This window comes from Lithobates pipiens, unplaced genomic scaffold (assembly GCF_037356315.1).
Source record: "Lithobates pipiens isolate NorthernLeopardFrog02 unplaced genomic scaffold, aLitPip1_a1.2 Scaffold_22, whole genome shotgun sequence".
Lineage (NCBI taxonomy): Eukaryota > Metazoa > Chordata > Amphibia > Anura > Ranidae > Lithobates > Lithobates pipiens.
The window spans coordinates 289,204,075-289,276,163 of NW_027507784.1; positions in this window are offsets into that span (position 1 = coordinate 289,204,075).

Sequence of the window (72,089 nt, forward strand, 5' to 3'; positions counted from 1 at the left end):
ACAAGCGTGTCCCATGGCCACGTGCTGATGACAATGCACCGCGTCCACGACCAGCACTGTTGTCTCTAGACACAGAGCCTGCTTGCCCTCTTTTATTGGCTTGTGCCTGTCTGCCTCTCCTTGCTGGCCTTCCAGACATGGTAATGGCCTGAAGGGAGTTGGGTAAAAAAGCAGTTGGGTAGTGTATATTGTGCTAGAGGCACACAACACCCACTAACTCCTGCAGATGCCTTTATTATAGAACACCAGAGATAAAGGGGTATATACAGATGTATACTATGCTGTGCTGGAGGCACACACAACTTCCAATAACTCCTGCAGATGGCAAGTGGGCTCAAAGAGAGAAGAGCTATGTAGGTGGATATAGCAGTATGTACTGGGTACAGAGCACGCAGACAGCACGCACAAGCTTCTAACACTACTGACTGCAAGCTCTATTATAAAAGATAGATCACTAGCTATATAGGTGAGGAGAATATAGCGGTGTATACTGCGGTCAGGGCACGCAGACAACAACCACTACACAACAGCAAGATCGAAAATCGTCCGAAAACGATCGGTGTGTACTGTGTTGAAGGTACACAGAACACCCACTAACTCCTGCAGATGCCTTTATTATAGAACACCAGAGATAAAGGGGTATATACAGATGTATACTGTGCTGTGCTGGAGGCACACACAACTTCCAATAACTCCTGCAGATGGCAAGTGGTCTCAAATAGAGAACAGCTATGTAGGTGGATATAGCGGTATGTACTGGGTACAGAGCACGCAGACAGCACGCACTATCTCCTAACACTACTGACTGCAAGCTCTATTATAAAAGATAGATCACTAGCTATATAGGTGAGGTGAATATAGCGGTGTATACTGCGGTCAGGGTACGCAGACAACAACCACTACAGAAGAGCAAGATCGAAAATCGGCCGATAACGATCGGTGTGTACTGTGTTGAAGGTACACAGAACACCCACTAACTGCTTCAGACGCCAACACACTACACAAGGCCACCGCGCTGGCGGCCTTATATAGTGTGGGGCGTGTACTACACAGCCTGAGCTATGATTGGCCACAGGCATCCTGCCTGTGGCCAATCATGGCTCTCCTCGCTGCTGGCGCTGTGATTGGCCAAGCATGCGGGGTCACAGTGCATGCTTGGCCAATCATGAGCCAGCAATGCACTGCGATGACGCAGTGCAGTGTGGGCCGTGAGCGCCACACGAATTTGGCGCGAACGGCCCATAATGTTCGGAATTCGACGAACGAGCGAACAGCCGATGTTCGAGTCGAACGTATGTTCGACTCGAACACGAAGCTCATCCCTACTCAGGACTATGGAAAGCTAAATGATGGGAGTAGGAGGCTAGATCTTTGGATAATTAAAAATATAGTAACTAAAACAGAATTCAATGGGGTTGATTTACTAAAGACCAATAGACTGTTCACTTTGAAAGGGAAGTTGCACTTTGCAAAGGAATATTCTCCAGAGCTTAGTGAAGGAAGTGAAGCTCTGCTGACTTCCACCATATAATTTTGTGCAAGCAAAATATAATTTGTTGTTTTAAGCGGTTCTGTTCTCAGCTAGCCATATGTAAACAAATTACAAGCTATTGACACATTTTTAATCCATACTGGTACATAACTGGGCAGTTAATGATGTTGATTTTGACAGTTTGGAGAAGGGCATGAGGCATACTTTGGGCAATCCATTGGGGTTTGTAACTGTAGAACAGTTAAGTGCCCCTGTTTTACATGGTTTGTATGTGGCTGTGGAGATCTTACAAACACTTCAACTACTGTAGCATTGTTACATAAAAGCTTATTGCAGAGTTTAGTTCTGTCAGTATACCGGAAGACCTTTTGACCCAAGTCCACCAATAAAAGGCTCCAAAATCATAACACCGGAGTAATGGAGCCTTGAAAGAAGGAATGTTCAGTTTTTTGTATATCTGCCCTTGAGGTTTCAACATGACAAAAATTGCCAAGGCATTCAAGGTAGTAGTTAGGGCTTCTGTCATAAGAACTTTACAAAACAATCAATACTTAGGGAATGTCAACATTGCAACTGGTTGGGGTTGGAAATGAGTGGTAGTGAAGTGGAGGAGTGACCTCTTGCTTGGCAGTGGTAGGAAGGTTCTGCTCAGTGCGCAGACCTGGTAACCTGGTCTCCCATGTCTCATAAATGTCTAAATATATGACTCCTGACATGGCCCTAGGGCTGACTTTTGTGAGGAACTTGAACAATATGGTAAATGGAAGGATGGTTGCTGGTGTCGCACCTGCTACCCTCAAAACCTTTGTTTGGCATGGGAACTGACTCAACAACCCGCAGGTACTGTAGATGTTTCCACACTAGTATTTTGACATTGTTTTTACAGCAGCTAACCCATTTAATGCATTTTCAGCATATTGATTGTGCAGATTTGTGACAGGTTAACTTTAAAATGTGTTATGGCCCGACTATTGAAACGCTATGTTGGATCACAAAGGCCACAGAATATTTTCATTATTTCAGGAATGTGCATAGAGAATAAATCGTACGTCAGTTCATACACAGCAACACACAGCCATAAATCCAGTAAAAAAATTTCAGTGATATAATGTTTGGATAGAATGTCTGTGAGGGGTGTTCTACTTTCTGTAGAAGCAATTGTTTTTTTATCTAGCTAAAGATATATCCTCAGGGAAGGGCTGGCCTTCTGCGAGCTGTTTTCTGGTAATAACCAAAGCAAATCTTTCTAATGTATCATAACTCCATCAAGCATAAACTTAACTCCTTTCCTGCAAAGTGACACGTGGCTCAACATGTCCTCAAATACCACAGGGGATTATTAAACTAATTTAAAGTGCCCGACAACAGTCTGAGAATCTTCCAGGAAAGGGTGCATTAGACTCATTTAGCTGACCATTAATATATCCTAATTGTGTTCAACATTAAATTTCTTCTCTGATACACTTTGTTTTGAAAAAGTCAAGTTGCATGTTGGTCACACGTCGGGTTTCCATCTTTGTTCTAGCAAAAGAACAGACAGAGGAAGGAGTAGAGGATGAGGTATGGGAGGCTGTAGGGCGGAGCTAACAGTGGCAATGTGTAGTGCACCGCACCAAACTGTGTTTGATGGGCTGGAGGACACCGACATCCGCACTGATTGTGATATAACTCTCTCCTTGGCTCTGCAGAAGAAGACCTCCTTTCATATCAGAGCCCCATCTTTTTTCTGACAACATACAGAACAGTACAGGGGAAGCCTGTCGGATGTCTTAAGCCTGCACAGGAAGTGATCACCTATACAATGTGCTTTCAACAAAAGTGATATTTTAAAAAGAGAATTGCTGATAATTGGGAGTCTCTCCCAGGAAACCCACAGAGAAGAGATCCAGGTGAAAATAAAGGAAAAAAAAGCACCCATTCCAATATCTTCTTCTCTGAAATAGTTGGGTTCTTGCAGCCTGCCCCTTGATGAGGTGCTTGTGCCACATCATGTCATCAGTGGGCTGGCTGCAAGAACCAGGAAAAAACAGCTGGACCTCTAATGATGCTCAGCAGCACATGTACTGTAGAGCATCCCGAGGTCTCCTAGGATGTGTGGTGTGAGTATCCCAGGAGATTGTGGGCAACTGTATACAATATGTCATTTGTGCCTAGGTGAGCATTCCCTGAAAAAGGTGTAAAAACAAACCCAAACATTTTTGATTTTTCAGGACGGGGGTGGGGATAGGAAAGCGATGGAAAACGGGTAAGGTTCCTGTTAAGTATGTAGTACCTTTACCCCAACCTGAACTGCTGGTAATTAAAATAAACCTTGCATGAGAAGTATGAGAAATATGTTTTTAATGTGTATGCAAACTATATGGGTTCATGTGCAAATCTCAATTTTTCCTGTAAATGTCAGGTTGGAACAACACCTCTAATGTTTCCTATTGGTCCTCTGCTACTGAATAAGGCCGGCCATACACGGTTCAGCAGGAACCAGCTGAGATTAGAACCATTAATGATCAGGACTGATGTACTAAGTTGATCGATATATTAACTTGGGTAAAACCAGCCAGCCCAATTTACTTGCCTTTATCACATGTAGATGCTTTAGCTGCTAGCTAAAATCACTGCTGTACTCTCGCGGCGAGGGGGGATTCCTGCATCAACACTGTCTGTGTTGATGGTGTAATTAAAGTGGTGTTCCACCCACAAAAAAAATGCTTAAAATTCTTTAAAAAAATAAAATAAAAAACATTTGGAATTTTTTTTTTTTAACTCATCTCTAAATGCCTGTTGCTAGGGGGTCCCTCGTAGTCTGCCTCCTTCAGTGCCTGGGTTCCTGAAGTCAGCAGCTGCAGTATTTGTAGCTGCTGACTTTTATTTTATTTTTTTTAGGGGAAACTCCTCTTTAAGCTAATTTCTTCCCTGCAACCCATGGTTGCAAGAAATAAATTTGTATGGCCGGCCTAATAGGGAGGCTTGGGAAGATAAACTGGAGTGGTTTCGTTACATTTTCACAGAAAATGGTAATACTGTATGTGGCATTCTGTCAGTTGATCACAACTCTGGATCTACAGGTCATTTTGACATGTCGACCTCACTGATGGTGGCTTTTGCTTTTGGTCAGCTTGTACTGGCTACATTTTTGGCAGGTTTACTTTAGACCTTGCAGTAAAATAGGTCACCTATTTGATCTGGCCCCCTGCCTCTTTACAAATCGTTGCATATACAGTAGGTAGTTGAAAAATGTACCTTCAAGGAAAAAAGTTAGATTATATATATGGTATTTACCTTGTGCCTAAGCAAGGGTGACATCAAAATACTTCTGGCAAGATCCTGGGCAGTGAGAACAAGGATGTTTGTAACTCTTGAGGGAAGATGCTCTTGCACTGGACTGGCGTTTTCTTGCACGATTTGGGGTACTCATCATTCCCCTGGCATCTTGCTGGAAGGATAGTGACATTGAGTCCTGCAACATGAAAAATGTGGGTTAGGAAAGCATATCAGCTATCTTTTTCCTTCCAGATAAATTTTTCATATACTTACATGTTTGCAAGAGGAGGAGGCCAGGATCTAATAAGTGTGACTTGTATTTACTGTAAGGTCTGTTTTAACTTTTTTTATACTGAAATTACTGTGTAAGGTGATAGCATGAAGAAGATTCTTTATTTTGGAAAAGGGAGACCAAAGACACATCTGGAGGGAGGAACTGCAATGTGTTTATGGAAACTGGCGACTTCATGAAATTTGAAAAATGACCTAAACATTTTGGACGTTAAAATATTCAAGGGGGATATAGTATGAGAATAATGTTATGTTTTTAGTTAATTCTCTTCTGTGGATCTTCTTTCTGCATCAGTAATGGAACAAATGACAAATAAAGCACGAAAAGGAAAATGCTCTTATAAAACTGTTATTAAACCTATGTAATATTTGGTGATTTTCACATTTTTTAAATATACTCTTTATTAAGTATTTGAAATTAAGGAACAAAACAAAGCCTATTGGGCAAACCCAATAATATTAGGCAATTTATATGCACTATATTACCAAAAGTATTGGGACATCTGCCTTTACACACACATGAACTTTAATAGCATCAGTCTTAGTCCGTAGGGTTCAATATTGAGTTGGCCCACCTTTTGCAGTTATAACAGCTTCAACTCTTCTGGGAAGGCTGTCCACAAGGTTTAGGAGTGTGCCTATGGGAATGTTTGACCATTCTTCCAGAAGCACATTTGTGAGAGCAGGCACTGATGTTGGATGAGAATGCCTGGCTCGCAGTCTCCGCTATAATTTATCCCAAAGGTGTTCTATCGGGTTGAGTTTAGGACTCTGTACAGGCCAGTCAAGTTCCTCCACCCCAAACTCGCTCATCCATGTCTTTATGTAGAATAGAAATGCCCTGTGTGTAATGGATAGCTTGAATTACAACTCCAATTCCATGATGCTTTGTATAATCGACATAAAAACAGAATGCAGTCACAGTGGTGTAGTGGTTAGCACTTTCACCTAGCAGCAATAGGGTTGCTGGTTCAAATCCCAACCACGACACTATCTGCCTAGAGTTTGCATGTTCTCCCTGTGCCTGCATACTCCGGTTTCCTTCCACACTCCAAAGACATGCTGATAGGTTAATTAGACCCTGTCCAAAAAAAATAAAAAATTGGCCATAGTATGTGTATGTCAATGCTGTATGTGTTGTAACTGTGTCGGGGCCCTACAGGTTAAAGGACCTCGTAAAAGCTGCAGATGGATACCAGTGGCAAGAAAGCACCCTGAGGCAATTCAGTTTGCATAGGTAGCACTATACAAGTCATTCATTCATAACAAATCTCATAAACCCATATTTTATACACAATAGAAAATAAAAAAACATATCAAGTGTTTAAACTGAGAAAATGTACCATTTTGAGAAAAAACAAAAAGGTAATGTTGAAATTTATGGCAGCAACATGTCTCAAAAAAGTTGTGACAGGGCCACATTTAGCACAGTGTAGCAGCCCCTCTTCTTTGAACAACACTCTGTTAACGATTTGGAACTGAGAAGACCAGTTGCTGGAGTTTAGAGAGAGTAATGTTATCCTATTCTGGCATGATATAGGATTTTAACTTCTCAATATTTCCAATTGGTGAAAGGTCTGGACTGCAGACTCTTCTACTATGTAGCCATGTTGTTGTCATAGATGCAGTATGCGGTTTAGCATTGTCTTGCTGAAATATTCAAGGCCTTCCCTGAAAAAGATTTCCTCTGTATGGAAGCATATGCTGCTTTAAAATCTGGATATATCTTTCAGCACTGATGGTACCTTTCCAGATTTGCAAGCTGCCCATTCCATACGTACTAATTTACCACCATACCATGAGAGATATAGGTTTTTGAATAGTGCGCTGATAGCAAGCCAGAATGTCCCTCTCCTCTTTACACATTCTTTTGGCTCCCATGGTTGCCAAAAGAATGTCATATTTTCATTCATCTGAACACAGAACAGTTTTCCACTTTGCAGCAAACCATTTTCAATGAGCTTTGGCCCAGGGAAGATGGCTGAGTTTCTGAATCATGTTCAGATATGGCTTCTTTGCATGATAGAACTTTACCTTACATTTTTGCATGGAACAGCAAGCTGTGTTCACAGGCCATGATTTTTCGAGCCCATGCAGTGATGCCAAACACAGAATCATGCCTGTTTTTCATGCAGTGCCATCTGAGGGCCCGAAGGTCGCAGGCATCCAATATTGTATTTTGACCTTGTCCCTTGCACACAGAGATTTCAAACATTTTGGTGATGCTTTGGGGCTGTTTCTCTGCTAAAGGTACAGACTGACTTTGCCGCATTGAGGGGCCAATGGACAGGGTCATGTATTGTAAAATCTTGGATGAGAACCTTCTTCCCGCAGCCAGAACACTGAAGATGGGTCGTAGATGGGTCTTCCAGCATGACAACGACCCAAAACATACCACCAAGGCAACAAAGGAGTGGATCAAGGAGAAGCACATTAAGGTCATGGAGTGGCCTAGTCAGTCTCCAGACCTTAATTCTATACAAAATTTATGGAGAGAGTTGAAACTTCGAGTTGCCAAGAAACAGCCAAGAAACCTTAAGGATTTAGAGAAGATCTGTAAAGGAGAGTGGACCAAAATCCCTTCTGAGATGTGTGCAAACTTGGTCACCAACTACAAGAAACATCTTACCTCTGTGCTTGCCAACAAGGATTTCTCCACCAAGTACAAAGGCATGTTTTGCTTGGAGATTAAATACTTATTTTACTCACTGAACTGCAATTTAATTTATAGCATTTGTTTTATGTGGGGTTTTTTTTCTGGATTTTTGGTTGATATTCTGTCTCTATCATTTAAAATACACCTATGATAAAGAATTATAGACTTGTAAATTATTTCCTTGTAAATGGGCAAATTTACAAAATCTGCAGGGGATTAAATAATTTTTTCCCCACTGTATATATATATATAATTACATCAGTGGGACTGTTTTACCTGCCAGCATAAAGCTGCAACTTTTGTTATTTCAGCAACTCCTGTCAAATAGTACAGCCAGATCCTTGATCTCCTTCACTGCTAATACTTTTCCAGTTTGCTCCAGTCAGTGGCAAGTCCCTCTGTCAGAATACAATATCCCCACTAGGGAGATTCCTTAATCTACCTTGTTGGTGTGGCTGAACAAAAAAAAAAAAAACAACAACCTATCTATGGGCCAACTTCAGATCACCAGATTCCTGCCTAATGCCGCATACACACTGTCGAACTTGCCAACGGGATGACTTTGAACTAGAAAAATTAGAACATGTTCTATATCTAAGGCTGCATTCACACCTGAGCGTAGCGTTTTCAAGCAGAAAATCGTGCGAATTTACTGCGATTTTGCTGCGTTTTTTGCCACGTTTACCGCGATTTCGCTGCGTTTTTTACCGCGATTTTGTGCAGGGCAAAAGGTCACCAATGTTAAAAGAAGAAAAACGCCCAAATCTGCTTGATTCGAGCGACAAAAAAGGGTCCGGAACTTGTTTGAGCTTCAGGCGTTCGGCTTCAGGCGACATGGAGTGGAGATGTGAACCCTCTCCATTGAGAATAATAGATTTTTTCCCAGCTAGCATTTTGTAGCTTCAGGCTTCAAGCTACAAAACGCTCAGGTGTGAATGGGGTCTAAGTCTGTAGGAAATTCCGACAGAAAAAGTCCGATGGGGCATACACACGGTTGGAATATCCGACCAAAAGCTCCCATATGACTTTTTCTGTCGGAAATTCCGACCGTGTGTACGCTGCATTAGAGTATTGGAATAGACTGACGCAGTACTAAGAGCCTGAATTTAAAAAAACTAAAGTCTTGAGCAGGTGGTTTCTGTTCGTTGTATGCATCTAAAATTGTTATTTTTAATTTTGACTACAGTGGACCTTTATTAAAAAAAAAAAAAAAAAAAAGAAGAAGAAACATCTTGTAATAAAAATGTTGTTTCATTTACTTGTTCTTTTACACCAGATGTTGTAATGGCTGTAAGATGTGAACTGCTTTCCCAGAGGAATTAAACAAACAGTTCTTGAGAGTGGCTTCAAATAAAGATCAAATGCCAAAATTGTGTTTGAGTTTTGTGTCCAAAGCATTGCACTTACCAGACCTCTTGATTTGTTGCCGGACAGAAATGTTGCTGGATGGAAAAAATACCTGAGGAGAAGACGAGGACTGTTTTATGGAAATCTCCCATGATTTGTTAACTTTAAAGATGGAGTTTTGGCAAGTAGAGGAAGGGGGTCCATTGGGCTACTATTGTTTTGATAAACAGGTGCCAGAAGCTGAAGCCACATGGCAATGCCTTGTCACCTGGCACCAAAACATGTCTTTCATGCTACTGACCCACAGAGTATTTTTTTTAAATTAAGAATACATAATTTAAAAAAAAAATTTTAAACCAGGGTTTGGTGTCACTTTAACTGCAGACCACATGTACCTGTCATAAAATTCAGAATGATACTAAAACCATCCCAAACTGTCAAACGTCCAAAATCCATCAGCACTGGACCTTGGGCCACATTTGTGTGTTGCATTCCTGCATTGTGCCAGAAAGTACTATACATTTTGGTGAGGCCTGATGCTCATGTACTTCTTCTGTGCAATTTTCTGGCATAGGGGAGCATCCAATACAGACCCTGCCCCCTCTGACATCCAAGGAAGACAGGGTCTTATTTAGTTAGGTTGAATACAGACACCAGTCCATCCAGTGTGAGTGTCTACAATTGTCCCTATCCCTGTACATTGCACACTCACATCAGTCCCTACCCTCAAGGAGCCCACAATCCAAGGTCCCCATTCATATACTAGGGTCAATTTTGGACAGAAGCCAATTAACCTACCTGCATGTCTTTGGATTTTGGGAGGAAACTGGAGTACCTGGAGGAAACCCACGCAGGCACAGAGAGAACATGCAAACTCCAGGCAGGTAGTGTCGTGGTTGGGATTAAAACCAGCGACCCTTCTTACTGCTAGGTGAGAGTGCTAACCACTACACCACTACACCACTGTGCTGTGTCGCCTGTTTACAACACCGAGTGGCTCTGCCCTCAGCTATATAACAGCTGTCACCGAGAAGAAGCATCACTCAGTGGGAGCCTCCCATGAAGGCAGAGTTGTTGCCGCTTTTTTTTTTGTTTTTCAGCTCGTTGGACGACGTGAGATGGATTTACGTGGGACATTTTTATTTTTTTATTTTTTAATAAAGAACTTGTCCCAAAGTGTCTCCTGTCTTTTTTACACTTTTTTTGTGAAATGGTAGGGGTACAATGAACCCGTTACCAATTCACATGGGGGGGAGGCTGGGATCTGGGGGTCCCCTTGTTAAAGGGGGCTTCCAGATTCCGATAAGCCCCCCACCCGCAGAGCCCCACAACCACCGGGCAAGGGTTGTGGGGATGAGACCCTTGTCTCCATCAGCATGGGGAGAAGGTGCTTTGGGGGGCTACTCCAAAGCACCCTGCCCATGTTGAGGGCATGTGGCCTGGTAGGATTCAGGAGGGGGGGCGTTCTATCGTCCCCTTTCTTTTCCTCTTTGGCACCGGGTTCCTCTTAATTTCCATACTAGACCAGAAGGGCCTAGTGTGGATTTTTGGGGGACCCCCACGCAATTTATTTTACATTTTTGCTTTGGGGTTCCCCTTAATATTCATACCAGACCCAAAGGGCCTGCTAATGGACTGGGGGGGGGGGGGCACATGCCATTTTTTTTCAATGAGTTTATCTATATTGCCAAGACCTGACAATTTATTACAGCCGCGATCAGTTTTAAATTACTTTTTTCCTTTAGAAATGTAATTTTGCTGTGGTACCGTTTCGAAACACGGGAAAACTGCGCACTTTAAAGGCATACTATAGACACCCCCCAGGCACGATATTTAAAGGAATATTTAATTTTTATTGTTTCACTTTAACATTAATAAAATCACTGCTCCTGAAGTTTTTAAAACTTTCTTTTGCATTGATACATGTCCCCTGGGGCAGGACCCAGGTCCCCAAACACTTTTTTTGACAATAACTTGCATATAAGCCTTTAAAATTAGCACTTTTGATTTTTCATGTTCGTGTCCCATAGACTTTAATGGTGTTTGCAGGTTCTGGTGCGAAACTGAACCAGGGGGTGTTCGGCTCATCATTAGTGTTTGAGTTCTCTCACCTGCTGTGGAGGTCATGTTTGGGAGGACTTTCCAGAGGCTACTTTTCTCTCCAGGGAGGGCTCCAGTTCTCCTGGGGGCTGCTACCCCTGGGAGAGAGCTACTGAGACAAGAATTGCTGTCTGGGCCTCAGTAGGAGCTGGGGTGAGGGCCTGGAGGGATTATTTGCTGAATGTCTTGAAGTCTTTGTCTGGAGAAGGATGTTTTATCTCCCTCACTGAGGATCTACCTGTGGATGCTGGGTAGCAGACAGCTCCTAGGACATTGTGAGTAAGACCTGATTTGGGACTGTAGTGTGTGCCTGCTTGTGTAAGGATTTTCTACTAAGATTTTTGTCCATTGTTGCCGACAGGGCCATCTTTAATATTGATTGAACCCTGGGTAAACTTTTTCTTGCCCCCCCCCATACAGTTTCGCTCTCCACCTGCTCTGAGACATACAATAAATAGCAGCTAGACTTAAAATCTGTTTACTGTATCAGATCAGGAAGCGATTGCGATTGGTTGCCAGAGGTTACAGTGTATCATTACCCTTACTGGCAGGTTGCTAGAGGTTACATCACATTACAGCTCACTGATTAGTTGCTAGATGTTATAGCACATGATTTCTGCTTGTTGAAAGGTTGTTAGAGATTAATACTGCTCACTGATTGGTTGCCAGAGGTTACAGCACATCATCTCCTCACTACAGGGGACATGATATACATGTGAATGCTGCTGCTATTTACATATGAATGTCAGTAATTTACATGTAAACACAGGGTCTGCAGGGGAGTCATCTGTACACAACAATAGGGCAGAGTTGGGCAGCATTAGTAGCAGCACTTCACACTGAGATATCAGGACAAAGCAAGGGACTAAAACTTCAAGAGACAAGGGAATTTAAACTGGGGTAGTTGGTAAGTACGAGGCAGCTGCTTTGGGCCCCACAACAATGACAGGGCCCAGGGCAGCTGCCCCTATTGCCCTGCCTTAAAGATGGCCCTGATTGCCGATATGATTTTGGAGTATCCTGTGACCCTAAACCTCTTTCCTGTTCTTCAGCAATAAAAAGTAAAAACAAAAATCCCCTAGACAGAGCCATTATTGGACAAAGACATTATTGTCGGTGTGCATGAGGCTGCGCTTATGACTGGCGACCTCTGTACTAGTAAGGGAGACCTGGGTGTCTTCTCAGAGGCCCCCCTGGGATGAGCGCTACATGAGATTAAAAATGACTTTTGATTTTTAGTTAGATTTTAGTGATTGGATTTACATATGCTTTAACAAATGTATTATGTTAAGACATCCATTACTGCAACACATTACTATAAATCTGCTTTTAGGGAAAATTTGATTTGTTACTGTAGGACATGCATGCATCCCCTGCCCTCCAGCGTTTTGTATATATTGGCTAAAATATTTTTAGAAAACTGAAGCTGAACAGAAATCTTCTAACTGCAATAAATATGACACTGAGTAAAGTTTTTTCCCCTTTTACAGTAGATAATTGTTGTAGCAAATGGCCTTCTGTTTTGTTTTCAATAAAGGTGGTCACCCCCTTTAACCCTGACCTGCATGACACAGACATCCACATTCATCCCACTTGTACAAAGAATGTTGAATGCCATTTGAGGCTGTTTTAAGTCTCCCCCCCCATTTCACTGAATGTGCGTAAATAGGCGCAAGAATCCATGACCAATTTATTGTTTGAGCCTGAAATGCAGCGGGATACAAAACATTACACAGACATTTAATAACCGAGAAATGATGATATGCAAATCATGCCAACCAATCAGAAAGCATTTTGTAAACGATTTTCAATGGGTTTTTTATTTTGCGTGCCCAAATATATATATATATGAATAAGGGTCACCTAAATTCAGGTAATCTTATCAACATGGTTACGTTTTTAAAAAAGCTGCTTCTCTTTTTAAAGCAAAGCTAGCCATAGCCAAAGGGCTGGTCGAAAAAAAAACACCAAACAAATGGATTACTCCATCCCCACAAGCAAGGTGGATAGAGAAATCCTCTATTCCGTTGAGACATTTTATTCTGACAGTGGGACTCCTTCGCTGTCAAAATAAACTGATCAGCGGCTGCAGCCACACATGGATTGAAATTTGGCAGGTTCAGCAGGAACCAAATGTCAATCCATTATGGCCAGCTTGAATAAATAATTCTTTGTACAAATATTCATATGAAAGTTAGTTCAAAAATCTATTAGTGTATAGCCAGCTTAAAAAAGATATGCCCTAAGCAAGTTCAGATTTGGTGAAAGTCAAAATGTGTAAACGAATTTTAGGTGCTGCAGCAGATTGGGGTAACAATGCAGTTTGAAAAAGGTAAGTAGATACTCCCGGTACATGCTGTCAAGCTAACCCATTGCTTTGCCTAGCTAGCTGAAGAATGTACCTTACAGTTAAACTCCAGACAGATATGAAAAACACTAATAATTGCATAATTGCATTTGTTTATTATGTATATATATATATATATATATATATATATATATATATATATACAGTGCCTTAAAAAAGTATTCATACCCCTTGACATTTTCCACATTTTGTCATGTTACAACCATCCCCACAGCATGATACTGCCACCACCATGTTTCATGGTGGGGGTGGTGTGTTCAGGGTAATGTGCAGTGTTTGTTTTCCACCACACATAGTGTTTTGCTTTTAGGCCAAAAAGTTAAATTTTGGTCTTTGACCAGAGCACCTTCTTCCACATGTTTGATGTTTCCTCCACATGGCTTCCCACAAACTGCAAACTGGACTTCTTATGGCTTTCTTTCAACAATGGCTTTCTTTTGGCCACTCTTCCATAAAGGCCAGATTTGTGGAGTGCACAACTAATAGTTGTCCTGTGGACAGATTCTCCCACCTTAGCTGGGGATCTCTGCAGCTCCCCGAGAGTTACCATGGGCCTCTTGGCTGTTTCTCTGATGAATGCTCTCCTTGCCCGGTCTGACAGTTTAGGTGGACGGCCATGCCTTGGTAGATTTGTAGTTGTGCCATACTCTTTGCATTTTCAGATTATGGAGTACTGCTTGAGATGTTCAAAGCTTGGGATAGTTTTTTATAACTTAACCCTGCTTTAAACTTCTCCACAACTTTATACCCACCTGTCTGGTGTGTTCATTGGCCTTCATGATGCTGCTTGTTCACTAAGGTTCTCTAAAAAACCTCTGAGGGCTTCACAGAACAGTTGTATTTATACTGAGATTAAATTACACACAGGTACACTCTATTTACCTATTATGTAACTTCTGAAGGCAATTGGTTCCACTAGATTTAATTAGGGGTATCACAGTAAAGGGGCTTAATACAAATGCATGCCACACTTTTCAGTTAGTTATTTGTAAAAAAAAGTTTGAAAACCATTAAAGAAATTCCTTCCACTTCACAACTTTGTGCCACTTTGTGTTGGTCTATCACATAAAATCCCAACAAAATATATTTATGTTTTTGGTTGTAACTTGATAAAATGTGGAAAATTTCCAGGGGTGTGAATACTTTTTCAATGCACTGTTTATACAGTATATAGGGTTTGGCCAAAAATATGGAAACAATACATGATTCACAGGTGTGAAAGTGATGACATCCTTTGCGTTGAAAGCGGAAGTGATGTAACATTCTCTTGCTTCCTCTGTGTGAAGAAACACCTAGCTAACAGGTCGGAAGCTTCCTTTGGTCATTCACTGCGTGCGCTGCTAGTAGTACAGAGCCATGTCAGAGCTTAACAAGTTTCAAAGAGGGCAAATTGTTGGTGCCTGTTTAGTTGGTGTCTCTGTGACTGAAGTTTCCAACTTATTTGTGGAGTCGTGTGGTACATTATCATAGTTTATGACGGCATATACAATTTCCGGGAAAACGTCGTCCGACAAGCATACAGGCATCAACATGGTCAACTGACCAAAAGAGACAAAAGTGCATTGGGGGAGATTTACTAAAATTTGTGGACACAGAATCTTGTGCAGTTGTGCATAGTAATCAATCAACTTCTAACTCCAGCTTGTTCAATTAACCTCCCTGGCGGTATGATTCAGTCTGGAATAAGGTGCTGAAAGCGGTACAATTATTTTGCATGGAAATCTGGCTTTTATTTTGTAGTCCTGTAATTCTTAGGAATAACGCTCTGAAATCTCTTCAAACCAGAGTCTAGCGGACATCCCGGGTATGATAAAGTTTATAATATAATAAAGAATAATACAAATTATTCAATAATATAATCAAATCCAAAAAAAACTGAAAAAGGGACATGTTTTGGTTGCTATGGACAATCTCCAAATTCCAGGCAGAAAAAACAGTATTTATAATATAAAAGTGCATGCAGGGCATTGCACAGACCACTAAGGACAAAGGGGGTGTGTATTTTTTAATACAGCACTGTAATCTGTAAGATTACAGTGCTGTGTGTGTTTTGTGTGTTTTTACTTTTTTGAATTTGCCGCCGTTCTCCGCTCCCGTGCGTCATAACGTCGCAGGGAACGGAGCTCGGCGGCATTCGGCACTGTGAATCGAGCGGAGGATGGCTCGATCATACAGCGCGGCGGACATCGCTGGATCCAGGGGACAAGGTAAGTAACGATCCCTGTGTCCTCCCCTGCATCGAGCGATGCGATCCCGAGTCTGGCTCGGGGTTACCGCTTATGTAATTAAAATCCCAACCCGAGCCAGACTCGGGATTACCGCTAGGAAGGTTAAGCTTTGACAATAAAACCTGGAAGCTGATTGATTGGGTTGCTATACACAGCTGCACCAGATTCTGTGTGCACCAGTTTTAGTAAATCTCTCCCAAAGGGTAGCATTGTGACCCAAATTTTTGAGTGGTATCAGGTTCCATTATAAAGCATCCAAGACTTATATTTGTCAATTACCAGGAGAATTCTGTCTGTCTTGGATGCCAAAGGCAGTCCCACACCATATTAGGTAGTAATTTTGTTCTTTTACCATACTTATTTGCATAATTTTGTCTACCCCCTGTGTATATAATGGTGGAAGGTAAGGGTTTTTGATTCAATTTGTATTTTAATTAGTTTTTTTATTAAAGATATACCTTTTTAAGAATGTATAAATATTTTGTAATCCTCAGGGGTAACATATCTTTGGATGGTCTATCCCATCATTTTATGTAATATGGCTTAAGTTAAAAGATTACTTTTATTTAGGGAGTGAGTGGAATTCAATCTGAGATTTTGTGCTTAAATCATTAAAATGTTTTAATGCTTGGAATGACTTAAGCCAATGAGAAATCCTGCATGTAGAGTACATGTGATTACAAGGTCGTAGCTGTATCGCTTAACATCAGTACAGAAAGAAACAGGTCTCTAATGGCCCGTACACACGATCAGACTTTCCGACAACAAAACCGTGGATTTTTGTTCGAAGGATGTTGGCTCCAACTTGTCTTGCATACACACGGTCACACGAATGTTGGCCAACAATTACGAACGTGGGAACGTGGTAATGTACAAGACGTACAAGAAGCCGAGAAAAAGGAAGTTCAATAGCCAGTGCGGTTCCTTCTGCTTGATTCTGAGCATGCACAAACTTTTGTGCGTCTGACTTGTGTACACACGATCAGAAATTCCGGCAAGTTTTGTTGGCAGAAAATGTGAGAACTTGCTAGCCAACATTTGTTGGCGGAAAGTCCAACAACAAATGTTCGATGGAGCATACACACGGGGGGACTTTCAGCCAACAAGCTCACATTCCAACATTTGTTGTTGGAAAATCTGATCGTGTGTACGGGGCATAAATGTTGTGCTGTGTATCAGGGCTTTTTAAATCTTAGGACTGGATGGGCAGTGTTACAAATCCTTTCACATTTATTTTTAACAGCTTGCTTGGAGTTCTGCTTTAAAACTCACCTACTGAAATCAGATTTCTAACCTTCGATCCAGACACTGCTGTGGTTCACAATTAAGAAAATAAAGCATAGATGCACATAGACCGACATCACATAAGCTCCCTTGTAATTTTTTATCTTGGCTGTAGTTCTCCTTTAAGCACTGCAGGGAAACAGTTTTATGAAGGCACCTGGAGTTTTCATACATGGAATAAGTCTGGCCAATAACAAGTCTCCAGAGGACAACACACATACAAGAATAAAATCACAAGAAGAAACGTTTCTTTATTGGTGTCTGCTGGGACCCAGAAAATCACATCATCATGATGCTTGTTCTGATCTAGTTCCTCACCGCATACAAAGACAGGCTTTATGTGTATAATGAAGACAGTGATAAAAGCAGCTTGTGTCTGCATAGAGATCACACTGCGTTATGTAACAACATGCTAAAATGGACAGAAATATGGATGAAGTGCAACATTCAGTAATGAATGAACTATGTCTATAAGTGAATCTGATTTTTGGTTCAAATGTACTGTTTAGCAGAAATTATGCTTCTTTATTATAAATGTCAGCCTAATTCAGCATTTCTCAAGCAGGGTTCAGTGGAACCCAAGGGTTCTTCCAGAGGTTGCTAGAGTTTCCTTGAGCAATCAGCAATTTCTGTAACCATTGAAACAATCATCTTTATATATTCTTGACTCTGACCACCAATGGAAGGAAAATGTATTCCACTGGCCACCAATGGAAGGAAAATGTATTCCACTGGCCACCGGTGGAAGGAGTATTGTTCCCATTTATCAACAGTGATAATGTGGCCCTACTTCAACTGACCACCAATCTAAGTGGGGCCTTCTTTACTGACCACCAGTAGCATTTAACGGACCCCAAATACAAGAGAGGCAACTACACTGACCATCAACAAAATTGTGGCCGTCTGCACACAGACACCAACTCCCTGTTGCATAAATGTAAATGATATGTGTAAAAGATGGCTTCAGCTCCTGTTCTCCACCTGTATAGAACTCCTGACTGTTAATGCAGATTAAGTTGAAAGACAAAAATGAGGTTAGAAGGTCATCTTAAGAATCCAAATTAATTTGATTATGATAAAATTGAGTACCATGAAATATGGTTACCCTTTATTTTTCCTGTGACTCAATGCTATCAGGAATAACTTAATATGGATTCTTAAGACATCCATCTGTACATCTTTCACTTGGATTTGCCCAGCTTTGTGGTAGAGCTGCCAAGCTCTAGATATCTAGTGCAAGTGTTGCTCCTTGATAGATGGAATACAATTTTGAGTCCAGCACCTCATACCCATTTCCTCTTACAAATGGGCACTTTTCCACTGTCTAATGTTTGTGACCATTTCTACACTGACCACCAATTTGAGGAAACACTGTAGTTCTTCAATCTCTGTCCTTTTTTCTTGGCAATGTTATTGTAATTTTTTATTTTTTCTCATTTTAATTTAGAGCAGGGTTTTTTTAGGGTTCAATGACATTGTCTGTGCAAAGGGCACCCTGACCCATTTATACTCTCCTTGCTGGTGTCCACAACTGTTTTAAACTGGCACTAAAATCCCCAGTGTTGGCTAGGGTTGAGCAATAGGGGGAATGGTGACATTGTTTCCTGTGTCATGTGACAGTGCTCAGGACCAAGTGATTAGCTGTTAGACCCCTGCACTATCAAAAGCAAGGAGATCACATCCTCTCCCATACCCACAAGCAGTATGTACTATCGCCAGCTGTGAGAGAGGAAGGAGAGGTGGAAAATTCCTTTTGAGTTGAGTATCAGTGGGTCAAGGGACTCCTTTGCAGAGATAATGTTACTTTGCCATGCATGGTCAAGGTAACAGTTTTTTTTTTAAACGAAAACACCAATGTATGATCGTGGCATGTGGCCCATTGGGCTCCAATGCTCCTTAATGCATGAAATATAAGTGCTGTTTTAATTTTATTGCAACCCAACACACAGTGCATTTTGGAAAAAAATAAAGAATTGCACCACAAAGAATATGTAATACCAATATGTATGTTTGCATTTACAGTATATGCATATTTGCGGGTTGATCATACCAGCTATTTTTTCTGGTGAGTCAATTAGCAGATTCTTGTGGTGGACTATGCACTGAAGGCAGAGAATGTCCTGGAGATAAGATCCATTTTCACTATAATTTTTTGAAGCTTGAAGATTTTGTAAATGCACGGGACACTTTGGACATATCTTTAGATTGTTTCTTGATTTTTTTTTTTTTTTATTATTATTTATCTATGATACAAATAAGCAGAGGAACCTTTTTACTGTTTTGTATTGGTTTTTTTTCAGCACTGTAATTTTTGCACTAGTAGCACATAAGCACTTTTTTATTGTCGTTTTACATAGTATATGAATTGTTGGATGAAGTTGCATCGCAGCACATCAATGCATATAACGTGCTAACTGAAATCCATATCTTCAGACATCCAAACAGACTTGCATTAGGTGCTTTGTGCAATGCTCTGTTAAATACCTGAAGTTCTGCTTTTAAGTCAACATGTGTTATGCAAACATCCACAGACATACAGTATATACAGTGCTCAGAATAAATGAGTACAATCCAACAGATTTGTCAGAAAATCTTTATTTTCCTTTCAGAATCAACATGTTCTATGGGGCACTAAACTACAAAATACTACATAGTTACATAGTAACATAGTCGGTAAGGTTGAAAAAAGACACCAGTCTATCCAGTCCAACCTTTGGTGTGAGTGTGTGTATGTGTTTAGGTCAATAATAATTCCCATATCCCTGTATGTTGTGATCATTAAGATGTCCATCTAATAGTTCTTTAAACTATCGATGCTCCCTGCTGATACCACTGCTTGTGTGAAGAGAATTCCACATCCTTACTGCTTTGACAGTAAAGAACCCTCTACGCAGTTTAAGTTTAAACCGCTGTTCCTCCAATTTCAGTGAATGGTCATGTGTCTCTTTAAACTCCCTTTCACTGAAAAGTTTTTTCCCTATGCTATTGTCACCAGTAAGTTATTTGTATATTGCTATCATGTCCCCTCTCAAGCATCTCCAGAGAGAATAAGTTCAATGCTTGTAGTCTTTTGCCATAGCTGAGATCCTCTAGTCCCTTTATCAGCTTTGTTACCCTTCTCTGCACTCTTTCCAGTTCCAGCACATCCTTCCTGAGGACTGGTGTCCAGAACTGGACGGTATACTCAATGTGTGGCCGGATCAGAGTCTTGTAGAGTGGGAGAATTATCTTTTTTATCTCTGCAGTTAATCCCCTTTTGAATGTATGCTAATATCCTGTTGGCTTTGCTTGCAGCAGCTTGGCATTTCATGCCATTGCTGAGCCTGTCATCTCCCCCAGAGGTTCTCCCCCTAGCGTGTAACTTGTGTTCACATTTTTAGCACCCAAATGCATTACTTTACATTTTTCAACATTTGTCATGTAGTTGCCCAACTAGCTTATTTTGGTCTTTATGTAAGGTTTCCACATCCGTTACAGACGTTATTGCCCTGCTTAGCTTTGTATCATCTGCAAATATTGAGATTGAGCTATTTATTCCAACCTAAATATTGTTTATAAATAAATTAAACAGAATTGGTCCTAGGACAGATTCTTGGGGGCTCCAACTACCACACCAGACCATTACGAGTACTCGCTATTTATCACCACCTTTTGGACCCGCTCCAGTAGCCAATTTTCAATCCAGGCACTTATCCTATGGTCCATGCTGACAGACCTCAGCTTGTAAAGTAAATGTTTGTGGAGAACTTTATCACATAGCAAAATCCAGATACACCACATCCACAGGCCTTCCTTTATCTAGATGGCAGCTCATTTCCTCGTAGAACGATTATAGATTGGTCTGGCAAGAACGATCATTCATGAATCCGTGCTGATTACTACTAATGAAACTTTTCATTACTAAAATCTTGGATATAGTCTCTAATCATCCCCTCCAATAGCTAACAGATTATTGATGTTAGGCTGACGGGACTGTAGTTTGCAGGGATATATCTCAGCCCTTTTTTAAATATTGGTACCACGTTGGCTTTTCTCCAATCAGCTGGTACCATTCCGGAAACGGTCATTCATGTTTGCATCAACTAATTTGAGTAAAACTGAAGATTTTGTAATCTAAGTTATATTATTAACCTTACTTTTATGTAATGAGCTAAAAACATGTTCTATAAAACTCAGTTTTGTCAAAATTTTGTAAATTTATCTTGTGTTCATTAAGATATTGATTAAAATCTTACTTTTTTTTTTCCTTTTTTTTTTTTTTTTAATCATAGATCAACACTGCTGGTGTTGACTGCTGTTGAAAATCTTACTTTTCAAAAGGAGTGTACTTATTTATGCTGAGCACTGTACTTACCTTCTTTTTGCTCCAACAGTGATCGGTTCAGCCATTGGGTAAGAAAGGAAATCTCTGTGTATATTACAAGTTGCCAGAGTTGTTGCTTAACAGGACGGTGGACTCCTCATGATTGGCCCAGCATGGTCACATGTTCCTTAATACCTGGAAATACTGGGCATTTCCTTTGGCTCCCAGGATTGAATGGCTCATAGGTGGATTAGGTTGGTTCTAAACTGTAAGCCCTTGTACACACGGCCGGGGATTCCAAAGGAATGAGTCCAATCAGAACGTTTTGTCGGATATTCTGACTGTATGTGGTCTCCATCGGACTGTTTCCGTCGGAGTATCCGACGGACCAAGTTTTCCAAATTGTTGGTAAAATTTTCTGACAAAATGCTCCAATCGGACATACTCCGATCATGTGTAGAGAATTCCGATCGGACAAAGTGCCACGCATGCTCAGATCAAATTCCTATACCAAAGCTATTGGCTACTAGCGTGAACGTAGTCCCGTCGTAACGAAATAACGTCAACACGTTCTGTTTCCGACAACTTTGTCCAACCGTGTGTATGCAACAGTTTCGGACAAAATCCGATTGTTAGGTTTTCGGATGGTGAGTCTGACTTGGTGGAAGGAGACCTCTCTTACGGCTCTGGTTCAAGTCTCTCTGAAGTGGGAACAGAGGGACAGGAGCACAGCGGGGTAGGAGCGTCTGGCCAGATGCAGCAGCAGGTGCTGGTGAGTTGAAGATCTTCCAGATGCAGGAGCTCTCTGCAGCAGAAGGCAGCCGATGATGATTGGCAAACTGACTGTGGAGACAGACCGGGTAGTGCACGGATCTGGAGAGGCAGAAGCAGGCCCGGAAGGATCTCTGAGCAGGAGAGCAAGTAGAATCAGCAGCAAGCAGGAGCCAGCAGGGGAGAGGCAGGAGAACAGTCAACAAGCGGGGTTAGGCAACAGGTATCAGTCCAAGAAGGGTCAAACAAGCCGGGGTCGGAGCAGGAGAAGACAGCAGAGTCAAACGGAAGCCGGGTCAGGTATCGGGTAGCTTTCAGACAGAATAACGGGTTGCTTCAGGTACTAGCTGCAGACGAACAGCACAGAACATCTGCAGCTGTACCTTTAAAAAGGGCCACTGGCGCCAATCGCGCTAGCGTGCCCACGACGACCCGCGGCACGAACGCGCGTGTGCGAACGGAGACCCGATCGCACGGAACGGACGGATTCCTGACATTGCCCCCCCACAAGGGGCAACCTCCGGGTGCCCCTAGCGACTCTTTTTTCCGGATGTGCAGAAAAAAAGGCCTGAATTAGTCTATCAGCATGCAGGTTAACAGCAGGTTCCCATGAATTATTCTCCGGGCCATAGCCCTTCCATTTGATCAAGAACTGACCTTGTTCCTGTCGTCTTCTGAAGTCCAAAATGGCCTCAACTTCATACTCCTCATTGCCATCAATCAGCACAGGCTCAGGCGGTCTTGTTCCTCTACCGGGAAAGGGATCAGGTAAAGCAGGTTTAAGCAAAGCTACATGGAAGACTGGTTGTATTTTCATGGAATCAGGTAAGGACAGTTCATATGACACTTTGTTAATCCTCCTCTTAACTGGAAATGGCCCCAAAAATGTGGGTGCCAACTTCTTAGAGGGACAAGCTAATTTTAAGTTAGAAGTAGAAAGCCATACCTGATCCCCGACTTGAAGAATCAATTCTCCTCTTCTTCCTTGATCGAAGTTCCTCTTACTGTCCGCCTGAGCCTTAGCTATGGCCTCCTGTAGGGTCCGGTTATTACGCTGGAGAAAAGACATCGTGTCCTGTACCGCTGGAACATGGGATCCTGAAAGGATATCAGGAAGAAAAGACAGATTAAAACCATAGTTAGCAAAAAACGGAGACTGCCCTGTGGTAGCATGGCTGGCATTGTTATAGGCGAATTCCGCCAGGGGTAAAAGGGAAACCTAATCGTCCTGAACAAAGGATGAAAAGCATCTAATGTACTGCTCGAGGGTTTGGTTGGTACGCTCCATCTGCCCATTGGTCTGAGGGTGGTAGGCGGAGGACAAGGCCAATTCTACTTTCAAGGTCTCACATAGGGCTCTCCAAAAACGAGAGGTGAACTGGACCCCCCTATCGGATACGATATTGGTGTGTACCCCGTGGAGTCTGATTATCTCCCTAATGAAGATGTGAGCCGTCTCAGATGCGGAGGGAGTTCCCTTCAAGGGTAGGAAATGGGCCATCTTAGACAAGCGGTCACAAACCACAAAGATGGCTCTACAGTTTTCAGAAGGAGGGAGTTCTACAATAAAATCCATAGTAATCATCCGCCAGGGTCGATCAGGTGCGGGGAGTGGTTTAAGCAGACCCCAGGCCCGGTTTCTGGGAACCTTGCTCCGACTACACACGGGGCAAGAGTTTACATATTGCTTGCAGAATTCCCTCATGCCTGGCCACCAGAAGGTACGCTGTACAAGCTCTAAAGTTTTGCGGACACCAAAGTGCCCTGCGAGGGGATGATCATGAAGGAGACCCAGGATCTTTATTCGGACGTCTTCAGGAACGAAGATTAAATTGTCCTTCCAAAGCAGCCCTTCTCTGGATACCAATGAAATTCCTGGGGGACAGGAAGATATGAGGGAAGCTCTTCTTAACTGGGACAATAGGTCTGGCTGGACGAGCAAAAAGGTGTTAGCAGGGAGGATGGTGTCTGGAGGTGCGATGTCCTTGGAGCTATCAAACATGCGAGAAAGCGCATCCGGCTTCACATTTCTTGAACCAGGACGATAGGTAATGTGAAAGCAGAACCGAGAGAAGAAGAGGGCCCAGCGGGCCTGCCGAGGCTTCAGACGTTTAGCGGTACGGAGGTACTCAAGGTTCTTGTGATCCGTGTAGATGAGTACGGGGTGAACCGCCCCCTCCAGTAAATATCTCCACTCCTCCAAAGCAGACTTGATGGCAAGTAACTCCCGGTCCCCCACGTCATAGTTCCTCTCTGCCGGAGAGAGTTTTCGAGAAAAGAACCCTACGGGGTGCATCAGGTCATCTTTACCTTGACGCTGGGAAACCACCGCCCCTACTGCTACCTCAGAAGCATCGACCTCCAGGATATAGGGTCTTGACGGATCCGGATGGCTGAGAATGGGGGCAGAGGTAAACAAGTTCTTGAGTTTCTCGAAGGCTGCCTGTGCTTCAGGACCCCAATAGAAACGTATGTTTTGCTTAGTGAGCTGGGTGATGGGAGAGATGATGGCCGAGAACCCCTTAATAAACTTCCTATAAAAATTGGAGAAGCCCACAAAGCGCTGGATCCCTTTTTTATCGGTGGGAGCTGGCCATTCAAGAACAGCGGAAACCTTTTGCGGGTCCATTTTGATGCCTGCTGGGGAAATTTCAAGGCCAAGAAATTCGATGTTCTGCTGCTCAAATTTGCATTTCTCGGCCTTGGCGTATAGTCCGTGTTGCCGGAGCCGAAGCAGCACCCTGCCGACGTGCCCACGATGCTGTTCCAGAGATCCGGAGAAAATCAGAATGTCATCTAAGTATACAATGACGAAAATGTCCAGAAAGTCCCGGAAAACATCATTAATCAGATGCTGGAAAGTGGCTGGGGCGTTACAAAGCCCGAAGGGCATAACTAAGTACTCGTAGTGCCCAAAACGAGTTCGGAAAGCAGTCTTCCGCTCGTCGCCAGCTCGTATACGGACCAGATTATAAGCTCCCCTCAAGTCCAACTTGGTGAAGACAGTAGCCGACCTCAGTTTTTGAAAAAGTTCCGGAATCAGAGGTAGGGGATAACGATTTTTAATTGTAATTTTGTTCAGCTCCCGGTAATCCACACAAGGTCGAAGTGTCTGATCTTTCTTTGTGACGAAAAATATTCTGGCACCGGCAGGAGATGTGGAGTGGCGGATGAACCCCTTCTTGAGGTTCTCGGAATTATAGACCTTCAGGGCTTCTTGCTCTTTTTCAGACAGAGGGAAGACACGTCCGAACGGAATCTCTGCCCCAGGAAGAAGCTCAATGGGGCAATCGTAAGGGCGATGTGGGGGAAGGGAATCAGCCCCCCGCTTACTGAAAACGTCCAGAAACTCGTGATAAGGTTCGGGAACTGACTGACACAAGTCCATGTCTGGGTCCAGACAGAGGAGCGTTCTGGGCTGGACAGGAACCCCAGGAAGGCAGTGGTCCCGGCAATAGGGGGAGAGAAACCTCACTTCTCCGGAGGACCAGTCAACGGAGGGATTATGTGCCTGCAGCCATGGTATGCCTAGGATCACAGGGAAAAGTGGTGATGAGATAACATCGAGTGTTAACAGTTCCGTGTGTTGGCAGGAGGTGGTAGCTGGTAGTGGAAGAATCTCCTGAGTGACTCGGCCGGATTTAATTTGTGAACCATCGGCCAAGAAGATGGAAAGTTCATGAGACTTTTTCCGAAGAGGAATGGAATGCAAGTCGGTGAAGGCAGAGTCAATGAAACAACCGCAGGCCCCGGAGTCAAGGATAGCGTTGACGTGAACTGTTCTTTCCTGCAGCTGAAATGAAAGTAGAAGGGCAACATGGAAAGTGTTGGAAGGCAAGGTTACGGGACTGTGAGACACAGAAGAGAGGCACTTACGTGTCTTAACAGGGCAGTTGGTCACATAATGTCCGGAACCGCCACAATACAGGCATAAGTTCATCTGCCGGCGACGGGCTCGCTCTTCAGGTGACAGGGTAGGCCGGAGTAATCCGAGCTGCATGGGCTCCTCGGTAGCTTGAGCAACACTGGCAGGCCCCCCTTGAGGGGAAGGAGTGAAGAAAGGTGCTGGAGTAGGGGTTCTAGCGGTCATCCAGGCTGGTCTTTGGGGTTGAGAGGAGCGTTCGGCCCTACGCTCACGAAGTCTCCGGTCAATCCGAATAGCCAAGGCAATTAAGCCTTCCAGAGAGTCTGGGGTACCAACACGGGCCAATTCATCCTTAATGCCCTCAGACAGACCCATGCCGAATTGATGTCTTAGGGCCGACTCGTTCCACTGGGTATCTGCGCTCCAGTGTCTAAAGTCCGAAACATAGTCCTCAGCCGTCCTACGGCCCTGCTGGAGCGCAGACAATTCAGATTCCGCGGTGGCAGTCCGCTGGGGATCGTCATAGAGTTGAGCCATTCCTTCGAAGAAGGAAGAGAGGGTCTGGGTAAGAGGATTGTCATTTTCCAGAAGGTGATGGGCCCAGGACTGGGGTTCTCCTTGCAGAAGGGAAATAACGAAACCCACTTTAGTTGCCTCCAGAGAAAAGGTCCTAGGCTGAAGGGCAAAATACAACTGGCAGGCGTTGCGAAATGCCCGGAATTTGGAGCGGTCCCCTGCAAATCTTTCCGGAATTGGAACCCTTGGTTCAGGTGGAAGCATCATAACGGCTGAATGGCTAGCTGGCTGAGCAGGAGGAGGCTGAGGCGCTGTGACTGCTGGACCGGAAGTAGATAGATGCTGAACACGCTCTTCCAACCTGGTGTAACCATCCTGAAGAGATTTCACGGCCTGGGTGAGGGCCGCAAGGTGCGAGCAGATCTCCTTCATGGCGGAGGCCCCTTCCGCAGACTCAGTCATGGCTGTTCGTACTGTTAGGTTTTCGGATGGTGAGTCTGACTTGATGGAAGGAGACCTCTCTTACGGCTCTGGTTCAAGTCTCTCTGAAGTGGGAACAGAAGGACAGGAGCACAGCGGGGTAGGAGCGTCTGGCCAGATGCAGCAGCAGGTGCTGGTGAGGTGAAGATCTTCCAGATGCAGGAGCTCTCTGCAGCAGAAGGCAGCCGATGATGGTTGGCAAACTGACTGTGGAGACAGACCGGGTAGTGCACGGATCTGGAGAGGCAGAAGCAGGCCCGGAAGGATCTCTGAGCAGGAGAGCAAGTAGAATCAGCAGCAAGCAGGAGTAGGCAGGGGAGAGGCAGAAGAACAGTCAACAAGCGGGGTTAGGCAACAGGTATCAGTCCAAGAAGGGTCAAACAAGCCAGGGTCGGAGCAGGAGAAGACAGCAGAGTCAAACGGAAGCCGGGTCAGGTATCGGGTAGCTTTCAGACAGAATAACGGGTTGCTTCAGGTACTAGCTGCAGATGAACAGCACAGAACATCTGCAGCTGTACCTTTAAAAAGGGCCACTGGCGCCAATCGCGCTAGCGCGCACACGTGCGTGCGTGCGCCACGCGCACATACAAACGGCGTGCACCCGCGCGCGTCTGGCGACGCGCGTGCCCACGACGACCCGCGGCACGAACGCGCGTGCGCGAACGGAGACCCGATCGCACGGAATGGACGGATTCCTGACACCGATGGACAAAATCTGATGGATTTGGTTGTCGGAATGTCCGACCGTGTGTACAAGGGTTTAGATATATCTAGTGAAGTGACTATCCCTTAACTGTGTACTGTATTTGTTTTGTTTTTTTGTTTGTTTACTGTGTGATCACTGGTTGCAGCATAATTAAAGTAGCGTGCATTGGCATTTCAGCATTAGGTCAAAGCCCTAATGGCCAAAAAGAGAAGACATCAGTCTGGAAGAAGCACCAGAGGAAATGGTAGTGTTGGAGATGGAGCAGGGACAGCATGCATTAACTTGTCAGTGCTGAAGGAGAGCAGTCTACAAGGCAAGTCAGTTACAATGTCTAGGTTATACACAGCTAACACATTATGACAAGAGCTCCCTCACCATGGCCAGGTTTAGTTCAGCTTTAAATGTTGCCAATGGCCTTTCTGGGATTTTATTGTGTTAACCGCACTTTAGAAACGGAAAACATTCAAGTGTTAAGTAAAATATGATTTCAAAATGTTTTAATCTTGGATGGCCTTTTCGAGCTATGGTGCAGAACAAAACAAAATAACATTCCTAATCAAATAATCTATGTAGTAGTTCATAGTCACGAACACAAAGACATGGTTTGGGTTTCCCTTATGCCCCGTACACACGAGAGGGATTAAGTCTGACAAACCTCAGACGGAGTTCCGCTGGAGTTCCGACGGAGTTCTGGCGGATTTTTCGACCGAACGGACTTGGCCACACACCATCACACCAAACTCCGACGGAGTCGAACGTGATGACGTACGACGGGATTCGACGTAGGAAGTTCCTAGACAGTAGCCAATAGCTGCCCTAGCGTCGGTTTTAGTCCGTCGGAGTAGCACACACACGAGCGAACTTTTCGAAGGGGACCGGGTCCGGCGGAGTTCCGTCGGGAAAATTTAAAGCATGCTTCATTTCTAAAGTCCGTCAGACTTTAGCGAAGCTAAAGTCCGTTGCAGCCCACACACGATCGGATAGTCTGACGGACTCGGTCCGTCGGAGTTTGGATGTCGAAAAGTCCGCTCGTGTGTACGGGGCATTAGATGACCCTCAAGCTTCACTTCAGGAGACGTTCCTCACTATAACTGAGTTATCAGCTGAATGTGTAATGCAATCTAGGAGAGTGTTCAGCTGTTTGCTGGTGGTCATGCTAGAAAAATATACATCTTATGTATTTCACAATTAAGGAACTACGCACGCTCTAAATTATTATAAGATATGCTCAGGACCATGAAAAAAAAAGCATAGGATATGGGTGGAGCAAACGTTTTATATGCATATTAATAATCCTGCCACTATACTGGCCATATATCTTCATTGCTTTGAATCAACCTTTAGCTCTCAGAGCCATGTTGAATGTGCTTACTAGCAATTCAATTGATATCTTGGAAGAAGTTAAGCACCAATGTTCTCATCGTTATGCTTCTCCTGCCCTTTTTCTCATGGAGAAGACAGAAGAATTCTTCTGTAATATTCAGCTCCCAGCTATCACAGATCAATATCCCTCCTTGCTTAACATTGATGTTATGGAGGAGGAACTCTACTGATTATATATATGTACTTCCGATGCATAAAGCGCAGTGGCGTCGCTAAGGGATGGCTTCTGGGGCCCATAGCCCCGAACCCTCTTACTGGATGCAGCGGTCATAGCCAGATTGGCCTATCAGAATACCGGCAATGCTGCCTGGCCTGGTGCCGATTTGAGGGTAGTGGCACTCCTGAAAGATATGGCTGCGGGCCTGGGCAGAATTGTCAACTGCACAAGCGCTGCTGCCGCTCAGGATAGCCTGTACTCGCTTGGCCCTTTTCAGGCATGTGGATATATGCGCAGTGACATAATGACACCGTGTGGCACCATTTTTAAATTTAACAGCAGTGTCACCTCTATGAGGTCTCGGCGGTGGTGTGTGCCTCTCATAACGGTCTGGTAAGACCCCTCTTAAGCCTCTAACTACCTCCTGTTATTGCTCTCCTGCACTATGTCTGCAGCCTCTGACCATCTCTACCTGCACAATGTTTGCAGCCTCTGACCATCTCCTCCTGCACCATGTCAACAGCCTCTGACCATCTCCTCCTGCAGCATGCCCGAAGCCTCTAACCATCTCCTCCTGCACCATGCCCGCAGCCTCTGACTATCTCCTCCTGCGCCATGTCGGCAGCCTCTGACATGTCCTCCTGCACCATGTCGGCAGACTCTGACATGTCCTCCTACACCATGTCCACAGTCTCTGACCATCTCCCCTTGCACCATGTCTGCAGCCATTGACCATCTCCTCCTGCCCCATGTTTGTCCTGCACCATTTTGGAACCTCTAACATGTGCTCCGGCACCAAGTTGGCAGCCTCTGAAATCTCCTCTTGCACCATGTCAGCAGCCTCTGACTATCTCTTCCTGCACCATGTTTGCGGCCTCTGACATGTCATCCTGCTTCATGTTGGCAGCCTCTGACATGTCCTTCTGCACCATGTGGGCAGCCTCTGACATGTCCTTCTGCACCATGTTGGCAGTCTCTGACATTTCCACCTGCACAATGCCCACAGCCTCTGACATCTCCTCCTGCACCATGTCCGCAGCCTCTGACTATTGCCTCCTGCACCATGTTTGCGGCTTCTGACATGTCATCCTGCTTCATGTTGGCAGCCTCTGACATGTCCTTCTGCACCATGTGGGCAGTCTCTGACATGTTTTCCTGCACCATGTCCATAGCCTCTGAGATTTCCACTTGCACCATGTCCGCAGCCTTTGACCACTTCCTCCTACACCATATCAGCAACCTCTGACCTTCTCCTCCTGCACTTTGTCAGCAGCCTCTGACCATCTCCTCCTGCACCATGCCCGTAGACTCTGACTATCTCCTTCTGCACCATACCCGCAGCCTCTGACTATCTCCTCCTGCACCATGCCCGCAGCCCCTGACTATCTCCTCCTGCATCATGTTGGCAGCCTCTGACATGTCCTCCTGCACTATGTCCACACTCTCTGACCATCTCCTCCTGCACCATATCCGCAGCCTCTGACCATCTCCTCCTGCACCATGACCGCAGCCTCTGACTAACTCCTCCTGCAACATGTCCGCAGCCTCTGACTAACTCCTCCTGCACCAAGCTTGCAGCCTCTGACCATCTCCTTCTGCACCATGTCCGCAGCCTCTGACATGTCCTTCTGCACCATGTCCACAGCCTCTGACTATCTCCCCCTGCACCATGTTCGCAACCTCTGACCATCTCCTCCTGCACCATGTTCGCAACCTCTGACCATCTCCTCCTGCACCATGTCCGCAGCCTTTGACCATTTCCTCCTGCACCTTGTCAGCAACCTCTGACCATCTCTTCCTGCACCATGTCCGCAGCCTCTAACCATGTCCACCTGCACCATGTCCGCAGCCTCTGACCATCTCCTCCAGCACCATGTCCGCAGCCTCTGACTATCTCCCCCTGCACCATGTTCGCAACCTCTGACCATCTCCTCCTGCACCATGTCCGCAGCCTTTGACCATTTCCTCCTGCGCCTTGTCAGCAACCTCTGACCATATCTTCCTGCACCATGTCCGCAGCCTCTAACCATGTCCACCTGCACCATGTCCGCAGCCTCTGACCATGTCCTCCTGCACCATGCCCGCAGCCTCTGACCATCTCCTCCTGCACCATGTCCGCAGCCTCTGACCATCTCCTCCTGTACCATGTTGACAGCCTCTGACATTTCCTCCTGCACCATGTCAGCAGCCTCTGACATGTCCTCCTACACCATGTCCACATTCTCTGACCATCTCCTCCTGCACCATGTCCGCAGCCTCTGACCATCTCTTACTGTGAGGTCTCAGCGGTGGTGCGTGCCTCTCATAAGGCCTGGTAAGACCCCTCTGCAGCCTCTGACTACCTCCTGTTATTGCTCTCCTGCACCATGTCTGTAGCCTCTGACCATCTCCCCCTGCCCCATGTTCGCAGCCTCTGACCATCTCCTCCTGCACCATGGCCACAAACTCTGACTATCTCATGCTGTACCATGTTCGCAACTTCTGAGCATCTCCTCCTGCACCAAGCCCGCAGCCTCTGCTCTGATCTATTATTATTCTATCACAGATTCATTACGCCTTGCTCCTGATGAGTGGCTCAAAAGCCACGAAACGCGTAGAGCTACAAACTGTCGTATTCTTACCATCATTTACTTGAGTCTCAAGTTATTATTGTATTATGTCCATTTATTGACCTAGGGAGGCAATAGGTCTTGCAGGTTTTATTGTGTTAAACATTTTTACCCAATCCTTTGCTGGTGAATTTTGGAATCTGATTGTTAATCTACCATGAGTAATTGATGATATTAACAAGTGTAAATGTTGATCTTATGATATTAATGTTACATCTCTGTATCTGCTTGTTATGTATGTATTACTGTCATAATCAATTAAATTCCTATATACTCACCAATCAACTCTACAGCTACCTTTTACTTCATATAAAGTCCCGCCCCCTTGCTCTCCTCCTTCTCCTCCTGTACCATGTTGACAGCCTCTGACATTTCCTCCTGCACCATGTCAGCAGCCTCTGATATGTCCTCCTACACCATGTTCACACTCTCTGACCATCTCCTCCGGCACCATGTCCGCAGCCTCTGACCATCTCTTCCTGTGAGGTCTCAGCGGTGGTGCGTGCCTCTCATAAGGCCTGGTAAGACCCCTCTGCAGCCTCTGACTACCTCCTGTTATTGCTCTCCTGCACCATGTCTGCAGCCTTTGACCATCTCCCCCTGCCCCATGTTCGCAGCCTCTGACCATCTCCTCCTGCACCATGGCCACAACCTCTGACTATCGCATACTGTACCATGTTTCGCAACCTCTGACCATCTCCTCCTGCACCAAGCCCGCAGCCTCTGCCTATCTTCTCCTGTACTATGTCCGCAGGCTCCGACTTTCTCCTCCTGCACCATGTCCACAGCCTCTGACCATCTCCTCCTGCACTATGTCCACAGTCTCTGACCATCATCTCCTGCACTATGTCCACAGCCTATGACATGTCCTCCTGCACCATGTTGGAGCCTCTGACATGTCCTCCTGCACCACGTCAGCAGCCTATGACTATCTCTTCCTGCACCATGTCGGCAGCGTCTGACATCTCCTCCTGCACTATGGCCGCAGCTTCTGACCATCTCCCATTGCACCATGTATGCAGCCCTTGACCATCTCCCCCTGCACCATGTCCGCAGCCTCTGATCATGTCCTCCTGCACCATGTCCGCAGCCTATGGCCATCTCCTCTTTCACCATGTCCGCAGCCTCTGTCTATCTCCTCCTGCACCATGTCGGCAGCCTCTGACATGTCCACCTGCACCATGTCGGCAGCCTCTGACATGTCCTTCTGCACTATGTCGGCTCCCTCTGACATTTCCACCTGCACCATGTCTGCAGCCTCTTACCATTTCCTCCTGCTCCATGTCCGCAGCTTCTAACCATCTCCTCCTTCACCATGTCCGCAGCCTCTGATCATCTCCTCCTGCACCATGGCCACAACCTCTGACTATCGCATACTGTACCATGTTTCGCAACCTCTGACCATCTCCTCCTGCACCAAGCCCGCAGCCTCTGCCTATCTTCTCCTGTACTATGTCCGCAGGCTCCGACTTTCTCCTCCTGCACCATGTCCACAGCCTCTGACCATCTCCTCCTGCACTATGTCCACAGTCTCTGACCATCATCTCCTGCACTATGTCCACAGCCTATGACATGTCCTCCTGCACCATGTTGGAGCCTCTGACATGTCCTCCTGCACCACGTCAGCAGCCTATGACTATCTCTTCCTGCACCATGTCGGCAGCGTCTGACATCTCCTCCTGCACTATGGCCGCAGCTTCTGACCATCTCCCATTGCACCATGTATGCAGCCTCTGATCATGTCCCCCTGCACCATGTCCGCAGCCTATGGCCATCTCCTCTTGCACCATGTCCGCAGCCTCTGTCTATCTCCTCCTGCACCATGTCGGCAGCCTCTGACATGTCCACCTGCACCATGTCGGCAGCCTCTGACATGTCCTTCTGCACTATGTCGGCTCCCTCTGACATTTCCACCTGCACCATGTCTGCAGCCTCTTACCATTTCCTCCTGCTCCATGTCCGCAGCTTCTAACCATCTCCTCCTTCACCATGTCCGCAGCCTCTGATCATCTCCTCCTGCACCTTGTCAGCAGCCTCTGACCATCTCCTCCTCCACCATGCCTGCAGCCTCTTACCATCTCCTCCAGCAACATGTCCGTGGCCTCTGACATGTCCTCCTGCACCATGTTGGCAGCCTCTGACATGCCCTCCTGTACCATGTCGGCAGCCTCTGACATGTCCTTCTGCACCATGTTGGCAGTCTCTGACATTTCCACCTGCACAATGTCCACAGCCTCTGACATCTCCTCCTGCACCATGTCCGCAGCCTCTGACTATTGCCTCCTGCACCATGTTTGCGGCCTCTGACATGTCATCCTGCTTCATGTTGGCAGCCTCTGACATGTCCTTCTGCACCATGTGGGCAGTCTCTGACATGTCTTCCTGCACCATCTCCATAGCCTCTGAGATTTCCACCTGCCCCATGTCCGCAGCCTTTGACCACTTCCTCCTACACCTTGTCAGCAACCTCTGACCTTCTCCTCCTGCACCTTGTCAGCAGCCTCTGACCATCTCCTCCTGCACCATGCCCGTAGGCTCTGACTATCTCCTTCTGCACCATGCCCGCAGCCTCTGACTATCTCCTCCTGCACCATGCCCGCAGCCTCTGACTATCTCCTCCTGCATCATGTTGGCAGCCTCTGACCATCTCCTCCTGCACCATGCCCGTAGACTCTGACTATCTCCTTCTGCACCATACCCGCAGCCTCTGACTATCTCCTCCTGCACCATGCCCGCAGCCCCTGACTATCTCCTCCTGCATCATGTTGGCAGCCTCTGACATGTCCTCCTGCACTATGTCCACACTCTCTGACCATCTCCTCCTGCACCATATCCGCAGCCTCTGATCATCTCCTCCTGCACCATGACCGCAGCCTCTGACTAACTCCTCCTGCAACATGTCCGCAGCCTCTGACTAACTCCTCCTGCACCAAGCTTGCAGCCTCTGACCATCTCCTTCTGCACCATGTCCGCAGCCTCTGACATGTCCTTCTGCACCATGTCCACAGCCTCTGACTATCTCCCCCTGCACCATGTTCGCAACCTCTGACCATCTCCTCCTGCACCATGTTCGCAACCTCTGACCATCTCCTCCTGCACCATGTCCGCAGCCTTTGACCATTTCCTCCTGCACCTTGTCAGCAACCTCTGACCATCTCTTCCTGCACCATGTCCGCAGCCTCTAACCATGTCCACCTGCACCATGTCCGCAGCCTCTGACCATCTCCTCCAGCACCATGTCCGCAGCCTCTGACTATCTCCCCCTGCACCATGTTCGCAACCTCTGACCATCTCCTCCTGCACCATGTCCGCAGCCTTTGACCATTTCCTCCTGCGCCTTGTCAGCAACCTCTGACCATATCTTCCTGCACCATGTCCGCAGCCTCTAACCATGTCCACCTGCACCATGTCCGCAGCCTCTGACCATGTCCTCCTGCACCATGCCCGCAGCCTCTGACCATCTCCTCCTGCACCATGTCCGCAGCCTCTGACCATCTCCTCCTGTACCATGTTGACAGCCTCTGACATTTCCTCCTGCACCATGTCAGCAGCCTCTGACATGTCCTCCTACACCATGTCCACATTCTCTGACCATCTCCTCCTGCACCATGTCCGCAGCCTCTGACCATCTCTTACTGTGAGGTCTCAGCGGTGGTGCGTGCCTCTCATAAGGCCTGGTAAGACCCCTCTGCAGCCTCTGACTACCTCCTGTTATTGCTCTCCTGCACCATGTCTGTAGCCTCTGACCATCTCCCCCTGCCCCATGTTCGCAGCCTCTGACCATCTCCTCCTGCACCATGGCCACAAACTCTGACTATCTCATGCTGTACCATGTTCGCAACTTCTGAGCATCTCCTCCTGCACCAAGCCCGCAGCCTCTGACTATCTTCTCCTGTACTATGTCCGCAGGCTCTGACTTTCTCCTCCTGCACCATGTCCACAGCCTCTGACCATCTCCTCCTGCACCATGTCTGCAGCCTCTGACCATCTCCTCCTGTACCATGTTGACAGCCTCTGACATTTCCTCCTGCACCATGTCAGCAGCCTCTGATATGTCCTCCTACACCATGTTCACACTCTCTGACCATCTCCTCCGGCACCATGTCCGCAGCCTCTGACCATCTCTTCCTGTGAGGTCTCAGCGGTGGTGCGTGCCTCTCATAAGGCCTGGTAAGACCCCTCTGCAGCCTCTGACTACCTCCTGTTATTGCTCTCCTGCACCATGTCTGCAGCCTTTGACCATCTCCCCCTGCCCCATGTTCGCAGCCTCTGACCATCTCCTCCTGCACCATGGCCACAACCTCTGACTATCGCATACTGTACCATGTTTCGCAACCTCTGACCATCTCCTCCTGCACCAAGCCCGCAGCCTCTGCCTATCTTCTCCTGTACTATGTCCGCAGGCTCCGACTTTCTCCTCCTGCACCATGTCCACAGCCTCTGACCATCTCCTCCTGCACTATGTCCACAGTCTCTGACCATCATCTCCTGCACTATGTCCACAGCCTATGACATGTCCTCCTGCACCATGTCGGAGCCTCTGACATGTCCTCCTGCACCACGTCAGCAGCCTATGACTATCTCTTCCTGCACCATGTCGGCAGCATCTGACATCTCCTCCTGCACTATGGCCGCAGCTTCTGACCATCTCCCATTGCACCATGTATGCAGCCCTTGACCATCTCCCCCTGCACCATGTCCGCAGCCTCTGATCATGTCCTCCTGCACCATGTCCGCAGCCTATGGCCATCTCCTCTTGCACCATGTCCGCAGCCTCTGTCTATCTCCTCCTGCACCATGTCGGCAGCCTCTGACATGTCCACCTGCACCATGTCGGCAGCCTCTGACATGTCCTTCTGCACTATGTCGGCTCCCTCTGACATTTCCACCTGCACCATGTCTGCAGCCTCTTACCATTTCCTCCTGCTCCATGTCCGCAGCTTCTAACCATCTCCTCCTTCACCATGTCCGCAGCCTCTGATCATCTCCTCCTGCACCTTGTCAGCAGCCTCTGACCATCTCCTCCTCCACCATGCCTGCAGCCTCTTACCATCTCCTCCAGCAACATGTCCGTGGCCTCTGACATGTCCTCCTGCACCATGTTGGCAGCCTCTGACATGCCCTCCTGTACCATGTCGGCAGCCTCTGACATGTCCTTCTGCACCATGTTGGCAGTCTCTGACATTTCCACCTGCACAATGTCCACAGCCTCTGACATCTCCTCCTGCACCATGTCCGCAGCCTCTGACTATTGCCTCCTGCACCATGTTTGCGGCCTCTGACATGTCATCCTGCTTCATGTTGGCAGCCTCTGACATGTCCTTCTGCACCATGTGGGCAGTCTCTGACATGTCTTCCTGCACCATCTCCATAGCCTCTGAGATTTCCACCTGCCCCATGTCCGCAGCCTTTGACCACTTCCTCCTACACCTTGTCAGCAACCTCTGACCTTCTCCTCCTGCACCTTGTCAGCAGCCTCTGACCATCTCCTCCTGCACCATGCCCGTAGGCTCTGACTATCTCCTTCTGCACCATGCCCGCAGCCTCTGACTATCTCCTCCTGCACCATGCCCGCAGCCTCTGACTATCTCCTCCTGCATCATGTTGGCAGCCTCTGACATGTCCTCCTGCACTATGTCCACACTCTCTGACCATCTCCTCCTGCACCATATTCGCAGCCTCTGACCATCTCCTCCTGCACCATGACCGCAGCCTCTGACTAACTCTTCCTGCAACATGTCCGCAGCCTCTGACCATCTCCTCCTGCACCAAGCTCGCAGCCTCTTACCATCTCCTCCTGCACCATGTCCGCAGCCTCTGACATGTCCTCCTGCACCATGTCCGCAGCCTCTGACATGTCCTCCTGCACCATGTCCACAGCCTCTGACTATCTCCGCCTGCACCATGTTCGCAACCTCTGACCATCTCCTCCTGTACCATGTCCGCAGCCTCTGACTATTTCCTCCTGCACCATGTCCGCAGCCTCTGACCATCTCCCCCTGCACCATGTTCGCAACCTCTGACCATCTCCTCCTGCACCATGCCCGCAGCCTCTGACCATCTCCACCTGCACCATGTCCGCAATCTCTGACCATCTCTTCCTGCACCATGTCCGCAGCCTCTAACCATGTCCACCTGCACAATGTCCGCAGCCTCTGACCATCTCCTCCTGCACCATGTCCGCAGCCTCTGACCATCTCCTCCTGCACCATTATGACAGCCTCTGACATTTCCTCCTGCACCATGTCAGCAGCCTCTGACATGTCCTCCTACACCATGTCCACACTCTCTGACCATCTCCTCCTGCACCATGTCCGCAGCCTCTGACCATCTCTTACTGTGAGGTCTCAGCGGTGGTGTGTGCCTCTCATAAGGCCTGGTAAGACCCCTCTGCAGCCTCTGACTACCTCCTGTTATTCCTCTCCTGCACCATGTCTGCAGCCTCTGACCATCTCCCCCTGCCCCATGTTCGCAGCCTCTGACCATCTCCTCCTGCACCATGGCCACAACCTCTGACTATCTCATGCTGTACCATGTTCGCAACCTCTGACCACCTCCTCCTGCACCAAGCCCACAGCCTCTGACTATCTTCTCCTGTACTATGTCCACAGGCTCTGACTTTATCCTCCTGCACCATGTCCACAGCCTCTGACCATCTCCTCCTGCACCATGTCTGCAGCCTCTGACCATCTCCTCCTGTACCATGTTGACAGCCTCTGACATTTCCTTCTGCACCATGTCAGCAGCCTCTGATATGTCCTCCTACACCATGTTCACACTCTCTGACCATCTCCTCCGGCACCATGTCGGCAGCCTCTGACCATCTCTTCCTGTGAGGTCTCAGCGGTGGTGCGTGCCTCTCATAAGGCCTGGTAAGACCCCTCTGCAGCCTCTGACTACCTCCTGTTATTGTTCTCCTGCACCATGTCTGCAGCCTCTGACCATCTCCCCCTGCCCCATGTTCGCAGCCTCTGACTATCTTCTCCTGTACTATGTCCGCAGGGTCTGACTTTCTCCTCCTGCACCATGTCCGCAGCCTCTGATCATGTCCTCCTGCACCATGTCCGCAGCCTATGGCCATCTCCTCTTGCACCATGTCCGCAGCCTCTGTCTATCTCCTCCTGCACCATGTCGGCAGCCTCTGACATGTCCTCCTGCACCATGTCGGCAGCCTCAGACATGTCCTTCTGCACCATGTCGGCTCCCTCTGACATTTCCACCTGCACCATGTCTGCAGCCTCTTACCATTTCCTCCTGCTCCATGTCCGCAGCTTCTAACCATCTCCTCCTTCACCATGTCCGCAGCCTCTGATCATCTCCTCCTGCACCTTGTCAGCAGCCTCTGACCATCTCCTCCTCCACCATGCCTGCAGCCTCTTACCATCTCCTCCAGCATCACGTCCGTGGCCTCTGACATGTCCTCCTGCACCATGTTGGCAGCCTCTGACATGCCCTCCTGTACCATGTCGGCAGCCTCTGACATGTCTTTCTGCACCATGTTGGCAGTCTCTGACATTTCCACCTGCACAATGTCCACAGCCTCTGACATCTCCTCCTGCACCATGTCCGCAGCCTCTGACTATTGCCTCCTGCACCATGTTTGCGGCCTCTGACATGTCATCCTGCTTCATGTTGGCAGCCTCTGACATGTCCTTCTGCACCATGTGGGCAGTCTCTGACATGTCTTCCTGCACCATCTCCATAGCCTCTGAGATTTCCACCTGCCCCATGTCCGCAGCCTTTGACCACTTCCTCCTACACCTTGTCAGCAACCTCTGATCTTCTCCTCCTGCACCTTGTCAGCAGCCTCTGACCATCTCCTCCTGCACCATGCCCGTAGGCTCTAACTATCTCCTTCTGCACCATGCCCGCAGCCTCTGACTATCTCCTCCTGCATCATGTTGGCAGCCTCTGACATGTCCTCCTGCACTATGTCCACACTCTCTGACCATCTCCTCCTGCACCATATTTGAAGCCTCTGACCATCTCCTCCTGCACCATGACCGCAGTCTCTGACTAACTCTTCCTGCAACATGTCCGCAGCCTCTGACCATCTCCTCCTGCACCAAGCTCGCAGCCTCTTACCATCTCCTCCTGCACCATGTCCGCAGCCTCTGACATGTCCTCCTGCACCATGTCCGCAGCCTCTGACATGTCCTCCTACACCATGTCCACAGCCTCTGACTATCTCCCCCTGCACCATGCTCGCAACCTCTGACCATCTCCTCCTGCACCATGTCCGCAGCCTCTGACTATTTCCTCCTGCACCATGTCCGCAGCCTCTGACCATCTCCCCCTGCACCATGTTCGCAACCTCTGACCATCTCCTCCTGCACCATGCCGCAGCCTCTGACCATCTCCTCCTGCACCATGTCCGCAATCTCTGACCATCTCTTCCTGTACCATGTCCGCAGCCTCTAACCATGTCCACCTGCACCATGTCCGCAGCCTCTGACCATCTCCTCCTGCACCATGTCCGCAGCCTCTGACCATCTCCTCCTGCACCATGCCCGCAGCCTCTGACCATCTCCTCCTGCACCATGTCCGCAATCTCTGAACATCTCCTCCTGTACCATGTTGACAGCCTCTGACATTTCCTCCTGCACCATGTCAGCAGCCTCTGACATGTCCTCCTACACCATGTCCACACTCTCTGACCATCTCCTCCTGCACCATGTTCGCAGCCTCTGACCATCTCTTACTGTGAGGTCTCAGCGGTGGTGTGTGCCTCTCATAAGGCCTGGTAAGACCCCTCTGCAGCCTCTGACTACCTCCTGTTATTCCTCTCCTGCACCATGTCTGCAGCCTCTGACCATCTCCCCCTGCCCCATGTTCGCAGCCTCTGACCATCTCCTCCTGCACCATGGCCACAACCTCTGACTATCTCATGCTGTACCATGTTCGCAACCTCCGACCATCTCCTCCTGCACCAAGCCCACAGCCTCTGACTATCTTCTCCTGTACTATGTCCGCAGGCTCTGACTTTATCCTCCTGCACCATGTCCACAGCCTCTGACCATCTCCTCCTGCACCATGTCTGCAGCCTCTGACCATCTCCTCCTGTACCATGTTGACAGCCTCTGACATTTCCTCCTGCACCATGTCAGCAGCCTCTGATATGTCCTCCTACACCATGTTCACACTCTCTGACCATCTCCTCCGGCACCATGTCCGCAGCCTCTCACCATCTCTTCCTGTGAGGTCTCAGCGGTGGTGCGTGCCTCTCATAAGGCCTGGTAAGACCCCTCTGCAGCCTCTGACTACCTCCTGTTATTGCTCTCCTGCACCATGTCTTCAGCCTCTGACCATCTCCCCCTGCCCCATGTTCGCAGCCTCTGACCATCTCCTCCTGCACCATGGCCACAACCTCTGACTATCTCATGCTGTACCATGTCCACAGCCTCTGACCATCTCCTCCTGCACCATGTCCGCAGCCTCTGACCATCTCCTCCTGTACCATGTTGACAGCCTCGGACCATCTCCTCCTGCACCATGGCCACAACCTCTGACTATCTCATGCTGTACCATGTTCGCAACCTCTGACCATCTCCTCCTGTACCAAGTCCGCAGCCTCTGACTATCTTCTCCTGTACTATGTCCGCAGGCTCTGACTTTCTCCTCCTGCACCATGTCCACAGTCTCTGACCATCTTCTCCTGCACTATGTCCACAGCCTCTGACATGTCCTCCTGTACCATGTTTGAGCCTCTGACATGTCCTCCTGCACCACGTCAGCAGCCTATGACTATCTCTTCCTGCACCATGTCGGCAGCCTCTGACCATCTCCCATTGCATCATGTCTGCAGCCTTTGACCATCTCCCCCGGCACCATGTCCGCAGCCTCTGACCATCTCCTCTTGCACCATGTCTGCAGCCTCTGTCTATCTCCTCCTGCACCATGTCGGCTCCCTCTGACATGTTCTCCTGCACCATGTCGGCAGCCTCTGACATGTCCTCCTGCACCATGTCTGCAGCCTCTGACCATTTCCTCCTGCACCATGTCCGCAGCTTCTAACCATCTCCTCCTTCACCATGTCCGCAGCCTCTGACCATCTCCTCATGCACCATGTTCGCAACCTCTGACCATCTCCTCCTGCACCATGTCCGCAGCCTCTGACTATCTCCTCCTGCACCATGTCCGCAGCCTCTGACCATCTCCCCCTGCACCATGTTCGCAACCTCTGACCATCTCCTCCTGCACCATGTCCGCAGCCTTTGACCATTTCCTCCTGCACCTTGTCAGCAACCTCTGACCATTTCTTCCTGCACCATGTCCGCAGCCTCTAACCATGTCCACCTGCACCATGTCCGCAGCCTCTGACCATCTCCTCCTGCACCATGTCCGCAGCCTCTGACATCTCCTCCTGCACCATGCCCGCAGCCTCTGACCATCTCCTCCTGCACCATGTCCGCAGCCTCTGACCATCTCCTCCTGTACCATGTTGACAGCCTCTGACATTTCCTTCTGCACCATGTCAGCAGCCTCTGACATGTCCTCCTACACCATGTCCACACTTTCTGACCATCTCCTCCTGCACCATGTCCGCAGCCTCTGACCATCTCTTAACTTTGAGGTCTCAGCGGTGGTGCGTGCCTCTCATAAGGCCTGGTAAGACCCCTCTGCAGCCTCTGACAACCTCCTGTTATTGCTCTCCTGTACCATGTCTGCAGCCTCTGACTATCTCGCCCTGCCCCATGTTCGCAGCCTCTGACCATCTCCTCCTGCACCATGGCCACAACCTCTGACTATCTCTTCCTGCACCATGTCCGCAGCCTCTAACCATGTCCACCTGCACCATGTCCGCAGCCTCTGACCATCTCCTCCTGCACCATGTCCGCAGCCTCTGACATCTCCTCCTGCACCATGCCCGCAGCCTCTGACCATCTCCTCCTGCACCATGTCCGCAGCCTCTGACCATCTCCTCCTGTACCATGTTGACAGCCTCTGACATTTCCTCCTGCACCATGTCAGCAGCCTCTGACATGTCCTCCTACACCATGTCCACACTTTCTGACCATCTCCTCCTGCACCATGTCCGCAGCCTCTGACCATCTCTTAACTTTGAGGTCTCAGCGGTGGTGCGTGCCTCTCATAAGGCCTGGTAAGACCCCTCTGCAGCCTCTGACAACCTCCTGTTATTGCTCTCCTGTACCATGTCTGCAGCCTCTGACTATCTCGCCCTGCCCCATGTTCGCAGCCTCTGACCATCTCCTCCTGCACCATGGCCACAACCTCTGACTATCTCATGCTGCACCATGTCCGCAGCCTCTGACCATCTCCTCCTGTACCATGTTGACAGCCTCTGACATTTCCTCCTGAACCATGTCAGCAGCCTCTGATATGTCCTCCTACACCATGTCCGCAGCCTCTGACCATCTCTTCCTGTGAGGTCTCAGCGGTGGTGCGTGTCTCTCATAAGGCCTGGTAAGACCCCTGTGCAGCCTCTGACTACCTCCTGTTATTGCTCTCCTGCCCCATGTTCGCAGCCTCTGACCATCTCCTCCTGCACCATGGCCACAACCTCTGACTATCTCATGCTGTACCATGTTCGCAACCTCTGACCATCTCCTCCTGCACCAAGCCCGCAGCCTCTGACTATCTTCTCCTGTACTATGTCCGCAGGCTCTGACTTTCTCCTCCTACACCATGTCCACAGCCTCTGACCATCTCCTCCTGCACTATGTCCACAGTCTCTGACATCTTCTCCTGCACTATGTCCACAGCCTCTGACATGTCCTCCTGCACCATGTTGGAGCCTCTGACATGTCCTCCTGTAACACGTCAGCAGCCTATGACTATCTCTTCCTGCACCATGTCAGCAGCCTCTGACATCTCCTCCTGCACCATGTCCGCAGCCTCTGACCATCTCCCATTGCACCATGTCTGCAGCCTTTGACCATCTCCCCCTGCACCATGTCCGCAGCCTCTGACCATGTCCTCCTGCACCATGTCCGCAGCCTCTGACCATCTCCTCTTGCACCATGTCCACAGCCTCTGTCTATCTCCTCCTGCACCATGTCGGCAGACTCTGACATGTCCTCCTGCACCATGTCGGCAGCCTCTGACATGTCCTCCTGCACCATGTTGGCAGCCTCTGACATGTCCTCCTGCACCATGTCGGCAGATTCTGACATGTCCTTCTGCACCATGTTGGCACTTTCTGACATTTCCACCTGCACCATGTCTGCAGCCTCTGACCATTTCCTCCTGCACCATGTCCGCAGCTTCTAACCATCTCCCCCTTCACCATGTCCGCAGCCTCTGACCATCTCCTCATGCACCATGTCCGCAGCCTCTGACCATCTCCTCCTGCACCATGTATGCAGCCTCTGACCATCTCCTCCTGCACCTTGTCAGCAGCCTCTGACCATCTCCTCCTCCACCATGCCTGCAGCCTCTTACCATCTCCTCCAACACCATGTCCGCAGCCTCTGACATCTTCTCCTGCACCATGGCTATTGCTTTATTTTCTTTCCACATACCAAATTTATTTAATTTATATATGGTAAAGGTGGCAAACAGTTGGGTTTCTATATTCCTCAGTTACATATGTGGGTACAGATCTCATTTGTGGAAATGTAAAAATCTAAAGTGAAATATATTGTGTAAATATTGTTTAATTTTATTCCGCTCTGCTATGGGCTCTAGCCCCAGATCTTTTGTAGACCTAGCAACGCACCTGCATAAATGTTAGGTATTACGCTTAAATAAAGTTTGAATAATTTGCATTTATTTCTGAACTTTCCCTCATTATTCTGTTTTGAAACAGACCTGCTGGACCCCACTAAGGAGAACAATCAATATGTATCCTTGTGCACAACCTTTGGTATGTAAGGATATATTAAGTATATAAGAGTTTTAAATGGTTATATGGGTTACTGTGCAATAATGTATAAAGTAATATTGTTGCCCATATGTAGGTATGTGTTGCTTCTTAATTTGTGCCCCTTCAGTTTGTATCTTTATCTTATTGGTAATATTTTGAGACTCATATCTAGAACCTGGATCACCAGGATTCACACTGAAAAATTTGAATTTCTCTAACTTCCTTTGCACATGAAAATCGTATTGCTTAATTTTTTTAAGGGTATGGCTAGTGCACAGAAACAATAACCTTACTCCACAGACCCAATGGTTTTGGATGCAATGACTGTCTCTGGTTTTGTTGCTGACCCTCTTGTGGATGTCACCACTTCTGCATTGTAATCAGCACAGGACCACTGGTCATGGTCATTGGTCGCATTGGATGGTCCATGGCCACTGGTCAGAGCGCCTGCCAACATTACAACAATGGAGAGTTTGAGTACTGGATTGTTGGCTGTGAATGTGAGTATTGCTGTTTGCGAGCCTTTGCAAAGACAAGCTATAGATTCTTCATTGGTAGAAGAAAGAAAAGAGCACAGAATATGGCATTAAATCTCTGTTTGTGTGGACTGGCAATCAGACAGCCTAATATCGGCCAATCTCCACTTTTAAGAACTTATAAACACATTAAATCACATGTAGTAAAGACGTGGTTAAGTTGTTGTTTTAAGAACTGAGTTTCCTCTTGCAGCCATCAGCATTTTATCTATGGTGAACATTTTTCCTCTTGATAACTGGGGCACATCAAAGCCAACCTTTTCAAAGGCTAATTGTTACCTTATGAACCAAATAGAAGAAGAGACAATATTTAGTTTGCCTAAGGACTTGATATAGTTGGATCACAGTGTGTATTTATGCCAGGATTATAACAACTGGCTTTCAGACGTTCTGCCCTGTATGTCTAAAAAAAAACTGCTCCATACAGCCCAGTCTGTTTATACAGGTTCCCTGTATTCAAGGCAGAGATCAAAGCTCAGCTCCCTTTCTACAGCATGTTTCTGCTGTTATGCAAGAATTTTCACTTGCTAGATGTATTTTAATTGCAGCTGGTATACCGACTCCTGGAATGTAATTATATAATATCAGTTGTGTACGGCAAATGCAATCTGCACTGACAAGTCTGAGGAACTTGTACTGTGAAGGATGAAAATAGAACTGGAGTGAGGAGCAAGCACCCGCCCCATGTTGAGGGCATGTGGCCTGGTATGGTTCAGGAAGGGAGGGGATTCGCTCACTCATCCCACCCCTATCCTGACCTGCCAGGTTTCATGCTCGGATAAGGATCTGGTATGGCTTTGGGGGGACCCCCACGCATTTTTCTTTACATTTTGGCGCAGGGTTCCCCTTAAAAATCCATTCCAGACCTGAAAGGCCTGGTGTCGATTTTGGGGGGATCCTCATGCCATTATTAAAAAAAAATTGGCATGGAGTTTCCCTTAATATCAATACCAGACCTGAAGGGCCTGGTAATCGACTGCAGGGGGGGGAACCCACAACGATTTTTACAGTTTTTTTATCTATATTGCTGGAACCCGACAATGCATTAAATTCGCAAGCAATTTTAAATTAATTGAATTCAATTTTTTCCTTTAGAAATGTAATTTTGCTGCGGTACTGTAATAAACATCAGAAATACGTGCTACTTTACAGGCAGACTAAGGGGACCCCCTTGCCATGATATTTAAAGGAATATTTATTTTTTATTTTTCACTTTAAGCATTATTAACCACTTGCAGACCGGACCATTTTGCTGGTCAAAGACCAGACCACTTTTTGCGATTCGGCACTGCGTCGCTTTAACTGACAATTGCGCGGCCGTGCGACGTGGCTCCCAAACAAAATTGACGTCCTTTTTTTCCCACAAATAGAGCTTTCTTTTGGTGGTATTTGATCACCCCTGCGATTTTTATTTTTTGCGCTATAAACAAAAATAGAGCGACAATTTTGAAAAAAACGCATTATTTTTTACTTTTTGTTATAATAAATATCCCCCAAAAATATATAAAAAAACATTTTTTTCCCTCAGTTTAGGCCGATACGTATTCTTCTACATATTTTTGGTAAAAAAAATCGCAATAAGCGATTATTGATTGGTTTGCGCAAAAGTTATAGCGTTTACAAAATAGGGATAGTTTTATAGCATTTTTATTAATAATTTTTTATTATTTTTTTTTTTACTAGTAATGGTGGCGATCAGTGATTTTTATTGTGACTGCGACATTGTGGGGGACCCATCGGACATTTTTGACACATTTTTGGGACCATTGTCATTTATACAGTAATCACTGCTATATAAATGCAGTGATTCCTGTGTAAATGACACTGGCAGTGAAGGGGTTAACCAGTGGGTGGCAGTGTAGGGGTTAAGTGTTCCTAGGGGTGTGTTACTAACTGTGGGGGGGTTGGGCTTTAATTTAGTGAACACTGATCTCTGCTCCAATCACATGGAGCAGAGATCAGCGTCACTAGTTGCTAGGCAAAATGGAGAAATGCTGTTTACTCGGCATTTCCTCCATTCGGCCGCTCCGTGAGACGATCGCGGGGATGCCCGCGGCGATCGTGTCCGCTGGTCCCGCGACCGGACTCACGGGGGTCCCGACCAGCGCGGGAGCGTGCCGCCGGCGGCACGCTCCCGATGGCAGGGCGGCATTGAATATTGAACGTACCTGTACGCCAATATGCCTGCCCGTGCCATTCTGTCGACGTACATCGTCGTGCGCTGGTCGGAAAGTGGTTAAAATCAATGCTCCTGAAAAAAAATATTGTTTTTAAAACTTTTTTTTGCATTAATACATGTCCCCTGGGGCAGTACCCAGGTCCCCATACACTTTTTGTGTGTCTACAAAATAGGGGATAGATTTATGTCATTGTTATTATTATTATTTTTTTTACTAGTAATGGTGGCGATCTGCGATTTTTATCAGGACTGCGACATTGCGGCAGACAGATCGGACACTTTTGACACTATTTTGGGACCATTGACATTTATACAGAGATAAAGGACAAAAATAGCCATTGATTACCATATAAATTCCACTGGCAGGGAAGGGATTAACACTAGGGGCGATAAAGGGGTTAACTGTGTTCCCTGGGTGTGTTCTGTAGGGGAATGGAACTGACTAGGTGAGGAGAGAGATCGGTGTTCATACCTAGTATGAACACACGATCTCTCTCCTCTCCCCTGAGAGAACCAGGATTTGTGTGTTTACACACACAGATCCCTTTTCTTGCTCTGTCATGAACGATCGCGAGTGCCCGGCAGTCATCGCACCCGGTGGGCACGTGCATCGGCTCCAGGGACACGCATTGGCATGTACGCACCTGATGTGAAGTCTTAAAGGAGCGACGTACAGCTACGGAGTTTTGCCCAGCCAAGCCAACCTACCACAGTATAACTGAGGCGGCTGGTCAGCTAGTGGTTAAAATGAGCACTTTTGATTTTTCATGTTCGTGTCCCATACACTTTAACGGTGTTCGCATGTTCGCACAAATTTTCGCTGTCATGTTCTGGTGTGAACCGAACCGGGGGGTATTCAGCTTATCCCTAGTGAGCCTGCAGGTGACAGCACCAGAGATACGATGGGTATAGCGGCTTGATCTGTATAATTATATAAAAAATGCTGCTGATTACAGATATATTTTGTACAGGCTGGACTTGGGCTTTTAAATGATTCCACATGCATCCAACTATTACAGGCAAGGACCATTAAAGATTATATATTGACAAAAATGATTCTGAAATTGCTTGCAATAGTATTTGAGTTATTCTTCATTTAGGAAAATCATTAAAATGCTGAAAAAAATATGACCATGAAGTCTTGCCTGTAAAAGATTAACAATATCTCTTATTTCCCAAAAACATATCATGAATGTTTTAAAGTAATTCTGCATTTTACGTATGGTGGGAAGTAGGTATTTTCTCACTGTAAGTATTCCTATGTGCAAGCCTGGCATTAAATGAAAAGAAATGGATTATTAAAAGCAGTCACAGCAGCTGTGCAGCTTTCCCCATTCTGTTCCCATCAAATTATACATAATGGGAACTGTGCTATGCGAAGTTATATGATATTTTACTACATGGTTGCTTGGCTCCATATGATTATTACAGCTGATAAAATTGGCTTATTCAAAATGACATTGCAATTATCTCTGTATACAGCAGAAGGATGGGAATAACAGTACAATTATAATCAAGACTCGTGTTCATGGTTTGACCCACCTTCCAGCACAACTGACAATATTTAAAACAACAGAAATATGGGGCTGCCATTGCTGCCCTACTTTTGATAATGATATCTGTCTGACTGTTATGTTAACCATATGGCTTTATTACTTTGAGTAAATTACCTGGAACCAGCATGCATACCAACGTCAGGAGTCCTTATATGCATACTTCTTCTGCCTCAGTGATTTAAAGTATTGAAACAGGAAGCATGACTGCCAGGCAACTAGGAATTGTAGAATGATTAGCAATGGTAGCCCCCTTGTTTTTCTAAAGAAAGGTGTCATTAAAAAAATATATACAGGCACAGTCTGTTGCCTTCTGTAGGATAGATGTTCATTACATTGTGTTAGATCATTGTGGTACACTACAACCCCACCCTAGAATATACAGTATGCTAAATATATGCTAAATGCATATACAGTGGACCCTTGGATTATGAGCATAATCCGTTCCAGGAGAATGCTTGTAATCCAAAGCACTTGCATATCAAAGCGAGTTTCCTCATAGAAGTCAATGGAAACGAAGATAATTCGTTCCACATTGACTTCTATTACATGCAATACCGCATGTGGTCAGAGGTAAGCCTCGGAAACACTCAGGAATGGAATATTTCCAAATGTTTCTGAGTATTTTCAAGTCATTCCGAGTATTTCCGAATGGCTCCCAACAGCTCCAAACCCTTTGGGTGTTTCTGCCCACCTTTTTGTGCTCCAAGGCCTCCTGCTACATTCTCCATATTACAATATATATAAAAAAGTGGGAACCCATTATGAAGGCAACAGATGTGCAGAATCAGAAGCTCTGCTGAAGCATAAGTATAGCCAACAGATTCCCAAAGAGATAGAAGAAGCTCTTGTGTTTCTAAAAAAAACTGGAATGATTGTAGAGGCTGGACTGACCCTTTACACCCAGAACCAGTGTGCATATAGAGGAATTCAGAATAAAATCCTTATCTGTATACTGGTTCAGGGTCAGTGATTAAAACTATTGAAATAAGAGGAAATTAGCATTTGACGAATGATTAACAATGATAGCATCTTGTTTTTCCCAGAAATGTGTCTTTTGGAAATAAAATCCAGGCACAATCTGCTATCATTTATGTTTTACATGCTGATGACACTATGTAAAAAAATTGTGGCACACTACAAAACCACCATAGAATATTCTACTTATCTGCAGAGCCTGGTAGGCAGAAGCAACCGCTGGTATGTAGGTGTCTTGGATACTTCAGGGAGAGCTGTAAATAATTTCTGACTTTGTTCCTGCCAACCTAGATTTTGGAGTACACCTCTTTGCCCTTGTACACACGGTCGGACATTCCGACAACCAAATCTGTCGGATTTTGTCCGTCGGATTTTGTCCGAAACTGTTGCATTCACACGGTCGGACAAAGTTGTCGGAAAATCCAATCGTTCAGAACGTGATGACGTTATTTCGTTACGACGGGACTACGTTCACGCTAGTAGCCAACAGCTTTGGTGTAGGAATTTGATCTGAGCATGCGTGGCATTTTTTCCGATCGGAATTCTCTACACATGATCGGACAAGGTCCGATCGGATCATGTTGTCGGAAAATTTTACCGACAAGTTGGAAAACTTGGTCCGTCGGATACTCCGATGGAAACAGTCCGATGAAGACCACACACAGTCGGATTATCCGACAAAAACGGTCTGATCGGACACATTCCGTCGGAATCTCCGACCATATGTACAAGGGCTTTGTGTTCCAGTGCCTCCTATTACATTCTCCAAAATACAAAATAAATAACAATCTAGAGTGGGAATCTACAGTATTATATAGGCAATAGCAGGTGTGTAGACCCAAGAGCTAAAGCTCAGGTATCACCAAGAGTCCCAGGAAGAGAGAAGATTTCCAACATCTAACTTCTAAAATCTAACGCTTCAACTCACCAACATCTAGTAAAAATGGAAATGGCAGTACATATGTTTAATCCCCATTAGAAAACGAATCTTACTAGTAAGAAAATTGGAAGAAATAGGTAGGAGTAAAAGAACAAAAGAGGTTAAAGGTTCCATTTTACCTTTCTTAGCCCATCAAGCAAAAAAAATTATAATTTCAAGACAAAATTCACTAGGGAAAATCTTTCAGATACAACTGTCTGTGGAAATTGGGGACAGCTGGCAACTATGACTAAGTGACATTGCCAAGGGTACTAGGAGGAATGTTTGAATGATAATTCCCAGCATGCTCCTCTTTAAACTTTTCTAGCTATGGTTTGCGATTGTGGACTTGCCGCTCTGCAGTCCCTTAGAAGCCATCATCCTTACAAGCTGTGAAACATACCCAAGAGATTAACAGTTTCCCATAGTCCAGGAGGTCACCAGAAAGCATCAATAGCCGGTGTCTCCAAATAGAGCCACACTCAGCATCCTGTGCAAAAGGCAGGCCCTGCCTGAGGTTACTGCAGGGACAGTGATCTGTGCGTGACATTCTCCTTCTGCCTTATTCCTTCAAAAAACAAACTGCATGTTAAGAAAACAAAGGGGAATTAGAAGGACTTTCCAACCCTCTGGGAGAAAGAACTTCTCTTGATATAACTATTTCAGGTCCTCAGAGTCACCATGGGGCCCGCTGCTAGTTATCTACAGGGATATAATTATGAAGGTGTCTGAGGTACTGCAGTCCTCCTATGTGTACATATAATACAAAATAGACATACTGTACTGCCCAGGGGTTGATTTACTACAACTGCAGAGTGCAAAATCTTGTGTAGCTTTGCGCAGAAACTGATCAGCTTCCAGGTTTTATTGTATTGTGCTTTGAACAAGCGGAAGTAAAAAGCTGACTTGCTACCATGCAGAACTGCACCAGATATTGCCCTCTCCAGTTTTAGTAAATCAACCACATAGTGATACAATCCAGAAGATTTATGACCAAAGTAAAAAGTAACATATGAAAAAAACAAAAACAAAACAAAAGCTAATCAGTTTACTAAATGCAGCCAACTACCAGATTTACATCCTTACTTGTAATAAGATGATAGTTAGCTAATATTCAGATTTTAGGTGACTAATGGTGCGTACACACGACCGGACTTTGACGGACTAGGTCCGACGGTCTTCCCGACGGACTTTCCGAATGAACGGACTTGGCCACACACAATCACACCAAAGTCCGACGGATTTGAACGTGATGACGTACGACCGGACTAGAATAAGGAAGTTCATAGCCAGTAGCTGCCCTAGCGTCGGTCTTTGTCCGTCGGACTAGCATACACATGAACGGATTTCTCAATAGGAACTGGGTCTGGCGGAGTTCCGGCCGAAAAATTTGAAACATGTTCTATTTCTAAAGTTCGTCAGATTTTTGGAAAGCAAAGGTCCGATGGAGCCCACACACAATCGAATTGTCTGATGGATTCGTTCCATCTGACCTTTGCTGTCGAAAAGTCGTGTGTACGCGGCATATGTCCACCCTACAAAACAGTTCATGCAAGTAGAGGGGAGGGAGACCTAGCTAGAATGAACACAGAAACAACATTCATTATGCCAATTCCAAGTTCTGCACGCCATTAACCACATGCCAACCGCCGCACGCCAATTTAAGTTGGCAGAATGGCACGAGCAAGCAAAATGACATACCCGTACATCCCTTTGAAGTTCCCACCTACCTGCGCACTGCAGGAGAAGAGGCAGAAGGGAGAGATGTAAACAAGGCATTTCCCTGTTCTGCCTAGCAACATGACAGAGATCACCGCACCCTGTCATTGGGAGCAGTGATCTCTGTCATGTTGTAGTGAGCCCATCCCCCACAGTTGGAACCCACTGAGGAAACACACTTAATCCCTAGCTCGCCCCCAAGGGTTTAACCCGTTCCCGGCCAGTGACTTTTTACAGTAATCTGTAGCTATTTTTAGCTCTGATCACTGTATAAATGTCACTGGTCCCAAAATAGTGCAAAAAGTGTCCAATCTGTCCTCCGCAATGTTGCAGTCACAATAAAAATTGCAGATCGCCGCCATTACTAGTAAAAAAAAAAAATTATAATAAAAATGCCATAAATCTATCCCCTATTTTGTAGACGCTATAACTTTTGTGCAAACCAATCAATATACACTTATTGTGATTTTTTTTTTTTACCAAAATATGTAGAAGAATACATATCGGCCTAAACTGTGGAAGAAAAAATGTTTTATATATATTTTTGGGGGATATTTATTATAGCAAAAAGTAAAATATATTGCTTTCTTTTCAAAATTGCTGCTCTGCTTTTTTTGTTTATAGCGCAAAAAAAAAAAAAAACGCAGAGGTGATCAAAAACCACCAAAAGAAAGCTCTATTTGTGGGGAAAAGAAGGACTTTAACTTTGTTTGGGTACAAAGTCGCGCGACCGCGTAATTGTCAGCTAAAGCGATGCAAAATGCTCTGGTCGGGACTGAAGTGGTTAAAGTTGAGCACCTAACCCCACCCCCCCACCAAAAAATGTTGAGCCACCCCCCACCACCACCACCTCCCATGAGCGTTAACACATGCTTCAGGGGTGTCAGTTATGAAAATATCAATTGAGCTACACCTGTTATATGTCGCTGCACACACTTGAGTGAGAGCAATATTTCTTTGACCATTACCATTATTCATGGCTAACTCTAAACTGATGATCTTTTCAATCATCACTTTCTTCAATTTTGGGTACCTAAGTTTGTCACCATAGGTGTGTGCAGCCTATTGCATTAAGGTGTGCACCCAAAGCTCAAACACACATGGCTTTCTCTGTAGCCTCAGATGTACGGGGCAGTGAATGAATGGGAAATGCTCTGTGCTGATTGGCTTCCTGGTCATTAACAAAGTGAAGTATAGTAAACACAGTTTACAATGCTTCAGTTATGAATGGACACAGCGAGCAAGTGTGTCCACTGTGTTCCTTTAAAGAAGATAGGGGCTGGTAAATTACATATTTACTGGCCCCTTCCCCTACTCCCCATCCTGAAACATCCCCCACAGCAGGCGGGGGGAGAGAGAAGAGGAGGGAAGCCAGCAGGACTGCGTGGTGGGGGGGGGGGGGGTAACAAGGGAGCGGGAGGTGGGGCTGTAGGCGAAATCTGCACCGCACATAGTGATTAGGGTGTGCCCAGGCACACCTGGTATGCCCCCTGTGTAAGCCTATGTTTGTTACTATTTCACAGGCCTATGCAATTTTAAGGCTTGGTGTGTTGGGAATGTATTTACTGTTTCATATTTTACCAAAACATTTTGGTGTGCCCTAACATTAACTTGGTGTATTTTTTTTTTATCACGTGACATAAAATATTGGAACTACTATTATTTTATTCTCCAGGGTCTCTGCTTTCAGAAAATATATATTGTTTGGGGTTTTAAACAAATCTTCAAGCCAAAAATTTTTTTTTTAAATGTTCAAAAAAATGCAAAATAATTTCTGGCCGTGAAAAAGTTAAAAGCCCAGCAAGGAAAGTAAGATTTAACTTTCCACTGAGGAGTCTTTTTGGAGTGGTGTGGAGTGGACTGGATCAGCATTTATGAAGATCTATTAGGGACTTTCCAGCACTAACTACCATCTGGCATATTAGCACTCTCTTCATTATTGTTTGGTTATGAAATAATTGTGTGGGGCTTTTTAGCAATGATTACCGTATACATTATCTAGCACTTTTCACACAGGGACACTTTTTGTAAATCAACTGGGAAATGCTTGTTGTTCTCTTTGGCCCAATTTGGACATTTTCACTTAGGGGTGTACTCACTTTTGTTGCCAGCGGTTTAGACATTAATGGCTGTGTGTTGAGTTATTTTGAGAAGACAGCAAATTTACACTGTTTTACACACTGTACACTCACTACTTTATATTGTAGCAAAGTGTAATTTCTTCAGTGTTGTCACATGAAAAGCTATAATAAAATATTTGCAAAAATGTGAGGCGTGTACTCACTTTTTTTTAAATACTGTATATACACACACACACACACACTATATTGCCAAAAGTATTAGGAAGCCTGCCTTTACACACACATGAACTTTAGTGGAATCCCAGTCTTATGCCCTGTACACAGTCGGACTTTCTGATGAAAAATGTGCGATTGGATCTTGTTGTCGGAAAATCCGATCGTGTGTGGGCTCCATCTGACTTTTTCCATCTGAATTTCCGACACACAAAGTTTGAGAGCTGGATCTAAAATTTTCCGACAACAAAACCCTACCGTTTAAATTCCGATCGTGTGTAGACAATTCTGACGGACAAAGTGGCACGCATACTCAGAATAAATTAGGAGACGAAAGCTATTGGCTACTGGCCCGTTTATAGTCCCATCGTACGTGTTCTACGTCACCGTGTTCAGAACGATCGGATATTCCGACAACTTTGTGTGACTGTGTATGCTAGACAAGTTTGGGCCAAAATACGTCAGAAAAAGTCAGACGGATTTTGTCGTCGGAAAGTCCGACTGTGTGTACAGGGCATTAGTCCGTAGGGCTCAATATTGAGATGGCCCACCCTCTGCAGCTATAAAAGCTTCAACTCTTCTGGGAAGGCTGTCCACAAGGTTTAGGAGTGTGTTTATGGGAAGCAAGGTCTATAAAGACATGGATGAGCGAGTTTAGGGTGGAGGAACTTGACTGGCCTGCACAGAGTCCTGATCTCAACCCCACAGAACACCTTTGGGATGAATTACAATGGAGACTGTGAGCCAGGCCTTCTCGTCCAACATCAGTGCCTGACCTCACAAATGGAAGAATGGTTAAACATCCCCATAGACACACTTCTAAACCTTGTGGATAGCTTTCCCAGAAGAGTTGAAGCTGTTATACCTGCAAAGGGTGGGCCAACTAAATATCGAACCTTATGTACGAAGACTGGGATGCCATTAAAGTTCATGTGCGTGTAAAGGCAGGCATCCCAATACTTTTGGCAATATATATTATATATAATAGTGTATATATTTGTATTTAAAGAAATATGATTGTGCATCTACAGTTTATATGTATCCCATGGTATGTATGTAATTAATTTTTTTGCACTTTATGTAGATAGGTTTTTATTTGTAGCCAAGTGCAGGTTTATTATCTGTAAATGTTGGATTTTCAGTTAATTTAATTTTCATTTCATTTAGTGATAATAACTTTATGCCTAGGGAAATATATATAGTTATATGTGGTTCTAAGAAGGCGGTGTGGCCACAATCAGAGATAACATGTAAATATGTGTGTATGCAAGATTAAAGTGATAATCACATCCCCTACCCCATGTTTTTTTTTTTACCATTTACAGTACCTGCTTTTACCTGTAGTGCTCATTAAAGCACACACTCACACGTATCGCAAATTCAGCATTGTCCCACTGTAAACTGCTGTTTGGGTGTCACAAGCCGGTGATGCACCACCATCTTGGTCCTCTTTAGTTGACTGCATTTTACGGGTGTAGGCAGCCAGCTCTCGTGAAATGCCAGACTCATATCACATCCCCTAGGAGGCTGCAGGATTGGCACACAGAGCAGCCAGGGGGCAGTCTGGAGGACGAGTCTGGCATGTCAGCAGGACATTGTACACATCATTAGGGATATGAATAACTCCCTTTTGTGAGTTTAGTTCCACTTTAAGGTGTCTGTAAATATCATACAGAATCAAGCAAAAAATCATATACTTACAATACATTTTTTTTCTAACCTAATGTGGCCATTTTATGTCTTGGCCAAATAAAACTACATGTCAGGAAAGCTCCATTCTGCTCCTTGTAAAGAGAGGTCTAGTCTAGAGTACCCCTTGGACCTGTAACTATACATATGGGCAGGCTGGGGAGGACTCCACTAGTGTGCTGCAACCTGTTCTCTTACCTAGGTGACCCATCTGGCCCCCGGGTGAAGTTGGAGCTATAAACAGACAATAGAGGGAGGCACATCAAAACTAATGCCGCGTACACACGTAGGAGACTATCCGGCGGACTTAGTCTGGCGGACTTTCCGCCGGACTGTCCGCCGGACTTTCCGAACGGGCTACTTGCCCACACACGGAATTTTTGTAGCGGACTAATACGGTGTACGAAGTCCGCCGGACTATCCGCCGTACTTTTGAAATGAACGGACTCACCCACACACGCGGAGGAATGTCCACTCATTTTGAGCACGTCTCCAGGTAGCCGGGACCAGCGGAGGAGGCATCGCTGGCCCCGTCACCTGGTATGGACTTAAAGGGCAATCCCTACGTTCCCCCTAGGTCCATATCAGACCCTTATCCGAGCATACTACCCGGCCGGCCAGGAAAGGGGGTGGGGACCTCAACATGGGGGGGTGCCTTGGGGAAGGGGAGGCCGCGCACACCCCCCCACCCCAAAGCACCTTGTCCCCATGTTGATGAGGACAAGGGCCTATTCCCGACAACCCTGGCCGTTGGTTGTCGGGGTCTGCGGGTGGGGGGCTTATCGGAATCCGTGAACCCCTTTAATAAGGGGGCCCCCGGATCCCGGCCCTCCACCCTATGTGAATGAGTATGGGGTACAATGTACCCCTACCCATTCACCTGTAAAAAAAAAAGTTAAAAAAACACAACACACAGGGGTTAAAATAGTTTATTGCACAGCTCCGGGGGTCTTCTTCCATCTTCGGGGGTCTTCTCGCCGGACTCCTCCGCTATCTTCTGCTAGCTCTTTTACTAGCGGAGGAGCCTGGCTGCTTTCTTCTTTGCCGCCGCCCTCTTCTTCCGACTTCGGGGGGTCTTGTCCCCCTCTTCGGTTCTTCTTGCCAGGCCACCGCGCCACCGCGCTCACAATGACAGAGACGCAGCGTCTTATATAGGGACATCCCGGATGATGTCCCCGCCCATTATGATGTCACAGTCCCAGAAGATTCTCCGGGTGGGAAAAGTACGTTCATTTCGGCTAAAATTTGGGTAAAAAAAGTCCGCCAGAGCCCACACACAGGCGGATTGTCCACCGGATTGTTTGATTGTGTGTACGAGGCATAAGGCTAGTTTCCAAGGTCCTGAAGAACCAGGTCCAATACTGACATACCATGAGAATCAGATCAAGATACCTGTAGAGTTCTTTGCTACCAGCTGATAAGTAAAAGAGTCAGCAACATCCTAATTGGAACTAAAATTCCCATTTCCATGGCACAGTAAATAGCCCCATTGATGCTGGTTTTCCTATAAAGCTTCATAGCTACTGGCAAGCCAAGTTATACCTCTTCAAAGTTGATCATTCACTGGTTTCTGCAGGATTGGCTACGGTCATCTGCAGTGGTAAACTGGATCTGTACTAAGGAAGTTAAAGTAAACTTGGCACATCTGCTCAATCAACCTTAATTATGAACAAAACATGTATAAGCAGAGGTTACCTTCAGCTCTAAACTCCTCTTAGATTTAAGGGGAAAGGCTTTGTAGGCCAAATTGTGTTAGTTCTGCTGTATACTGGACCACTTGATTTTTAATAAACCCTGTGGATTATGTATGGGCAAAACAGAAATAAGTAGAGATTACCTTCAAACTCCTCTTCACATGTTTTTACGGGTCTCCCTATCTTACTGGTTAAAAAAGCCTGCTGTTTACAGAGCTCAGTAGCTCATACTAGAATAGTGGTCGTGTACACTGCTCGTCCCATAGTCCACAGTCTCTAGTCCAACTCAGGAGAAAGCAAGAAGGGATAGCTACATTCCTAAATACAGTGCGTCTATGGAGAACGAACGTTGCCACCATTCAACAGAAAGTCGGATCACAACAGCAAAAAAATAAATAAAATGTATTTGGAAATGTGGGGGAAGTTGAGAGCAACAGAAAGTACTTTTCTGAGTTAGTAATACATACTTGAATAGAATTTTCATTTTTTAAACAAGAGCCTGTGACTTTACATTGAAAAGAGAAGTCTCTTTCTTACGCTTCGCTCTATTATGCTATCAGCAAGCTCCTGCATGCTGCTGAGCTCCGCTGTACATGGACTGAAAGAGGCTGATACCAAGCCAAGTCCAGATCCCTATGTAGCTAGCATTAAAAAAAAAATACAGGTACTAATGTATAGCAAATACAGAGCTGCATTCATTTAGGACTTTTATATCTATCCAAAGTTCAGCATTTAACCAAAATAAAACAGACCCAGAACCAATATAGTTTCCCCTTACAGCTGAGCATCCAAGAAGCTGAGATACATACTTGTGGTGACAAGGCAGCAACAATATGTCACTACTGTATAGTAAAAGAGAACATAGTAGGTTGTATAAACAGATACCTTCAATTTCAACTTACAAACACACGTCTAGCACCATGAGAAATCTCTGGGTGTCCTCATTATCTAATCTGAGCCTCTCCTGTGTCTGCTGAGACTCTTGTGTAGTGCTGATATTCTGCATCTCGGCAGGAGCAGAATGTGTAAACAGGCACACAATGGCAGCCCAGTCTTGGGATAGACACACACTCAGCATTTGAATTATTCCCAATCTGCAGACATTGAACGCTCATTAGAATACTCAGCCTCTGGGGACACTAGGCATTGTCCTTTGTGTCCTTCTTAGTATCCATTTCAATTCAGGATTCGCATTTCTTATATATTACCTATTTACAGCCTTGCAAATCACAGTCAATCAGATTAGGATCATCTCCTTGGTTAACTAGCTTGGTCATCCATTAACAACTCATTAGGAAGCAATAGTACAGTATACTATCTCTCTACTATTAGTCTATCTATATACAAAGAACACCACTTCTGTTTAAAGAGACCCAGTCACCAACCTTAAAAATTTCAGGTAAAAGCACAGAATTTTTTCCCTTTCCTTAAAGTGTAACTAATGGCATTTTTTTTTTCATTTTTGGATAGAGTAAGGGAGGGTTATAACCCCTGTCAGATATTTTTGTCATCTGCGTCTCATAGGGGAGATTTCCCTTCACTTCCTGTCCCATAGCCAAAACAGGAAGTGAGAGGAAATCCTTCCAATCAAGGGAATCCTGGGGTGTCACCAGGGTCCCCATTAGAATATTTATCCTCTATTACTGTTGTGATTTCAACCGAAAATTTGGGATTTTCTTTTACTTTCACTTTGAATTAAATGGTAAACAGGACAAATATAGGAGGATGAAGATTCCTAACAAGGGCACAGACAGCAATAAAAACTGACTGGTTATTATGAATTTATATATATATATATATATATATATATATATATATATATATATATACATTCTGGGGGGGGGGGCACATGTTGGGGTGGCATAGGGTTTCTTTTGTTGAAGTGGTTCTTTGCTAAAATGGGCACTTTGACTCAGAATTTCAGCAATTGCATGAAGTGAAGTTTTACAGCAAACTACATTACAAAACACCAGACAGACTTTGTCTCCACATTCATCACTTTTATCACCTACCCAGTCCCCTTCTTAATCCTTCCACTCTGTAACATGCGGTCCCTACTTCTCCTTCTCACAGTTGTGTCCTCTGACCATGAACTCTCTTTCCTTCACCCTTCTTCTCCACCCCACAGCTTTATATATATATATATATATATATATATATATATATATATATATATATATATATATATATATATAATCACCAGGGCAGGACTTAGGGTGGGGGGGGGCCCTGGGCTTGAGTCACTTTCGGGCTCTACCTTCTATACATTACCAGATTTATTTGCGTATAACACGCACCCCAAACTTAGGAGGGAATTTTGAGGGGAAAAAAAAAATTACATTTTTAAATGCCCATCAATGCAGCCTTATTAGTGTCCATCTGCAGCCTTGTCAGTGTAGCCTTGTCATCTGCAGCCTTGCCCCAGTGTCATTTGCAGCCTTGTCATTGCAGTCTTGAAGTTGACGCCACCGAGATACAGAGTACTGTGTATCTCGGCGGCTCTCGGGTCCTCTCACAGTCCCGAGCGTAGCCAAATGTACTCAGCTCAGCTCACAATCATGCCCAGTCCCTGTGTTATGTCCATCATAGGGCGGGACTGGGCTTGACTGTGAGCGGAGCCGAGCCGAGTCGAGTATACTCGGCTATGTATCTCGGCGGGGCCCCCTATTGGGTGGGGCCCATGGGCTTGAGCCCAGTCAAGCCCAATGGTAAGTCCGGCCCTGATAATGACCTTCACTTCTGTCCTCTCATTTCTACACTCAAAAACTACTGCCAAGACTAAACCCACATACTAAAATAAAAAAATTTAAAAACAGGACACTGGTGCGTGTCCCTTCATATATATAGCACACTTCCATATTACCTCTCCAAACCCTGGGCTTTCTTCATTTAAATGTGGCCAACACACCCATCACCCTACGCAACCGCAATCTACAAAATTTAGTTCCTATTCCTTTTCTTCCCAAAACCAGCCTCCCCTTCTCATGCGCCCTTTGGAATGCCCGCTCTGTCTACAAAAAGCTCACCTCTATCCACGACCTCTTTATTGCTAACTCCAACTCTGCTTCTCTTGCTTCCTTCTCTCATGGAAACCTTCCCTGGACTCCACCTCCTTTCCGTCCAACACGATCTGGGAGAGTGAGTTCGAATCAGGGATGGACTGACCATTCGGCCACTCGGGCACTGCCCGAGGGCCCCGGGCCACTAGGGGGCCTCATCAGGGTTGCCAGCCTCAGTAAAATCAGGGACAGTATGTAAAAATCTGTGTTTTTTTTACATCTGTCTCTGAAATTTCCCTTACTAACATCCTTTAGGTCTAAAAATCCAGAGATTATAGCTGTCCCACCTCTCCAGTACATTCTCAGCCAATAGAAACATGTCTGCGTATACATGTATGTGTATATTGTGTGATTGTATACTGTGTGTGTGTGTGTTTTTGTATACTGTGTGACCTCATAATCTCTAATTGCCTGGGGGCCCCATAATCTCCTATTGCCCGGGGCCCCATGAGTTGGCAGTCCACTCCTGGTTGGAATCCTTCTATCCCCACAAAGCACTTTCCAGGTACTTCACCTACCTCCCGCAATGTTACTCTCCTAATTTGAGGCACTCTGTATTCATCTATTTTCTCCAGTCTCTTTGAGAACTGCTGTGATCTGCCTTGTGGACCAGTATCAATCTTCCTAGATTACTTTTCTGCCTGGCTACCCTACTTTCTCTCTTCTAAAATTCCCAATCATTCCCAGGGACTTCAACATCCCTGTTAATGCTAATACTTCTGCTACTTCTAAATGTCTCAGTCTAACCTCCTCTTTTGACCTGAAGCAATGGATATATACTCCTACTCACTCTGATAGAAACACCCTTGACCTTGTATTCTCATACGTATGCACTCCGTGCAACCTCTCTAAACAATTCTTTTCCTCTATCCGATCACTACCTTATTAGTTTCACCCTCTTTCTGACTTCCACCTCCTCTCCCTCCAGCTGCCAAATAGTTACCCGTAGAAACCTTCACCACTTTAACTCCTCTCTTCTCTATTCTGGCACTGACCACCTCTATGAAAAAATCCCACCCCTGCATTGCCCCAACCTAGTCATTTTACTCTACAGCAGTTCACTGTCATCCTGCTTGGACATGCTCACCGTCCCTCACCACACAAAGAAACGAGCCCCAACCCCTACAGCCTAAGCAAACAGATTATACCAGAGTGTCTATGGCGTAAGTCTCATAAAGACTTTAACCAATACAAATCTGCCCTCCAAAAATACAATTCCTGCCTCCACATTGAAAAGCAGACTTATTTTATCACTCTTAATAACAACCTCTTATCCAGTCCATGTTAACTCTACTCAATTTGTCCTCCAATGCCTCCATTGACTAACTCACTCACTGCCCAGGATATCAAAAATCACTTCAAAAATAAGATAGAATTCAGGATGAGCTCTCCACTGTACAGATACCTTCCCTACTTAACGCTCCATGTCCACAGGTGCACCTAATACTTCCCTCTTTCAACCCTGCTTCTAAGGTCACCCTCTGGATCCTACACTCTCTAACTCACATCCTCAATCTTCCCTCTCTTCTAATGTTTTTCCCAACTCTCTAAAACATGCACTAGTGACCTCTATACTTAAAGGGGTTGTAAACCCTCATGGTTTTGCACCATAATGCATTCTATGCATTAAGGTGAAAAACCTTCTGTGGTGCTGCAGCCCCCCCGAGCCCCCCCGTTTTACTTAACTGACCCCAATCTTTCTCTGGCGAGCAACAAGCACACCAGCTCTACCTGATGTCTCGTGTCCTGATTGGATAGATTGATAGCAGTGCAGCCATTGGCTCCCGCTTCTGTCAATCAATTTCAATGATGCGGTGCCGAGTCCTGCATTCTGTGTGAATGGACACAGATGTTGGACTCGGGAGCGCGCCCGCACGGGTGTTCACCAAGGAGAACGCTTCCCCAACGCAGACACTTGATGCGAGGAGGAGTTACCAGCACCACTGAGGGGCCCCAGAAGAAGAGGACCGGGGCAACTCTGTGCAAAACAAATTGCACAGTGGAGGCAAGTATGACATGTTCGTGTTTTTTTTTTTTTTTTAAAGAACCCTTATTTTTAAACCCTTTTTTTACAAATATATTGTCAATTCAGAAAAGAATAGGTGTGTGTCAATTCCGCAATTAAATTGTAATCTGTATATGTATAAAAACAAAAAAATAAAGTGTTGAACTAATAGATAGATCGATAGATGTCATCTGTATTGACACACCTAAAGACATATTTAACAGACATGGATTATAATAAGTATTATGTATCAAACAAAAGAGGATGAATTTATCATCTAGTTATCATAGAGAAAAATTATATTGGGTCTAATAGAGACCTTAATTATATAAGAGATGAACCATAAAGGAAAACATCAAACTTTCCAATATCATTGCCGCCGACATCCCAAAACGTGTAAGTAGAAAGATCCCCTAACAAGGAGATCACAGTACCCCCCAGTACAGCGGGACTTTTAAGGCAGACCAAAATATGCGTAAAAAATATATTACCAATTTATTCACAAAAATAATACACAAAATAGTTTTACAGGACAGTATAAAAAAAAAACATATCAATGCGTGGAATCATACATGTAAATATATAGTCTGCACAACATCAAAGGTTTCATATATGATTTTATAATGTGAACTCCAAAACACCTGACATGTTTCAGGAAAACATTCCCTTCTTCAGAAGCATATCTAAGGAGAACAAATAGCTGTCATCGGAAAAGGAATCAAAACAAGAGAAATTTCTTTAACGGCATGTTCATCAAGGCAAGATTCACATGGCTTCAAACAGATACATACAGGGTACATACCATTTATTTATAAATGACCAAAACTACTGAGAATAATTCTCATATCAAGAGTAAATAGTTGTGTGTAAAAAAAATAAAAAAAATAAATATATATATATATATATGTCTTCTACCAGAATTATTGATAGATCACTCCACAGAGATGCACAGAGAGAGAGTCCTAGGGACCCACAGACGTCCCGCATCAAACCCGCACATAGGTATAAAAAACAGAAAAAAGAAAGAAAGTACTCATAAATGAATATATATGAATATCGCAAAAAAAAAAGGCAAACAAATATAATAAAGAAATATGACAATAAGGATCACCAAAAAAAAACCGTTATATTGTGCTGCTGGGAGAACAGAATATCACTGCGTATAGCACCTAAACAGTTTGAACAACACACTGAAGCAGGCGTTCGGCAGCCATTATATATCCACCGGCGCCTGCGCAGTGTAAAAATAAGTGTATAGCACAAGCGCATTGTCCACAGAGGGGAAAGCATGCACATAGAATTCTGGGACACAGGTGTCCGCAAAGAAGAAAAATCTTCATAACCAGGAACACAACAAAAACACAGACACAAACACCCCGCCATATCAGCAGTCAGGGCCACAAAGCCCACAACGACCCAGCCTAAACACAACCCAAGAAATAAATAAGAAAAAAAAAGGGGGAGAACTTTTTCAAATTGTTCCTCTCCTATCTAGCCGAAAGCAAAAAGCAAACAAATACAATAAGAAAATAGTCCAATGAACATCACCAAAGACCCACCTTATATTGTGCTGCTGGGGGCACAACCTATCTCCATGTGTGGTGTCTAGGCAGTTGAACAGTGCACTAAAAATGGGAGTCTATGCTGTTTCCTGTCTTGGCGTGCTGTCTGCTGGGACACACACAGTCCCAGAGACAGCGCAGACCATTCCTATTGCCCTGTGTGACTCGCGCATGCGCAGTAGGGAACCGGGAAGTGAAGCCGCAATGCTTCACTTCGTGATTCCCTCACCGAGAATGGCGGCAGCAGCAGCCGAGAGCCGAGCAATCAATTGATAGATTATAAGCTCTAATGAGCAGGGCCCTCTGATTCCTCCTGTATTGAGTTGTATTGTAACTGTACTGTCTACCCTCATGTAAAGTGCTGCACAAACTGTTGTCACTGTATAAATCCTGCACAATCGCAAATAATATATATATATATACACAGTATCTCACATTTTTGTAAATATTTTATTCTATCTTTTTATGTGACAACACTGAAGAAAAGACACTTTGCTACAATGTAAAGTAGTGATTGTACAGCTTGTATAACAGTGTAAATTTTCTGCCCCCTCAAAATAACTCAACACACAGTCATTAATGTCTAAACTGCTGGCAACAAAAGTGAGTACACCCATAAATGAAAAGGTCCAAATTGGGCCCAAAGTGTCAATATTTTGTGTGGTCACCATTATTTTCCAGCACTGCCTTAACCCTCTTGGGCATGGAGTTCACCAGAGCTTCACAGGTTGCCACTGGAGTCCTCTTCCACTCTTACATGACTGGTGGATGTTAGAGACCTTGCGTTCTTCCACCTTCTGTTTGAGGATGCCCTACAGATGCTCAATAGGGTTTAGGTCTGGAGACATGCTTGGCCAGTCCATCACCTTTACCCTGGTGTGTTTGGGGTTGTTATCATGTTGAAAGGGAGTTTCCAAAGGGAGGGGATCCTGCTCTGCTTCAGTATGTCACAGTACATGATGGCATTCATGGTTCCCTCAATGAACTGTAGCTCCCCAGTGCCGGCAGCACTCATGCAGCCCCAGACCATGACACTCCCAAAACCATTCTTGACTGTAGGCAAGACACACTTGTCTTTGTACACCTCACCTGGTTGCTGCCCCACCCGCTTGACACCATCTGAACCAAATAAGTTTATCTTGGTCTCATCAGACACAGGACATGTTTCCAGCAATCCATGTCCTTAGTCTGCTTGTCTTCAGAAAACTGTTTGCGGGCTTTCTTGTGCATCATCTTTAGAAGAGGCTTCCTTCTGGGACAACAGCCATGCAGACTCAACTCCTTTGGTTGACCATGGCGAGACCAGTTCTGAGTGGAACGTGTCCTGTTAAACTGCTGTATGGTCTTGGCCACAGTGCTGCAGCTCAATTTCAGGGTCTTGGCAATCTTCTTATAGCAAAGGCCATCTTAACGTAGAGTAACAATTCTTTTTTTCAGATCCTCAGAGAGTTCTTTGCCATTAGGTGCCATGTTGATTTTCCAGTGACCAGTATGAGAGAGTGAGAGCGATAACACAAAACTTAACACACCTTAATTCACACCTGAGACCTTGTAACCCTAATGAGTCACATGACACTGGGAAGGAAAAATGGCTAATTGGGCCCAATTGGGACATTTTTACTTAGGGGTGTACTCACTTTTGTTGTCAGCGGTTTAGACATTAATGGTTGTGTTGAGTTATTTTGAGGGGGCAGAAAACTTACACTGTTATACAAGCTGTACACTCACTACTTTCTTTACTGTTGTCACATAAAAAGATATAATAAAATATTTTAAAAAAATGTGAGGGGGGTGTACTCACTTTTGTGAGATACTGCATATATATATATATATATATACATACACACACACACACACACACACACACACACACACACACACACACACACACACACACACACACTACATTTTTAATAATTTTGGCGATACAATAAAAAGTTCCTTTTATTAACCACAATGTCTAGCTTAGTGGCAATGTATTTTTTTATAAGTATTTTCTTTTCTTCTTTCACTTTGACAGAATATTTATCTCTGATGCAGGGAGGTTCCCCTTCTCAGCTATTTTTAGCATAACAGGTACAAGAAAGAACATTTGGAAAGCACAGCCTTTGCAAAAGGCATAAAACCTGTAGGCCGCAATTGGTAAATGGGTTTTCTGCTGCAGAATTGAGAAAACATTAATCTATGAAGCCTGACAAAACCATAATGCCCCGTACACACGAGCTGATTTTCCGTCGGATAAAAACTTGGATGGTTTTTCTGACGGAATTCCGCTCAAGCTTGGCTTGCATACAGACGGTCACACAAAAGTTCTCTGAACTTTCAACCATCAAGAACGCGGTGACGTACAACACTACACGAGCCGAGAAAATAAAGTTCATTGCTTCCGAGCATGCGTAGGAATTTTGTGCTTCGGAATTTGTATAGACGATCGGAATTACCTATTGGAACCTTTTCCGACCGAAAAAATAGAGACCCTGCTCTCAGTCTTTTGGTGGCTGGAATTCTGCCAGCAAAAGTCCGATGGAGCATACACACGGTCGGAATTTCTGACCAAAAGCTCACATCTGACTTTTGCTGGCAGAATTTCTGATCATGTGTACAAAGCAAGAGTAGTACTGGGATTTGTAATAAGAATGATACAGGGTCATGTGCCTTGTTTATTTATTTTAGAAAAGAGAAAATAAAAAATATTAAACACATCTTCTTTAATATACAAATGAAAATTCAGGAAAATAATCTAATTATTAAACCATTATATTTTCCCCTTACGAAATTATAAATTCTGTTAAAGCAGTACTAAACTCTGGGGAAAAAATATGACAGGTCTACCTTACAAATCGAGCCCTCCAATGGTGCATTGTCACCACTCCTCATGCTTTCATCCTCACCTGGTCTTCCTTTCGGGTTCGTGCTTTCTAGCCACCTGAATTGTTGAGGTGTGATGGCATACCTCCCGCAAATGCACACAGGAGTCAGCACAGTGCCCTCCGCATTCAGGATGCACTCTGTGTGCCCTAAATGCAGAACACACTGCGCTTGCCCTGGATACATCATCTGCTAGAACCAATGTTCATATCTACTAAATAGCCCAAGTTCAGGCCGTTCACATGGCACCTGCATGTAAAACTTTTTCTAAGCTTACCTGTAGGACAATATTAAAAATTTGACTTAACCAGTTCCTACCCAGCTACTGCATACAGTATATACGGCAAGCGTCCATCTGGAGAACCTACCTGGGAGCGTTCATCAGCGTTCAGCAATCACCAATCCAAGCCCTAAGCGGAGGTGCTCCACCCTGGTACTATGTGACTGCTGTTACCAATCACAGCGATCACATATCCAGTAGTAAACATGCTGCCATTTATACAACCATTGAGAACAACTGTGATCTCTGTGATTGGTCATAGTGATCACTTGGTTCAGGCCAAGCACTCCCGCCCTGTACCACATGACAACTGACAGAATGTAATAAAAATAATTGTTTTTTAAATTGTATATGTATATATTATATATATATATATATATATATATATATATATATATATATATATATATATATATATATATATATCATTTTTTTAATTTATTTTTTTACTTATTGTCATTACAGAAAGTGTGGCGATGATCATGTACAATGGTTGGCTGCTCTGATATCACTGTATGTGATTTTCTCTGATCACCGCCACGGCAGTGCAATGTCACCAGACCAGTGCTGCCTGCCAGTCAGTGTCCCTAATTACCGTTGCACCAGTCAGTATCCCTAATTACCACCACCCACTCACAGTGTTCCTAATCACCTCCACACCAGTCATTTTGTCCCTAATCACCACCATACCAGTCCTATTGTCTCTGATCACCGCATCACAAGTTAAGGTTTCCCTGATCAAGGCCATACCAGTCGCAGTGTCACTACACCAGTGTAAGCCTACAACGGTGTCCCTAATTGTCACCACACCAGTCCCAATGTCACCTGACCAGTGTGAAGCCATGGCCAAAGGTTTTGAGAATGACACAAATATAAATTTTCACAAAGTCTGCTTCCTCAGTTTTTATTCTGGTCATTTGTATACTGTATACTCCAGATAGTTATGAAGAGTGATCAGATAAATTGCAAGTAATTGCAAAGTCCCTCTTTGCCATGAAAATGAACTTGATCCCATAAAAAACATTTCCACTGCATTTGTGAAGAAGGCTTCAGAGCGCTCAAGAAAGTCCACCAAGTGCCTGGACCATCTCCTACAGTTGATTCAGCTGCAGGATTGGGGCACCACTAATGCAGAGCTTGCTCAGGAATGGCAGCAGGCAGGTGTGAGTGCATCTGCACACACAGTGAGGAAAACATCTTTGGAGGATGGTCTGATGTCAAGATGGGCAGCAAAGAGGCCAATCTTAGGGACAGACTGATATTCTGCAAAAGGAACAGGGATTGGACTGCTGAGGACTGAAGTAAAGTAATTTTATCTAATGAATCCTCTGTCCTACTGTTTAGGCATAGCTGGAAAAAACCTTGTCCGGAGAAGTAAAGGTTTGAGATACCATCAGTCCTGTGTCCTGCCAACAGTAAAGCATCTTTAGACCAATCATGTGTGGGGTTGCTTCTCAGCCAAGGGAGTGGGCTCACTCACAATTTTGCCTCAGAACACAGCCATGAATAAAGAATGGTACAAAAACATCCTCTGAGAGCATCTTCTCCCAACCATCCAAGAACAGATTGGTGAGAAACTATGCCTTTTCCAGCATGATGGAGCACCTTGCCATAAGGCAAGAATGACTATACTATAACTAAGTGGCTTGTGGAACAAAACATTGAAATTTTGGGTCCATGGCCAAGAAGCTTCCCAGACCTTAATCCCTTTGAGAACTTGGTGGTCAATCCTCAAGAGGTGGGTGAAGTAAATATATCCCACAAATACTGACAAACTCCAAGCATTTATTATGCAAGAATGGGCTGAAATCAGTCAGGATGCGGCCCGAAAGTTGATTGACAGCATGACAGGGTGAGTTGCGGAGGTCTTGAAAAAGAAGGGTCAAATATCTTTGCATAAACTTAATGTAATTGTCAATAAAAGCCTTTGATTTTTATGAAATGCTTGTAATTATACTTCAGTATACCATAGTAAAATCTGATAAAAAAGATCTAAAAACACTGAAGCAGCAGACTTTGTGAAAATTAATATTTGTGTCATTCTCAAAACTTTTGCCTATGGCTGTAAGTCAAAAGCAGTGTTCCTGATTGCTGGCATACTAGTTCCCAGTGTCACCATACCAGTGCAACCAGAAACAATGCTCCTGATCAGTGTAAGTCAGCAGCAGTGTTCCTGATTGCTGGCATAGTATTCCCAGTGTCACCAGACCAGTGCAACCAGAAACAGTGCTCCTGATCACTGGCACACCAGTGCAGTGTTACCTCTGCCTGCCTCCTATATTGATCCTGGCCTATTTATTGACCATGTTTCTGCCTGTGGCCTGGACTGATCCTTTGCCTGTTTGCTGACCATGACTCTGTCTGTAGACTGACCTATCTGCACGTCCAACTGACTATGCTCCTGTAAGAAACCAGCCCCAGCCACCCTCTGTGGACAACTGCACTCCTGAAACCACAGGGACTTTTTTGTTCTTCCTTTCACCAGCCTCCCGTAGTCCCCTGGTCAGTGAACATGACATTCCTGGGAGCAACCATGTACCAGTAGGCTAGGCTTGCTTGGCCTATAGGAACTAGGACCGCTATAGACGAATCTACACTAAGCTATATTCCCTGATCACTCGTATAGAGGCGACAATTACAGTACATTAGTTTTGATACCATTGGTCAATTTGTGTGATACATAGATGCAATGTTCAGTATATAATCAGTCCAAAAAGTGAAAAAGTCTCACACATGTGGTATCGCCTCAGAATGCCCATGCTGTGTGAGAAATATCCTATTAAATTGACAACTTTGTGGGTTTCTACTGTCCTGGTGCTCCAGGGCCTCCAAATATATTATTGGTAGTCAGAAAATTAGATCCTTAATTTATCCCCCTAAGGATGCCAGGACCCAGCTGTCTACCTCCTCTCCATCTGGGGGTTGGGCAGCTCAGTGCGGCGAATGCTCCCACGGAGGAGCCATCACCTACGCAAGACAAGGTGATGGGGGAAGGCAAAAAGGTAACGCGGGATGTGGTCAGCGTTCATCTGGATGGTTCCGCAAAATTTGAGGTCTACGTGTGCTTTGAGGGACCGCTGGGTGCTTATTCCTAGGACGTTTGGCAGTTGGCTCCTGGCGTTCAATATTTTGGCCAGTGTTATCGGTGAAAAGTCTCCTGAGCAATGCTCGGCCCTTTTTTGCTATATGGATTCTATTAGCAAGGCTCAGTGGGTGTACGGGTGGGTGGCCTGGTTGAGATACAATGAACGGTTCGGGCAGCGGAAATCGGTGGGACCACAAATATATTAGTTTGTGGATGAAACTCATGACTCAGCCGCAGGCCCCTATCATTTCCATTTCAAGGGGGGCCGGTGATGGTTCAGCAACCTCATCCCCATTAATGTGGATAATGACAGAACTCTGGACGGCCGCACTCCAATGCTAAAACAATGCTTTATTCAAATAATATTTAGGACAAGATGCTAACAGCTGACACGTTTCGCACTAAGGCTAGTGCTTACTCATAACCTCATCCCTCATTGGCCTCAAAGCGAAAAGTTTTCTGTTGGCAATTCAACAAGGGGACCTGCAGATTCGGGGGATCCTGCTCTTTCCATCATGAATGCTCCAGCTGCGGAGGTTCCCATCCGCTCACCAAGTGCCTCAAACATGGAAAAGGTAAGCCTGGTGAGGATTGTAAGAGGGAGGACTCCGGTGAAGGTGGAAAAGTTGTCTCCCTTCCTAAGTAGGTACCCCGACTGGGCAACAGCATGTCTCCTTTTCCTGCGTTTTTAAGAGGCTTTGCGATCCCATGCAAGTTGTCCAGCGTTCCTCCAGTCCCTATTAACTTGCAGTCTTCCCGGGCTCCACCCTTCGGTGGTGTTGGCTAAACTGTCAAAGTAGGTGGCCTTGAGGAGGATGGCGGGTCCTCTGACTTCTCCTCTGGAAGATCTGGTCTTTTCTCCTCTAGGAGTGGTTCATTGCGACAGCTTGGGGGTGGTGCAGGCAATTAACAAGGTTTCTGCGGTACCTGGTGCTCCAATGTTTATATTTGAACTGTTATTTCTGTGCAGTGCATGTGCCGGGTTTTAACAACAATGTGGCTGATGCATTGTCTCTCCTGCAGTGGGAC